Source organism: Poecile atricapillus, chromosome 18 (genome assembly GCF_030490865.1).
Source record: "Poecile atricapillus isolate bPoeAtr1 chromosome 18, bPoeAtr1.hap1, whole genome shotgun sequence".
In the NCBI taxonomy this organism is placed as follows: Eukaryota; Metazoa; Chordata; class Aves; order Passeriformes; family Paridae; genus Poecile; species Poecile atricapillus.
Genome location: NC_081266.1, coordinates 1,863,265 through 1,933,971, shown reverse-complemented (window position 1 = coordinate 1,933,971; position 70,707 = coordinate 1,863,265). Strand labels below are relative to the sequence as shown.

General features: G+C 41.2%; 5 protein-coding genes across 9 annotated transcripts in view; 2 read left to right on the top strand and 3 right to left on the bottom strand.

The window, feature by feature from the left end:
• Nucleotides 1-992, bottom strand: part of LOC131586204 (peptidyl-prolyl cis-trans isomerase-like 4) — a 1,344-nt gene extending 352 nt beyond the window's left edge. The window contains exon 1 of the mRNA XM_058853092.1: nt 1-992. This exon is cut by the window's left edge and continues 352 nt beyond it. Within this exon, the coding sequence (XP_058709075.1) occupies nt 1-992 (992 nt within the window).
• A 6,055-nt stretch (nt 993-7,047) lies between these two features.
• On the bottom strand, nt 7,048-8,007 carry LOC131586207 (E3 ubiquitin-protein ligase RNF113A-like). Its single transcript, XM_058853095.1, has one exon. It carries the CDS (start codon nt 8,005-8,007, stop codon nt 7,048-7,050), a length of 960 nt encoding a protein of 319 aa, XP_058709078.1.
• Nucleotides 8,008-25,101: 17,094 nt separating this feature from the next.
• On the top strand, nt 25,102-38,506 carry PYROXD1 (pyridine nucleotide-disulphide oxidoreductase domain 1). Of its 4 annotated transcripts, none has more exons than XM_058853087.1 (12): nt 25,102-25,299; nt 27,268-27,348; nt 28,758-28,877; nt 29,969-30,097; nt 30,956-31,029; nt 31,668-31,828; nt 32,472-32,572; nt 33,394-33,523; nt 34,369-34,481; nt 35,600-35,722; nt 35,972-36,109; nt 36,459-38,506. In XM_058853087.1, exons 1-12 carry the CDS (start codon nt 25,237-25,239, stop codon nt 36,705-36,707), a joined length of 1,482 nt encoding a protein of 493 aa, XP_058709070.1. In that variant the 5' UTR covers nt 25,102-25,236; the 3' UTR covers nt 36,708-38,506. The 4 variants fall into 4 exon arrangements, with proteins under 4 accessions (XP_058709070.1, XP_058709072.1, XP_058709073.1 ...); XM_058853089.1 differs by having other exon boundaries at nt 25,245-25,299; nt 27,278-27,348; XM_058853090.1 differs by lacking the exon at nt 25,102-25,299 and adding an exon at nt 25,306-25,500 and having other exon boundaries at nt 27,278-27,348.
• Nucleotides 38,507-38,568: 62 nt separating this feature from the next.
• On the bottom strand, nt 38,569-53,505 carry RECQL (RecQ like helicase). Of its 2 annotated transcripts, none has more exons than XM_058853086.1 (15): nt 53,098-53,505; nt 52,146-52,218; nt 50,841-51,038; nt 48,766-48,945; nt 48,119-48,225; nt 46,987-47,185; nt 45,408-45,574; nt 44,944-45,025; nt 43,748-43,896; nt 43,535-43,652; nt 42,750-42,888; nt 41,931-42,022; nt 39,897-40,116; nt 38,955-39,084; nt 38,569-38,768 (listed from the first exon to the last, which is right to left on the bottom strand). In XM_058853086.1, the coding sequence occupies exons 2-15, from the start codon at nt 52,159-52,161 to the stop codon at nt 38,580-38,582; spliced, it is 1,986 nt and encodes a 661-aa protein (XP_058709069.1). In that variant the 5' UTR covers nt 52,162-52,218; nt 53,098-53,505; the 3' UTR covers nt 38,569-38,579. The 2 variants fall into 2 exon arrangements, with proteins under 2 accessions (XP_058709069.1, XP_058709068.1); XM_058853085.1 differs by having other exon boundaries at nt 53,171-53,505.
• A 217-nt stretch (nt 53,506-53,722) lies between these two features.
• On the top strand, nt 53,723-68,042 carry GOLT1B (golgi transport 1B). Its single transcript, XM_058853096.1, has 5 exons — nt 53,723-53,851; nt 59,282-59,373; nt 61,088-61,266; nt 63,994-64,075; nt 65,425-68,042. Exons 1-5 carry the CDS (start codon nt 53,827-53,829, stop codon nt 65,461-65,463), a joined length of 417 nt encoding a protein of 138 aa, XP_058709079.1. The 5' UTR covers nt 53,723-53,826; the 3' UTR covers nt 65,464-68,042.
• The last annotated feature ends 2,665 nt before the right edge of the window (nt 68,043-70,707 follow it).

Sequence of the window (70,707 nt, the reverse complement as noted above, 5' to 3'; positions counted from 1 at the left end):
TACCGCCCACCCTTTCCCTTCCATTTAATCTTTGCAACAGACTGGCTAAAATCCACATGTATGCGTCTGTCATCTATCAGCACATTGTCCATTTTGAAATAGGCTTTCTCACAGTCTTCCTCCTTTTCAAACTCAATGAAAGCATAACAAAGAGATTCACCAGTCTTCCAGTCTCGGATCACTTCACAGCTTTTAATGGGTCCAAACCGTGAAAATATTATCTCCAGATCTTCATCTTTGGTCAAAGGATTCAGTTTACAAACAAACAGCACATTTTCTGGTGGCTTGATGTCTGCATCCGGTAAGTCTCCCACCATTTCCAGGAGAATTGCATGAGATTTTGCTTCTTTTTCTGCCAGTACTTCTTCTACTTCATCTGCAGACCGTCCTCTCATATCATCAATTTCTTCCTCTGCTCCTATTCTGCCACTGTCGAGCTGTTCCTTTCTAGGTTCTGGTGAGCGGTCAGGAACACACAAGCCAGGCGGATCATCAAAGGGATCAGATAAAATTACTGTATGATTTATCCTAATATCTTGATATGGGATAAAATCCTTATCAACAAAGGTTTCATTAATTGTCATCAATACATCCATGCCTTCAGTCACTTCTCCAAATACTGTGTGTACACCATCAAGGTAATCCAGGTTTTCCCCTGTGGTAATAAGGAACTGTGATCCGTGCTGATCACTGCCATTGTTCACCATCGACACAGTTCCCTTCTTCTTGTGCTTAATTCTGGGTACCTTTTCTGCCTCAAAAAACCTGGCTTGATCACCATACAACTGACAAAATACGGATTCCCCTCCATGGCCAGTTCCCCTGGGGTCACCAGTTTGTATAATGAAATCCCTCTGTACATTATAAATAAGACAATAGTTGTAGTATTTGATTTTGCAGAGCTTCAGGAAATTCAGACAAGCGCGGGGCCGCTCCTCCGTGTACAGGTCAATGACCAGGTCTCCCACCGTGGTCTCCAGCAGCACTGCCATGCTCTCAGGGAAAGAGATGAGAACAGGAGTTCTCTTTTCTAGGAAAATTAAAATAGAATGCAGCAGCACAAAACCACTGACAGAGTCAGAGTACAACCTGTCACGCTGTCAGTCAGGGTGTTGATTGCAGTCTAAATAAATGGTGGCTGCAGTCCTCCTGAAGTGACAGATGTTGGCTCCGTTGAAGAGGTGATCCTGCAGCAGGGTGTAGTTCTCCTCTGAAGGTCCAGTGGTGTAGATGGGTCCTGTCTTCCTCTGGGAATCCAGTGGAAAAGGTGGCTGTGCTGTTCCAAAGCTCAGATTATATCCAGGTAGAAATGTTTGGCTCCTCCCCCTGGGTGCAGCATCTCACAATGGGATGATGGAATTTTATCAGTCCTGCAGTGAGACTCAATGGCCCATTAACAGAAGACATCCCCTGGAGGGAGGATGGGTGGTGGAAGAGATAAGGAACACTGCCCTTCCTGGTTTTAACAGCTGGCCCATTAACAGAAAATATCACCCTGGAGTTATCAGGGATGGGCCATGGAAGAGAAAAAGAACACTGCCCTGCCTGGTTTTAACTGATGGTAGTGGAACACATACTTTTGGTTACATCCTGCATTGCAACCTAAGGCAAACACTCTTTCTGCAAAAGATTTTTTATATAACAGGCATTACTGTTTCAATTTTTATATGCTGGTGAGACTAAACACACACAAACTATTCTTACACACATACAGACACACAGGATCCTAAGAAACAAAATCACAGTATACCCTGCAGCACTCAAACCTGCAAATTTTTTTCTCATTTAGCTGTAGTTGAGACTTACTGCTTCCACAAAACAGCACAGAGGGGACTGAACCCCACAAGGCAAGAGCTGCAGAATTGGCTTCAGGACTTGGGCCTGCCAATTCTGGCTAGTCCATAACAAGTAATGCAAAAAGGCACAATGGGAGACTTCAACCCTAGAAACCACAACTGCAAAATTCACATTTAACCCTGGCAAGTACAAGATTTTGTATATCCCGTATAGCAAATCCAGTATCTGTGAGTTCCTACAGAAGGTACCCTAATCCCCACAACAAAACCTTTGTCTTAGCTTTTGCAACTAAAAACAAACTCTTGTGGGTGCAAAAGACTTTAGAATTCACCATGCAATTGATTTTATACTTTTAACCATGCACTAAGACTCAAACCCACTTTTGATATTCACTTATATAACTTCACACATGTATTTCATAGAGGGTAGCAAATTATACCATCACTAGGAACTTCTTTTCATTATCCAATTATACCATTTATGCCAAAAGGTTTTTGCTTTTTTTTTAATATATATATATTTGTATCTCTGTAGACTATTACTGTATACTTATATCATTTCTTCAGATAATTCCAGTGCTTTGTCAGACAAACACATTTTTGGAATCCTATTCTAATCTTGCTTCTTCAGTGGACCAAGGCCATTCCACTTCCCCATGTATTTACATATAAACAATGTTAAGCTGGAAGCAAGGAGGTGTTACTTCTCTCTCCTTGCCTCCTTTGGGCTGAATTTTCTGTGGCTATATCTTTTCTCTAGTCTCTCAGCCTCCTTTGGGCTGAATTCCCTTGGAATCCTCCCTCGTGGGGAGTCCCACTTAGTTCTTATGATTCAAAGAAAACTCCTGGGCTCATTAGATTCTGATTTCTCGTGTTTATTGAAGGATCCTTACAAAACTTGGCAGGTCTATCCAGACTAACTGCACAGGCTTAAATCACCACAGCCTGGCTCATCTCGCACTAAAGATACAAAATGGCCTCAAACCACGCAGTCTTTTCACCTTTATACTAACTTTTATCCTATTAACTACAGACACGTGTATTATTATTATATCTCAACAAATACGTTTTCTATAACTACTCACGTAATTAAAAGTGCGACTAACTCTAAACTAATCATATTTTGTGCTTCTATAAACTGCAGAAGCATGAAGAAGAAGGAAGAAGAAGGATTAAAAACTACACCCTTTTTCCTCCATCTTTACTCCACGTGTGGAACCTTCTTAAAATCTATACTTTCACCTCTGTGTTAAAAGAAACATTTTTCTACTTTCTGTTTAATTTCTCACAAACTCTGGCTTGCTCAGGGATATCTGGAAGCCTTTTTATCAATACTATATATGATTGATGTATTTTTTAAAGAATTATATAGACAGAGAAATGTCCCTGCATTTCTAGACTCCTACAGGAGGAGGCTTCAGTACAGAGTGAAACCAAGAGGGGGAATTACTTCATTAACTGTACCTTCAACAGAATTCAACAGAATGTCTAGGTTGGAAGAGGACATCCACAATCATTCAGTCTAACCCGTGCCCTAACACCACAACTGCACTGGCACCGAGTACCACATCCAGTCTTTTTTTATACACATCCAGGGATGGTGACTCTATCACATCCCACTGGAATGGGCAAACCATTTCAGTACTTCATTATTCTTTCTGTGAAAAACTTTTTCCTAATATCCAACCTCTATTTCCCTTGGCACAGCTTGAGACTGCATTCTCTCATTCTGTCAGTTGCTGCCTGGAGAAAGAGACCAACCCCACCTGACTACAGCCACCCTTCAGGGAGCTGTAGAGATTGATAAGGTCACCTCTGAGTCTCCTTTTCTCCAGGATAAACAACCCCAGCTCCCTCAGCCGTCCCTCACAGGGTTTGTGTTCCCAGCCCCTCACCAGCCTCGTTGCCTCCTCTGGATGTGCTCAAGCGTCTCAAGGTCCTTCCCAAACTGAGGGGCCAGAACTGGACACAGAACTCGAGGTGTGGCCTCACCAGTGCTGAGTACAGGGGAAGAATGACCTCCCTGTTCCTGCTGGCCACACTATTCCTGATCCAGGCCAGGGGCCATTGGCCTTCTTGGCCACCAGGGCACTGCTGGCTCCTGTTCAGCTGCTGTCAGCAGCACCCCCATGTCCCTTTCTGCCTGGGCACTGTCCAGCCACACCATCCCCAGCCTGAAGTGTTACAGGGGGTTATTGTGGCCAAAATGCAGGACTCAGCACTTGGACTTATTAAACTTCATCCTATTCAGTGGACGAGATATGTCAGAAACTCCACTGGCACTGGTGCTTGTCCCAGCAGGACAGGGGGTATAGGGAGCCCACAGAAGAAGCAGCAGCAGCTCTGTCTCAGTCATGGTGAATTCCTTTCCCCAAGCAGCAACAGCTCTGGGTGTGTGCTGCCCTGAAGCCAAAGAACAGAGCCAGCCAGCAGCTGCCCCTGCCTTCCCTTTACTTGCCCCCCTTTCCCCTGGGCTCAGCCAAACTTCTTGTCTTCTCAAGCACTCAATAAGTACCAGCAGTCAGGTTTCACCAGAGCTAATGGGGAAAATTCTACAGGTGAGAAGGAACAAAAGGAAGGACACCTAACCCCCAACAGCTATATAATCTCGAAGTCTGGGGAGTGAAACCACTAGCACTGGACAGATCCAGAAAAGGGACAGAATTTTCCACAGGACCACCGCTTTCAAGCACCTCTTCAACAGCACTGCCTAATTGGACTGTGACTGATGTGTTATGATGGCCTGAACAGCAGGCCTAAGCCTGACCTGACCTACAAGATGAATCTTGAGCTTGATGCTATTAACACCATCAAGGTTAAAAATAGATGATTAAAACATTTATAGTAGTTGTTTTTAATGCAAACCATCTTCTGTGGAGACATTTGTATAACCTTGTGTAAGATAGATCAAGAAATCTTTCCAACAGACATCTGTTGTAGCAACATGCTACGACCAGGTCCCTAAGGCTGCCTGCATGTTTGGGTCTGGGGCATGATGCCACTGGAAGCTGATGAGGAAGAATGTAGATGGGATGGGTTCTTGTTGGTGTATCTGAAAGCTTTATTGCCTTGAGGGGTGGCCAGGGACAAGACCATTCTAGGGGATGTACATAAATGGTAAATGGGAGCGGAACAGGGTGACATAAACTTGGCAAACCAATAGAACATCAGAACCCAAAAAGGTTAACATTTAACTACAAAGGCCTGTGGGAGGAAGGCTTCTCTCACCCCAACCTCGGGAGGTATTACTTGTTACCACCTTTCCAGGGTTGAGGGATGAGGACTTTTATCATTGGCCCTTGGGCCTCCACAATCCACACAGGCTTGCTAGTAGAATCTTTTAAGCAAAACCTTCCCAGCTGTGGCCTGGGCTTTTGCCAAGCCCTGGCCACAGCTGTTCAGGAAATGTGCCATCAGAACCAGATGTTTTCTGCACAAAAAAAGATACACAAGTCACTTGGACTTGTCAATTTGGGCCTATCAAAGAAGGACCCCTTTTTTGGGTGAACTGGAGACCTCACCTATGGGTGGACACACCGTGTAGGATTTTCCCAATTGCTGGGAAGGGCTCTCCAGGTCCTCACTGTAAAACAGTGACAGTCCCCAGTGACTGCAGATTCAGGATGATGGTAAAGTATTGTGTTAGTCAGAAAGCAAACCATGGGGGGACTCCAACTCAGAACTACAATTTAACAGTAAATGTTGAATAACCATCATAGTTTTGGAGACAGGCACATGACTGGACACACCGAGACCATGCAACAAACATTTGAGATTTATTGAGGGTTGCTCTCTTTATAGGGGCTTCAAAACTCCCGTGCTCACACATCTGATTGGTCAAGCTCTTAACACCTCCCAGCTCACTGGCTGATTATCTGTCTACATTCAGGCTTGAATGAGATTGGTTGGGGTCCCTGTTTGAGTTCAAATCCAGCCTATCATTGTCTTATCCCAGGGACTTGTTTACTTCTGCTTTCTAATGGCTAGGCTGCTCAAGTTAAGGTCTGTTATGGCCAGTTTATCTGTACATCCCAAAGGCCAGCTGTGGCTGAAACTGTTCCCCCTTTCTATGTTTAAAAAGGGCAAAGTGTTTCTTGTCATCCTCTGCAGGCTCCTTTGCTGACAGGATGACAGACAGCATGATGACACACATGCTAAGCCCAGTTCTAGTGAGGCTTTCCACCCACCTTGACAAGCTTAGCCCCCCCCCAGCCATCCTTAAGTCCTCATATCCCAAATATATCTACAAGTTACAACTCAACACTATAAGCAAGAAACTATTAAACTCAAAACCATCTCAGTTAAAAACATACATCCTTCTGCTATTGATGTTACTCAAATGTTTGAGTCTTGGGGTTCAAGCAGGGTGATGGGTAGATTGTCTTACCATTGTTGGCAACATTCTGCATCTGACAAAGTGTTGTCTTGCTAGGTCATGTTGAATGCAATTGAAAAACATGAGAACAACCAAGATTTTCATGAGGGGTATAGACCCACCTCATACTCCCTTTTTGACATGGTCACCAGAGCCCTGGCTAGATCTCTGTGCACACCAGCACCGTGCCAGGTGTGGGGAACAGCCTTGGAGAAGCAACTCAAAGCTGAACCTTTACAGCCACTTGCTCTACGGGAATTTGTGTCAGGGGTAAGGCAAAAGAGTAAGGAGGAGGCTCCCTGTGTGGGTTCCAGCACACTGGGTTTATTGAGGCTGAAGGGGTCAGGGACAAAGAGCCCCCACCACTCCTGTGCACGGTTTTTATACAGTGAGGTTTCAGGGGCTGGGTACAAAATTTTAACCAGAGATAAACAGGGGAGGAGCACGAGGTAGGATTTACAATACATGGAGCAATAAGGATAAGGGAGAGAACAAGTCATATGGACCAATGGGGCCTTGAGTGTTAGGGAATTTCCAAAGGGGTGGTACAATCAGGGATTGGCCCAGCTGGGGATTGACATGGAAAGGTCTGGGAGAAGGGGCAGGGTTACAGTGATTGACAGGGAAGGTTTGGAAATAAGGGGTTGGGTTACATTGATGGGCAGCATAGGTGAGGATACAACTTAGGGATATATAAACTTAGGGAGTGCATAGGGGAACATTGGAATAAACCATTAACATTGAACCATTAACTGTGAACGATAAAATAAATACACACCACAACACCCTTTTTCCTTTTTTTTTTTTTTTTTTCCCCTCTCCTACAGAAACCTTATTCAGTTATGCAAAAAAGTTTTCTGCCACTGAGGATCCTCTTCATGGTCTGACTTGCTCCTCTTCTTTCTCCCTTTTGTGTTTTTCCAGTTTTGCCATGAGCTCTTTGGCAGCATTGAAGACCCCATTGGTTTGCTTGTCACAGATGTAGCAGCGCTGGGATTTGTGATAGTGCCGGATGGCACAGCTCTCACAGAAGTAGTGCCGACACTTGGTGACCACGGGGTTCTTGAAGGAACCTCTGCAGATGAAGCATTTGAAAGGCACATCCTCCTCATCACTGCTCACCTCATAGTTATCATTGTCATTGCCACCGTAGAGGCCTCCGTCCAGCTCCCGTTCGAGCTGCCAGCCGTGCTTGTAGTCCGAGCGGTCGTGCAGGAATTTGCAGCTGTCCCCAAAGCCGCAGAATCCAGTCTCTTTGTAGTCCTTACAGATGTCAGGCTGGTAGTCCCAGCGCACTGTGGCCCGCAGGTTCTCTGGAGCACGGATGGGGCCCTTCCTGACCATTCCCGAGGAGGCATTTCCCATCGATGTGTCTTTGGGTTTCACATACTTCTGGTAATTGTTAATGCCACGGTAAATGTTATCATCTTCCTTTCCTCTCAGCTCCTCCTGGATTTTCTGGCAGCGCTCAAAGATGGCCTGGGCATCCTTTTCCTTCTCTGTGTCCAGTTCATACGCTGCTGTGGCTCCCATGTCTTCTGGGCCAACAGGTTTCGCTGACCTGGTCGATTTGTAGGTGACCCTGATCTCCTTGGCAGGCTCCTCATCCTCACTGCTGCTTGGCAGGTACTCTGGCCTCTCCCTCATGCAGCGCTTGGTCCTCTGGATCATGGGGTTGGGGGTCTCCTGCCGCCGCTCCTTCCTCACCACAGTGCTGCCCTCCTCGCCACTGCTCTCCCGCTCCTGGTCTCTGCAGGGACGTTTTCGCTGGCCACTGCCTGCAGCTCGGCACCGCTTCTTGAACACAAAACTGCAGACACTTCTCTCCTCTGCCATCACGTGCTGCCAGTTAAAATAAAGGAAGAAAACACTGGCTTAAACTGACAGAATCAGGATACTCACAGCCTGTTGGTCAGGGTGGTGGTAGCAGTCCAGTTAAATGGTCTCTGCAGTCCTCTTGTGGTTCTGTTGAAGCAGCGATCCTATAGAAGGGTCTGGTCTTCCTCTGAAGGTGCAGTGGTGGTTATGTAGCTCCTGTCCTCTGGGAATCCAGTAGGTAAAGGTGGCTGTGCTGTTCCAAAGCTCAGATTATATCCAGGTAGGAATGCTTGGCTCCTCTCCCTGGGTGCAGCATCTCCCAATGGGATGATGGAATTTTATCAGTCATGCAGTGAGACTCAATGGCCCATTAACAGAAGATATCCCCTGGAGGGAGTTCTCAAGGATGAGTCATGGAAGGGATAAAGAACACTGCCCCACCTGTTTTTAATAGTTTATGAAGATAGTGATAGAACACATACTTTTGATTACATCTTTCACTGTAATCTAAGACACTCAAGATAACAAAGATAACAAAGAAGGTAAGACTTCTTTGGTGAGCTTCAGCATTTTTGAATGTTAGACAATTTTACAAAATTATTTTCAACACTTGTTGGACTTGTAAGGTTGGATTGAAATAGGTTTGTGAGTTCAGTTTAGGCTGCCTTGCCTTTCAGAGCCATAACCTCACAGGTTCAGGTATCACTAGCAGATAATCGAGAGCTAATCTGTTTTGATACACAAAAGCTCTCATTTGTGAATGTTGTTTTGCTAGGAGTTCTAAGGCTTCTGAAGTGTGGTTGAAAACTACTTCTACCACCGCTTGCAACCTGATTAGTCTGTTGAGGAGATAAATGGGGGTTCTGTAACCCCAGCTGCCGTCATTTGCCCAAGTGGCGGGCCCATAATATTGAATAATCCTTTCGGCAGGCCATTCTTCCTCTTTCCACTTCTGGTTGCCTCCCGCCATTGGTAATTCTCGTTTTAATTCCCTCTTTTGTCTGGCTAATGTTTCAAAGAGGGGAGCTCCCAAAGACTTACTCTCATCTTTGGGCAAAGTAAAGAAAAAGGGCTGAATTATTCCGAATGTGCAGGATCCTTTCCACCTTCTAGGTAACTCACTGTATGCTTTCTTTCCACATATCCAATATATGCCATCAGGAGCTTCCCAACCCTTGTTCGATTTTGCTGGATCATCCCAATATTCTCTCAGGCCTATTAATGCATGGAAGGGATTGGCCCCAGAATTTTTATACCAACAAAGTCCAATTATTTCTATCCATTCACAGTTATTATCCCGAGAGTGACTCCAATAACCCTTGGGTGGTTCAGGTTGCCAGACTCTTGTTTTGCTGTCTGAATTCACCGTGAGGGTATTTATACACGGGGTATAACCTACCAAATCGGTGAATTCTTTTCCTTCTCTGCTAATGCAGAAAGTTCCAATTATTCTCTGATCTATTACCCATCCCTCGGGTCTTTGTGTAGTTTTAGATAATTTTAGGTCTTTCCATTTTAAAAGTTGTTCTGGGGTTAGTCCTTCTCCCTTCCATGGCCATCTTCCATGGCCATCTTTGTCCTTCCAGAGTTTGAAACTGCCCGTCCTTAAAACTTGCCCCTGGGCGGGAACCCCAAACCTCCCCCTCCAATTTACACAGATTATACTGAGTGCCATTAGCCCAGCATAACCCCGGAGGACAGTTGATCATTCATTTGGTAACTGTGGCAGTCCGACACTGCTCACACTTCCCCAGGGGACGCTCCCCCAGAGGTGCCTCGGGGTTCAGTCCCTCGGCCAAGCACACGACTAGGCTCAGGACTGTCAGGATTCCTCACCATTGCACCCTTCTGCCTCGCCCTTCGCCCGTATAAGAACATACGGCAGGGATTGCCATCTTCTCGGCAGCAAGGACTGTCTTCAGGGGCCCTTGAAGTCCTGATGGCAAACCTTCTCTTAAAGGCAGCCCACCGAGATGCTTTGATCGTGTCAATCCTGCACGGTACTTTTATCGTTCTGCAACACTCGATTACTAAAGGTTCTGCTTTACAATCTAGTTTACCTCTCAACCCTTTTTGGAAAAACAGGAACCACTCGGGAGAGTCGAGTTCCAAAAGCCCCGCCCGGGTGGCAAGTATTAGGAAAAGGTTAGTTTGCTCCTGTTCCTTTTCTAGACACTTGGTACACAATCCCTTGGGTTTGTACCCTCCCAAACAGTGAGCCACCCAAATCTGGTTACAATAAGCACACTTGAAATGGACAAATGGAAAACAATAACCATCAGAATTAATACAACTTATCTGCCCTTCACTTGTCATTTGTGGTGACGCCGGAGTTTAACTTTCAATTCTCCTGGAGGGGTGGTAACTTTCCACTCGGAGGAATTGTAATCCGTGACTTTCTTCGCCCGAGATGAGTGTGTCCAGCCCCTTTCGGCAGTCCGAACCGCGGTATCTGTTGTCAGGAGGACGAGAAATGGTCCCCCCCAGTGAGGGCTGAGGGGAAGCTCCTTCCACGCCTTGATCAGAACTTTATCCCCAGGCTGTATCTGGTGGATTGGAAATCCCAATGTTGCACTTTGGGGAATCAATCCTCTTTTCCTCAGCTCCTGTAAATTTTTGCTTATGGAAATGAGATACGGTTGAATCTGCACATCCTCCACCTGAGGGTGTGCCACTGGCATTCCATGTTTATATGGCATCCCATATAACATTTCAAAGGGGGACAGACCCGTCTCAGAGTGCGGCATGGTTCTTATATTTAGTAATGCAAGGGGAAGACATTTGATCCATGACATTTTGGTTTCAATCGTAAGTTTGGATAGCTGTGATTTTAACATCTGATTCATTCTTTCCACTTGTCCCGAACTCTGAGGATGCCAAGGGGTGTGATATTGCCATTTTATGCCTAATGCTTCTGATAGTTGTCTGATAATTTTGGATGTAAAGTGTGTGCCTTGATCCGAATCGATATAATCTACTATCCCATATCTGGGAATAATTTCTTCTAATAAAATTTTCGACACCGTTTGGGCTGTGGCCCTTGCCCTGGGAAAAGCTTCCACCCAATGTGTCAATTTATCTACTATTACTAATAAGAATTTGTATCTACCGATTTTTGGTAGCTCAGTGAAATCCACCTGGATTCTTTCAAATGGCCTGTATGAGAGAGGACACAAACCCAATCAGAACACCTGGGCCGCCCTTCACAAGGGGTTTGAGGTGGGACAATGTAACTCTTTGTCTCCCTGAGGCCGCTGCCACAAGTAATGAGATCAGCTATAGGGTTGACTGCAGCCCAGTGCTGCATTACTTTGTTGGAATGACTTTTTATCGGGGGCTCAAACATCATCCATCCACCTGAGGTATTGGTGGAACCTAGCAGATCTAATTCTTCTGGGGGCTCTATGGTAACATTAAGAACTTCAATAATTTTTGCTTGCCAGCAGGCTTCAAGCTGTCTAGATGTGAAGCCAATGGTGCGACTGCACTCTTGCAGCACTACTGGTCAATTCAGTCGAGTCTTGTTACTAACTAAACCCTTAAATGCTGGAGGATCCCATTCAGGGACTCCTACGAGACAGGTGCGAAAAGGATCTCCAGGTGTGGCTAGGCTTAAACACATTGATTTTGGACCGGTCAGGTGTGCTAAGGTGTAGGGTTCTACAGGCTCCGCAGGCAAAGCAAGCTACTATTGGCTAATACACACAAGTTTACATTTTTTTCCTTGTACACAAGAATATTGTTTTGCTTTACTCTCTCTTCTGCAGGAAAGTTTCAAGGATTTTAGCCCTTAATATCACGACTTATTCCAGAGGCTGGTTTGTGCAGACAGGCCTTTACTAATGTATCGTGCCTACCCTCTGCTAACAGACTCTCTTGTTAGTTGGAACAGGAGAGTTCCTCCAAGGTTTATTACCTCAGATCTTCTTCTATAGACCGCTATGTGAAAGTACAGAAAGGCAAAACTCTTATTGGTTAGTAAACTAACACATCACCATCATTGGTCAGTGGGGTACACCACCCCTCAACCTTCCCTTGCAAGAAAACAAGAAACTGACAAAGAACACCTGCAAGGCTGTCTTCTGTCTCTGAGGATTGTTTTAATTCCTCTTTATGATTTCCCAGGCCACTTTCTCAAATGAAACTGAGAAGGTCATGTGGCCTGCTATTCCACAGGCACTGTGCTCCTTGCTTTTGCTCGTGTTTAGCATCCATACACTTCAGATGTAGTCTATGCCCAAAATGAACGGGGACTCTGGGCTAGTCACAATAGGGTGTTTCTTCCACTCACTTCCAGTCAGGCTCACATCTGCTTCCACCAAGGTAAAATCCAGCGATGCCCCTGTCACGCCAGCAATAGAAACAGATTCTGCCTCCACGTCTTGATGGGGTTAATGTGCACTGTGCACCAGTATCAACCAAAGCCTCATGTTTTTGTGGTTCAGAAGTGCCAGGCCAAAGAATCCACACAGTCCAAAAGACACGATTTTCCCTAGCCTCTACCAGGCTAGAGGCAGGGCCCCTCTAAGCCTGGTTATCCTTCTTGGGTATATGTCCTGGAGGTTCCTTCAAGGGGATCGGACATGTTGTTATCATCATACCTGGCAGCTCGACTACGGCAACTGGAGCTGCTTCCCTTTTGGTGGAATTTCTTTTCTGATTCTTGCCTTCTTTCAATTCATATACCTGTTGTGCCAGAGCCACAGTAGATTTCCCATCCCATTTCTCCATGTTTTCTCCACAATCACGCAGGAAAAACCACAGCTCAGCTCATGGGGTGGGTGTACTTTCCCTATCTGGGGAATGCCTGCATTGAGTACCAGGACCTCTGATCTGTACTGCTGAAATTTGGAGAAGGTCTTCTTTAATCTCCTCCTCGAGTTTCTTATGATTCTCTTCTATCTCTTCTTCTAATTTCTGCAGTTTCCACAGCTGCGATTCTTGCATGTGTGGGGCCATGCACGGCATCTGCATATGCTCGAAGCTTCTTTGCCTTATCCAGCACGGTCTCCTCCCTGTCATCCTGCTTCATCATTGCTAAAGCAGATGCATATTTTTGTGGCCCAAGTTGTACCAGTTTTCGCCACATCACAGATGTACATGGCACCAAGTCTGGATTCCTAGCTGGTATGTCATCTGAAAAAACAATCTCTGCCACTGCCATTTCTCTCAGGTGTTGGATCCTTTGTTCGATGGTTTTCCACTGTGTTTGCTGCATGTAGAGATCATCTACACACAGATATCTTTGAGCTACACTTTCCAGGACCCGTGCCCAAAGAATGAGGGTTAGCCCCCCCATCATCCCCTGGTCGATAACTGGATCGTGTGACAGGGATCCCAGATGCCTCGCTTCAGTGCCATCCAGAACTGTAGCCTCACCTGGTGTGTCCCACAGACGGACTAACCAACTAATTATAGATTCATCAGGTCGTCAAGTGTAGTCCTTCCTCAGGCCACGAAGGTCTTTCAAGGAAAAGGACTCAATATTAGCCTCTGATCTTGTGCCAGTTGCTTTGACTCTTGATTTTATGTCAGGAGGCGTTGAGGGTCCTTCTCCTACATCATCATTGTCCTGGTTTAGGGCAAATTTAGGAGAAAACCTCCAGTGGGGCTTCCCCCCCCCCGGGAAGCAAACTCACGTGGCTCTTTTCCCCCACCCCCCAACCGGTTCGGGAAGAGATTCCTCTGAGAGAAGTGGAAAAAACCTGTTTATTTCACAGGCACAGCACCACCCAGCACAAAAATGAATGATATCAAGTTACAAAACCTCTCACCATTCAGAAGAGATGACAAAACTTCAGAGGGTCTCTTTCCTGTGGGTGTTCTCTCTGTTATCAGTCCCTTCGGCGCTGGAAAATGCCGCTGCCCAGGCTGGGCTCCCGGTAGTCCACGGGTGCAAGCTCCCGGTGCTCCCTCGAGTCCCCAGTCCAAAGCAGGTTCGATTTGTTTCAGAAAAAGGGAAAGAAAACAGACCAGGAAGACCTCTCTGCTCTGGCTAGCTGGAAAGCCAAGGTGATCTGTGTCTTGTCTGTCTGTGCTGTAGTCAAAACTCCCGATGTGGGGGGAGCAAGTACAGCCTCTGAGAACAGACTCGGTGCTTCTTTTCCACTCACTTTTAGTCTCAGATGGAATTTTAAGAATATAAAACCTGTCTCTGGGTTAGGTGGACGAATGGGGATACAATTTAACATCATAATCAACCCAGGACAATCGTCATCCACTGGTCAATCGGTTTTGTTTGTGCACTTTCCACTTCTTGTGCTAGTAGCAACAGCTATTGTTTGAGGCTTGCTGTCTGGTTTAGCTACCAGCTTTGTAACTGGGAGGTTGGCTGCAGCCTGAGTAATTGGGGTAACTCTTGATTTATCTCCCTGTCCCCTTCCTCCTGTTTGCTGTCCTACAGTATCCAGCAATGTACGGTACGCATATGCCAGGGCCCAGCTTACTGCAATGATCTTTTTTTCCTTGGAATCATCCTGACACTTCTCTTTCAGGTATTTCCCCACCTCAGCTGGATTCTGAATTTGTTCATATGGAAAGTCCCAAACTATAGGGTCAGAAAATTGCTTCAGAATTTGGCCCATATCCTCCCATTCTCCACACCACTCAGGATTTTCCATGCCCGGTTCAGGGGTCTCATCAGTCCCTCTAGAAATCTCAGCCCTCATTCTAGAGAGGCTGAAGACTGTATAGAGGAAACTTGCCAGATTAAATGCCAGAAAGATGGTATCTTTAACATTCAGGGGGAACTGAACACTCTCCAATAGTGATGTAACCGATTCAGAGGAGAAGAAGGAAAGGAAAGGTTGAAAAGCCTCATCCCCTGCTCCTCCTCTAACAAACTGGGTGCATAACCATACCCATGAATCCTTTATATTTGGAACAGACTCCAGCACCTGAATAAACTTCTTAGAAATCATAATCACTAGGCCCAGCCCAATAGCCACTCTAATCCGTGCCCCTCTACTGTAAAAGCTATGTGTTAGGGACAATACCAGAGCTATTTCTGGATAAGAAAATAAACTGAGGGACCATAAAAGTATTAAAACCTCAAAAAAGCCTAGGGACCAGAAATACACGAAGGCCTCCACCTCAAAGGACATTATTAATTCAAACAGCATGGCTACAGATTGCTTTATCTTATCCCAATACAGAGTAACTGCCAGTTAAATACAATCAGTACAGGGTTTTTTCATTCTCTCATGCCTCATGTAGGGTACCAATTGAATGTGTTTGTCCCGGTTTCGAGCAAATTTAGGAGAAAACCTCCAATGTGGCCCCCTCCAGGAAGCAAACCCACATGGCCCCTTCCCCCCCACAACTGGTTCAGGAAGACATTTCTCTGAGACAAGTGGAAAAAATCTGTTTATTTAACAAGCAAAGCACTACCCAGCACAAAAAATGAATAATACCAAATTACAAAACCTCTCGCCGATCTGAAGAGATAACAAAATTCAGAGGATCTCCCTCCTGTGGGTGTTCGCTCTGTTATCAATCCCTGTGGTGCTGGAAAATGCCACTGCCCAGGCTGGGCTCCCGGTAGTCCACGGGTGCAAGCTCCTGGTGCTCCCCCGAGTCCCCAGTCCAAAGCAGGTTCAATCCATTCCAAGAAAAGGGAAAGAAGACAGTCCAGGAAGACCCCTCTGCTTCAGCTAGCTGGAACTCTCCCTCGTTGTCTGTCTGTGCTGTAGTCAAAACCCTGTCCCAGAATGCAGGGGAAGCAAGTAGAGCCTCTGATAACAGACTCAGTGCTGCTTCTCTACTCACTTTTACCTTCAGATGAAGTTTTAAAGATACAAAACTTATTTCTGGGCTAGGCAGATGAATGGGGAGACAATTTAACATCACAATCACCCCAGGACATCAAGCAACCTTATTTTCTTGGTGTTGTGCTGATTTGAAAGTAAACCAGTTTTGGGTGATTTTATGATGATAACCTGTTTCCTGATCATCTGTTTTATGTCCAAAATGATTGTTGTATCTTTAAGGTGGGTCTGGTGGGGGGTGGCAGGGTAGAGCCTTGGGACTCCTCTGCAGGCTTTTTCAAAGCATCACTGCCCAGGCATCTGTGGTGCTGTGCAAACTGCATTCTTTTTTTCTGTTTTGCTTAGCTAGCTTGGTTTCTGTTAGCTTAGGAAATAAGGTCCTTCCCTTTCCCTGGCCTTGGAGAGGCTGTGTCAATGATCATTTGGTGGCTTTCTTCAAAGTGAACCATGCAGTCTGGTTTTGGTCTGAGAACAGAGAGAACAACTGGTAGGAGAAGAATTGGACAGACACTGGCAGGAAGGCAACTCCATTGCAGCCCCTGACCTCAGAACAGACAAGCCAGTGAGAGAAAGGACACCAAGTCCACCTGCTTCATCTGCTGAGAAGAGACCAACATCAGAGATTCACCAGGTTCCCATCTGCTTTTGTTCAAGCTGCTATATGGACCCTCTGGTTTTTTAGTTTTTTTTCCTTGAGACACAAAAAAAAAAACCCAAAAAACAAAAAACCTAAAAACCTAAAAACCTTTTCCCACCACGTTGCCAACTGTTGTGGTTTTTTTTTCCTTTTCCTGGAATTTTGGGTGTTTTGTTCCATTGTGGGGGGAGGGTTGCCTGAGGTCTGACAGTTCAATATCTAGCATTTATTCACCCCTTTTTTCTGTGCCATGTGGGCACTTTATCTGTCAGTACAGGGGTTCAAGTCCCCCAGGGCTAGGGGGGCTGAAGCTGAATCAATGTGCATATTGTAGATGGTTTGGGCACTGGAAATGGGAATGTCCCCAGAGGCAGATGGGGGCGAAGGTTACAGAGCTACTCCTACATCAAGAAGGAAGGGGACCAGGAATAGAATCCCCAGCTGAATCCCTGGTTGCAACAGAGCCAGGGAAGAAGAAAACTGACTTTTTAATAGACACTAGGCCTACTTGCTTGGTATTAAATACAAACCGGGGAAAATTAAGCCAAGAAACTGTAAATGTTGTTGGTGCAACAGGAAAAGCAGTAAAATGAAAATTCTTTAACCCCATTAACTTTAAATTCAGAAAACAGTGGATAATATACCAATTTTTATGTATGCCTGAGTGTGTGGTTCCTCTTTTAGGAAGAGACCTGTTAATTAAATTGGAGGCTCAGATTGTATTTAAAGATGGAGAAATACAATTATTGGTACCTGAGACTAACGCCATCAAGGTAAGGACTTTTGTGATGCAGGGAACACCAGAAAGAGAATTCTGGAGGAATATCCAGAAGCAGTAGCAAATGAAGGAACATCCCTGGTCTGAGCCAGTGGAACTCCAGGCTGTTCCCAACAAGGTCAGGCTGTAAGTGTTACCCTAAAAACTGAATCAAGACCAGTAAGGCAGAAATGGCATCCTTTAAAATTAGAAGCTAGAAGGGAAATCAAGAGCCTAATAGAAAATTTCAGGGAATTTGGATTTTTGGTAGAATGTGACACTTCTGTTTTGCCAGTTAAATAGCCTGGGACAGATAAGTACAGGCTGGTACAATCAATCAAACAGGCCAGGATATCCACCCTATTGTAGCCAGTTCTTACACCCTGTTAACAGCCCTTGTGGAATATCACTAGTGGTTTAAAGTAACAGATTTGAAGGATGCCTTCTTTTGCATACCTCTTGATAAGCAAAGTCAGGGCATTTTTGCCTTTCAATGGGAAAACCCCCAAACTGGTTGGAAGACTCAGCTTATCTGGACTCTGTTATCACAAGGATTTAAAACCAGTCCAATGATTTTTGGGAACCAGCTGGCAAAAGAATTGGAGGTCTGGAAAAAAGGGAACCCAGAAGGGTTGGTCCTGCGGTATGTTGATGACACCTTACTAGCAACTGAAACTAAGTAAAGGAGTATGGAATTGACTGTGAATGTTCTGAATTTCCTAGGCCAAGGAGGTTACAAAGTATCTCAAGAAAAAGCTAAAATCATGAGGCAGCAAATTAGCTGCCTAGGATTTGAAACAGTACCAGGGCAGTGGAGGCTGGGAATGGACAGAAAAGAAGCCATCTGCCATGTACCCTAACCTGCAACTGCCCAAGATTCAACAGCATCCTTAGGTATGGTTGGATGATGCAGATTGTGGGTCTTGAATTACAGACTTTTGATTATACCATTGCATGAGCTTTTAATGGAGGCCTCAGATGGACCTTTGATTTGGACTCCTGAGGGTGAACATGCATTCTGTAACCTAAAGCTGGCCCTGATGTCTGCACCTGCCTTAGGACTTCCAGACTTAAAAAAAGCCTTTGAACTTTTTTTGCATAAACAACAGCACCTCACCCTTGGAGTTCTGGCTCAGAAGGCAGGAAACTTCAAGAGGCCTGTGGGGGATTTTTTGAAATGACTAGAAAATGTCAGCCATGGGTGGTCCTGATGCCTGTTAGCCATAGCTGAGACTACTCTCATCCAAGAGGCCAGGAAAATGACTTTGGGACAAAAGATGATAGTGTACACTTTGAACGTTGTAACCGCTGTATAAGGACAAAATGGGGGAAGCACTGGCTTTCCCCAAGTCATACACTGAAGTATCAAACTGTTCAAATGGAGCATGAAGATGTGGAAATTTAAAAAACCACAGTGGTAAGCCCAGTCCAATTCCTGAACACCCCAGTGCAAGGAGAAGAGTCATTGACCCATGACTGCTTACAGACAATTGAGAAGGCTTGTGCTGGTTGACCAGACCTACAAGATGCACCCACTGAAGATCCAGCAACAGAGCTCTTTACAGGTGGAAGCAGCCTTGTGCAAGAAGATGAAAAGCCAGCTATGCAGTAATCCCATCAACCAAAATAATAGAAGCTGCACTGCTGCCCATGGACACCTCAGCACAAAGGTACACTACAAAGAGCCTTGGAAGTGGCAGCAGGAAAAAGAGTAAACATATAGACCACTTTGAAATAGGCTGTCCATGTCCATGGGGTTATATGGGAGGAAAGAGGACTATTAACAGCATAAGGCTCTCTGATTAAATATAGACAAGAAATACTCCTTGATGCTATCCAGCTGCCCAAAGAAGGGGCCATACTACACTGCAGGGCATACCAGTGTGGGGATTCCCAAATTTGTGTAGGAAATAGACTTGCAGGTAAAGCTGTATGAGAAGTTGCACAAAAAGGCATCCTAGTACTAATACCTGAGAAAGCTATTTCACTTCCAGAAGTTAGCCCTTGGTAGAGTCAAGCAGATTTAAAATTAGCTACTTACCTAAAACCCCAGAATGAATAGGGTGGGTGGCTGGTAACTGCCAATAACCAGGTCACAGATCCATCACAACTGATGTTACAAAAATGCCCAGTTTGTCAAAATAATAGTTTAAATTCAAAAAGACCTCCCCCAGGGATCACTAAAAGAGGAAACACTCCTGAGGATTACTGGCAAATTGATTTTTCTGAGCTACCACACCAAGGTGACAGGTATCTCCTAGTGTTGGTAGATAGTTTCTGGCCACCCAATAAAAGTTTCTCCTGCTGCACCAACAAGGCTAGGGAAGTCACCAAGGTACTCCACAAAGGTCATACCCAGATTTGGAGTGCCTATGGGGATGTCATCTGATAGGGAATCTCAGTTTATATCTGAAGTGTTACAGCAATTTAGTAGGCAGCTGGGTATAAACTGGGATTTACATACTCCATGGAGACTGCAATCTAGTGGAAGGGTTGAGCAAATGAATCAAACCCTAAAAAGACAAATTAGAAAAATATGTCAGGAAACTTTCTTGAAATGGCCACAGGTATTATCATTAGCCTTGTAACAAGTTAGAGTAGAGCTCCAAACTAACTTGAATGTTAGCCCATATGAGTTGATATTTGAGAGACTGTATTCTGTTGCAACCTTCCTTGGGTCCAAGAAACAAATTGGAAATCAGGAAAACGGAACAATATTTAATTTCATTAAATATGAAATTCATTCAATATTTCATTTGAATGGACTAAAAAAGTTTATCATTTCAGAACCTCTAACCCTAGACACGCCAGTTCATTAATTTCAGCCTGGGGATAATTTGCATCAAGACCTGGGAATCGGAGCCATTTCAGATGCATGGAAAGGACCTTATCTAGTTCTGTTGACTACAAAAACAGCTGTGAAAGTGAAAGGAATTAACTCCCAGATACACTGAACCTGAATTAGGAGGGCTCTGGACTCAGAGTGGCCAGTGGAAAACACCAGACCCTTGCAGCTGAAAATCTTGAAGACATCTGTAAATGAGCAACGAAATGTATAGACTAATACTTATGGGAATCACTTTAGGTGGGGGTGTCGAAGAGAATTTAATACTGGCTTTTATCCCAGGGTTTAGTAAAATGGGCAATCTGTCCAGCATTAGAGCCTGCCTCCCTATGCCCCATTCAGCAGGGGAACACATTCCTTGGGGAATTATCCGTATAGATCTGCCAATGGTGATTCAATATAATAATCTAATATATCAATATAATATATACATATTATATAACATATATATATATCAATATAATCTAATAAAGTGATAGCAAAGGCAAATGTTTGTGATGTCACCCACTATTTGGATGCGAAGCAAAGATGTAGGTGACAAAGAGACAGTATTCTTAAAGATCCAATAGCTTGGAGCCCAGGGGGTAATAGGACAAAAGGGTAAGGAGTCTCCAACAGGGACCCATAGTCTCAACCAACAGTTTTTAGAATTTGCCCTCGAAGCCTCTGGAGGCCAAGCAGCCAGGTTGTAAGATTTATGTCAGATTATGAAACATCCCAAATGTCTCAGACTTGCCAGAGCATCAAGCTCTCTGAAGCAAGTCTTGCACCTGGGCAAAGCCCTTAGAAAGACAATGGGAGTACTTAGGGGAGGTGGGATGGTGCCTAGATTGAGGAATCACCCTTATCTATCACCCAAGTAAGAGTCAATAGAGGTGTGGAGGTACACAAAACAATGAGTCATTCCAGTACCATAAGTACCATTTTGCTGGCCAAATTACTTCTAAATTGTAGTAACCAACCCTAAATAGTGTCAAGTCCCTGGAAGTTCCTTCCTCAGGTTACACTCTTTGGGTTATCCCAGATGGACATTGGTCCACCCAACTACTGCTTGGCCCCACTACTTGACAAATCACTTTAGGATTATTAACCTTATGCCCAGCTTGGAAAAGAAGCCCCATAAAAGCCCAGTATTGGGGTAGGGTAAAGTAAGATACATGAATGGACGGGATCTTCAACTTCCACAATGTTGGAATGGGCCCTACAGTTTTCTCTTACCAGGAGCCATGGCTCTGAAAAACAGAACTTAGTTTCTTTACATGCCAAGTTCGATTATCTAACAATCTGAAGCCACAGAAAAGGGATTTCAAATTATAAATAAGCAATACTGACATTACAGAACAGACTGATCTTAGATTCTGATTGCTGGCAAAAGAACAAGGGATTTATGGATAATTAAAACTGGATAGAGAACCCTGTTCTGTACACATCCCAAACATAAAAGAGCTCCAAAAACAACTTAACAAAATGTGGCAAGTTACTGAAGACAGCAATGCTGTCCACAAGGCCTCTGAAACTAATTGGTTCAAAAAAATTCTCCAAGGAATGGGGGATGGTCCCTGAGAGGATGGCTGGCTAAAATACTGGAAACCATTGTAATCATAATTGGTAGTCATTATTGGATCATGTTCACAGAACAATCAATTGTGGTCTTGCAAGAATGCATACAATTGTAGGTAGAAATTGAACTGAAACTTACCAAATCATCTTAAGAAAGTTGGAAAGTTTCAAAGGGGGGAATTGGTACCATGAGGGTTAACTCAATTTCTACTGTGCTTGTGAACTTTTAGCTGAGAAATAAAGCATGCAAAATCTGCTTTGCCACCAAGGATAACCGGAAGAGAAGGAGAAGACATCTGGCTCAGGAATACAGTGATAGCCAAAACAAGGACTGAGTTTGGGAACCTGGGGAGGGTTTTATGATAATGGCCAAATTGTAATATGCATGTAGTGGCTGTATATAAACAACAGACTTGTAAAATCATGTGCCATACACAAAATTACCAGTTATCACCAGTGTAATCAGGTGCCTGAATAAATTATGTCCTTCTTAACACTAAATTGATGTTAAGGAGTCTTATTCAACTAGTTTTCAGTGGATTTGGTGACAATTCAAGCTGAGATTTCCCTTAGCAGAGTCTCAGTTGTCTCTGGTTCCATAAAGCCATTTCTTCACAACACAATATTGCAGAAACAGCTCAAGCTGGTGCCTCTGAGGAGGGACCCCAGACAAAGGTCTCCTGGGCTTTTATCCTCTCACAGTCCAAACAACATGCAAGTCTTCCTCTTGACTCCTCTGTGTCTGTCTCCCAGCATCCATCCACATGGCTGGCACCACACATTTTCTTGTCCTTTGTTGAACAAAACATTGGTAGCTCACAGCCTCATGTCTCTGGCTCAATCTGTAGTTCACAAGCCAAGCCACCTGCAGCAGATTCCTCAACCTTCACATCATAGTGGCTGGTAATCAGAGGAGGGTTTTGTCCTCTTGTCCAGACTCATTTCAGCAGCTGGCTCAGGTCACCAGGCTGCAACAATTCTCTCAGCAGGGTAAGACTCATTCCAATGGGAGTAGGCAGTGAATCTTGACAGAATGCCTAACAAATTATGGGTTGTGACATAAGCAGTAATTGAACTCTCAGCCTATAGTCTTCGTAAAATTACGAATACAGGATTTGAATGATTGTATGTCTCCCCAGTGGTGTTGTCTGTAAATACAAAATCACAAAGGCTTTGTATACAAAAGCATTCTTTTCCAAAATACACTAATACAGCTTCAACAGTTTAATCAGGATATGTTTCAAAATGACATTTTGTTCAGTGTCAAGATAAGTGTCTTGGGCCATAATATACATTCCCAAATAAATCTCTGTCATTCCTGTACAACACATGCATCAACACCCAACCCTTGTGACACCCCCTTCCTCTTGATCACCCCTCCACAGCCATGCCAAAGCCCCACCAGCAGTTTTGTGAAGTGAGGGCACTCCCATGTCTACTTTTTACTTTATTTAATTACTTTCTATCAGCACGTAAATCTCAACTATTAATTTCATTAACTCTTATTAAAGCATGTTTTATATCAACACTTGTGTGGACACATATACTGAGTATGTTTTATGTATTTATATACATATCTATGAAGTGCAGCCAGGTATAAATAAAAAATACAGGCATGTTTTTACACTTATATATATATATATTACTCCCTACATATATATAGATATACAGTCAAGCATGGAGGACACAGAGTATGGCAAATACCAATCAGAGTATTTGATTATCAGATATATCAGCTCAGAGAAGCTGATCCTATGGGATCAATACCTTACTAAGAGACAAGATGCATGCACAGCTTCCTTCTCACACTCCCCAGAACTGGCCAGCAGTGCTGTTACAGGCTGCAAAGAATTTGAAGAGTAAAGCATGGTTCCAAAGCTTAACCTTTATCCTTACTACCAGCCAGTGTGAACAATTTTAGCTTTTCACTTATGTTTCTCATCCTTTTTCCGCTCACATCTCCTAGCCTTTTCCACCCCATGTTTCCCACCCTTTCTTCTCTCCACTTTCTCCTCCTTTTTTCTCTCACCTTCCCCACCTTTGTCATCTTGCATTTCCCACCCTTTTCCCCTCACCTTTCATGCCCTTTTCTTCAACTTTTCCACCTCACATTTCCTGCTCTTTTCTCTCTTCCCCCCCCTTTCCCCCTCTATTTAAACACTTAAAATATTAGAAAAGGGGGGATTTCCCCTCAATTTAAACTCTTAAAACCAAGGGATAATAGAGATTCACTTACAATTTAAACCTTAAGATGATGAAAATAGGGAGTTTGCTCTCAACTCAAACCCATAAAATGACATCATAAGGGTTCTCCCTTTCCCTTTAAACTAGAAAATAAAAATTCCCCATCAACTGATATCCCTAATTCATGGAAAAGACAGATTTTTCTTCAACTGATAAGCCTTAAAATCATGGTGAAGGGAAATGCCCTTCAATTTAAACAGACAATAATAAAAAAGGAAGTTTTCCCCTCAAACACCTTTTTTATGGGGTCACTGGGATGCTCTAGGGAGGGACTAGGATGGGACCAAGGGCATTTGGAAGGGACTGAAGTTACTGGGATAGAACTGGAAAGATGAAATGGAAAAGAGAAAGAGGAGAGATCTTCCCTACATCCCCACAAGCTGCCCCACCTGCTCAGGTGTGCTGCTCCCTCTCCTGTGCTGCCCAGTGGCACAGGGCTTTCCCCTCCGCCCATCCTGGAGCAAAGCTCATGGAGCATCCAGGGCTTCCTTCTGCAAATATTGTCCTTTGAGAGATTCCTGGAGATTGCCCACTCCAGCAATACAGGGGTACCCCTTCAGGGGTACAAACCCCCCCTGAAAGCAGCCCTTAGCAGGGCCTGCCCCTCCTCATCCTCACTGACCACACCTGGGGCTGCTGCACCCCTGCTCATCCTCACTGACCACACCTGGGGCTGCCCTGCCCCTCCTCATCCTCACTGACCACACCTGGGGCTGCCCTGCCCCTCCTCATCCTCACTGACCACACCTGGGGCTGCTGCACCCCTGCTCATCCTCACTGACCACACCTGGGGCTGCCCCAATCCTGCTCATCCTCACTGACCACACCTGGGGCTGCCCCAATCCTGCTCATCCTCACTGACCACACCTGGGGCTGCTTCATCCCCTCCTCATCCTCACTGACCGCACCTGTTCCTGCCTTAGACATTGGTTTACACAGGAATTTCACTAAACCCCACTCTGAGTCTCACTTTTGAGCAATTGAACAAAACCTTGCTGCTTTGATATTAAATATGAAGCTGAGTAATGTGGAAAAACACGAATGAAAATAGAAACAGGGGTCACTGCTGTGAGGCGCGCCTGGATCGGGCCCGGGCTATGGCATCGGGGAAAACCCGGACCGGAATACAGCGTGGAGGGGGGGGGGCGGAACCCGGACTGGATTTCAGCGTAATACGGAATGGGAGAACCTCGGACTGGATTGCGGCTCGATCCCGGAATGGGTGCACCAGATGGGTTTGATCCCTCTCTTTTGTACAGAGATGCACAGCAGATACGACACGCACGTTACATCAACACCACATGGGCGGGAAGGAGCCGTTCCGGGGCGGGCGCACACGGGCTGACTCCCGCGCACCGCGGCCCCGCGGGAGGAGAGGAAGTTTAGGCGCTGCTGCTCGCCGTAGGTGGAGCCGGCGTGGCCGGGAGCGGAGGCTGCCATGGCGCGGGCCCGGTTCGCGGTGGTGGGCGGCGGCATCGCGGGGGTCACCTGCGCCCAGAAGGTAACGGGGGCCTCGCCGCGCCTGCTCACCGGGCTCGCCCGCCCCTTTCCCCCGCTCCCCGCCAGCCGGGAATTGTCCCCAGGGATGCGGGAGGCTCCCGACCCCGCGGCGGAGCCGCAGCGTGCCGGGGCTCTGGGGCCCGTGTGCAGCCGCCCGGAGCGGCTGTGAGCTGCTGGAACCGGGCTGAGCGGCACCGGCACGGTGAGAGGCGTAAACCCCTTCAGGGTCAGCTTGTGCACGGCCACAGAAACAGATCTACGCTGCATCAATATCCGCATGTGTGCTGTAGTTCCATACTCTGTCCTAGGCTCCCCTAATTCCCGTTTCTTAAAAACAATTTGTCTCGCTTGAGAAAACAACAAACCAAACGCAGCCCCAGGGCAGCAGTATTGTAATGTAACGATGTTTATCTGTGTAGAAATACATCTCAAGAGGTTCAAACTTGGTACGGTTATTTTGAATATCCTTATCTCCTTCATAAAAGGAGAATTGCAGCTTCATAACTGCACAAAGCTGGCACTCTGTGCCCTGATTTAGACGCCAGGGACTTCAGGATCCCTGCAGGAATTGTTCCTTAGAGCCATAAAGAGTTGTGCTGCAGCTGAGCTGAGGGCTGCTGTGATGTGCTCCTTTTTATTAACGCTGCTTATTTTTTACAGGCTCCACGTTTTAGAGCTCTGTACCTCATCCATTCCTCTGTGAGCCCAGGCTCTGAAAGTATAAATTGATCTGTTTCTTGGTCTCAAGGTTTTTGATTATTTTAAAGTAACGGTAACTAGAGGTAATTTTGTACCTGTAGAATGAAATCATATGTAGAATGAAATGATGAGGAGTATTTTATCTGTATCAGGAAAATTAATCCACAAACACCAGAGGTTTATGTCCAAAAAGGAGACAGAAGAGTCCTTTTATTTTATTCAAATAAAGAGAGAGGCCATGGGGCATTCCCCTGGGGTCTCTCAGATTTTTGGAGGACACGGCCTCCTTTTTATCCTGATCTCCTGGCCACATTTCCCTCTCTCTTTCCCCATTCACTGAGGTACTTGAGAGGTACAGAGTTCCCAGAACACCTGATACCTAAGATTCTCCCCCAGTGAATAACCCTTCCTTTTAATCTTTAATTCTTACCGAATTTATTGCTTTTCCCCATTGTTTCTTTCATCTTTCAATATCCAATTTCATTTATCAGCAAACCTGCAGTTTGTTTGTGAAGGCAAATATCTCTTTTTTCCGTTTATCAATCAGTGGAATCTTTCCCATTGTTTCTTTTATCTCTCAGTGCCAGTTTTATCTACCAGCAGACCCACAGCTTGTTTGTAAAGACAAATCCATCATTCCTCTCATCTGTTGGAGCTGCAGAGCACCATACAGACTGTGTTTTGGATGCATGTGTTCTCTGGTGATGTTGGGGTCCCTCTGGATGGCATCCCTTCCCCCCAACAGCACCACTTGTCTTACTGAGCAATGCACATTTAAATTGGGAATTCTTCCCTTTGGCTTGGGGCTTTATAAGGCTTGCAGTGCTTAATAGCACCCTCAAGATGATCTTTTAGTTTACTAAATAGGGTATAAAATATCCAGGAGAAATCAGCATTTCCTCTGTGAAAAGGAAACCTGCAAACAAGTCACTGCTGTGCAGTAAAAAAATGTGTCCTCACCAACTGGGTGTCTCCAGAAATCACATGATCATAGTCTGATCCATCAGATGGCCTTTGGAATATTGTGACAATAGTCCTTTACACTGTGGCTGCAGTTCTTGAAGGTATATTTAAGTGTGATTGAAATAAATGTGTCTCCAAATTCTCTTCAGTCCTTATCCTTCTGTTACCCTGAAGCAGTGTTTTTTCAATTAAGATTCCACAAAATCAAAACAATGTATTAAGACGTACTGCTTTTCACCAGTAGTTTTATAGAGTTAAAGAGCAAGTCTGATGATGGCTCTGATCATGGTTTCTGTTTCTTTACAAGCTGGCTGCAGAATTCCCATCAGAAGACATTTTTTTAATGACAGCTTCTCCAGTTATAAAGGCTGTAACTAATTTCAAGCAGGTAAGAGAGACTTAATTTTTCTTACAGTAAGACATGTTCAAAGTTCATATGTGCAGATAATTTAGAACTCAATGGTGAAAATGCTCATGACTTTGAGCTTGTTTTCATATTAGTGTGATTGCAGTGGTATTAGGATTGATGATCTGTTTTATAGTGGTGTTAGGAAGACTGACAAGCTATTTTATAATGATTAGTAATTGGTGAATATATTCACAGCATTCAAGCAAAGGTTAAACCAGGTGTTTACATGGGTGAGGTGTGTTCAGACTTACTGAAGTTTTATTTCACTGCTTTATTAATGAGTGACCTCTTTTAAGCACTGAAATGGTATTGTAGTCTTGCTCATGTTTGAATTTGGGGCAGAAACAGCCTTCTGACAAAGTAGCAAAAGAAGGAATAGCCTTCTGGGGAATTGCTTTGAGCTTTATCTACTCCAACAGCTGCTGATTCAGTGACAGCTTTCCTGCTGGTTTGAAAAATAAAATCAAATGCATGCATGAATTCAGATTTGTGGCTAGTAGGGTCATTAAGCTGAGTGTGAGAGCCTTCTGTGAGATTGTTGGAGTAACACGTAACTAAAGAATGCTTTCTGAAAGTGCTGAGAGCAGTGCCATGAGTGTCCAGTAAAGACATTTGCACAGGGCAGAGATGTCAAGTCTGTGATTCATATCAGCAGAAATTTATGTATCTGAAGAATAAGGGAATAGCTGAGAACTACTGGAAGACAGCAGCATCTAAGTTTTGGACATGAGCATCTTAATTTCTCTCTGAATTGCAAGCATGGTGTGGCTTCTGGTTCCTAGCTGTGTTCCAAACTCTGATTATTCAGTAAAGTAGCAGGCCTGGAGGTTTCCATGCAGCCACTCTCTTTTAGAAAAAACACAAAATTGTCATCACTTATTTGAATGTTTTTCAAGTTCTGGTTTACCTCTTTGGGGTTTTTATTTTGTTTATGTTTGTTTTCTGTTTGATGTTGTCCATTTCCCCTGAGGTCTCTGAAATATCAGATAGTGGGTCTGGATGAGTTTTTTTATCAATGTTACAAAAAGAGAAAAACAGAATTTTAACACTACATCATATAAATTAAAAAGCAGTGTTAACAACTCTGATAATAGACTTCTTCATGGAATAAAACACTGTAGCAGTTAGAGCAACTGTCAGGGTTCTCCATTTTTGCTTAATCTGTATCTTTAGGATTAAAATGTACTCTTTAACCAGAAACAGGCATGAAAAGATTCTGTATTGAAAAAGGAACCTTTAGCAATTACATGGTAACACATTTTCAGACAGTATGGGCTTTATGTTGTGACTTTTTTACTGGAAAATAACACAGCGCCTTCTGTCAAAAACTTTAGAAAAAGAGGTGGATAAATGATCCATATTTTTAAACACCTCTCTTTCTCCTACAGGTCTCCAAAACACTTGAGGAATTTGATGTTGAAGAGCAACCAAGTTTTCTATTAGAAAAACAATATCCCAATATTAGAGTTATACAGTCTGGAGTAAAACAGTTGAAAAGTGATGAACATGTAAGCTAAGGTTTTCTTTTTTATTTTGTTTTTCAAGTGATGTATATAAAAAATAATTTAAGAAGTAGCTAAATGTTTTGGGTGAGAAATTTTTTTCAAGAACATTTTGGTTATAGAATTGATGAGTTATCAAAATTACAAGAAAATACTTCCTAATTCTAATTTCACTTACTGCTTAACACTGTTTTTCAAGTAGAAATATATACAGAGGACAAAGTAAATCTTGAAAGAACCCAAATTTCCACTGTTGCAAATATGAGCAATGGACAGCATGTACATACCCTTGTTAGCTCTCTGTCAACTTGTTATTTTTCACTTCAGCATATATAAGAAACTAACATTCACATCCAGAACTGGTTTTGCTCACTTTTAAGGTTTGTGGAGATGTAATTTCAGGTAGATTCTGCTAACATTCTGAATCCAGTGATTTTCTTGTATCATTACTAGGATAGTGTTTTAATATAGGTCTTAGTGGACACAAATAATTAATGTATGTGAATTTGGAGGATCTTTTGCCCAAAACCACTTTCAGCTATGCAACTTCAAGTTTGTAGAACAACAAGTAATGTCTTAAAATGTTAAAAATTAAGGTATTATTTCTCAGAATGATACAGCTTGTTTAGTGCCTCCACTTTTTCTTCAGCAAAGATTTGCAGTCTTTCTAAACTGTGTCCTGTCCTGTGCCTGGTTAACTCAGAGCTACTGCTGTTGAAATATTTTGAATGAGATTCTCAATTGCTAATGTATGGTAGTGCATAGTTCTGTTCCTGGGGCCTGAGAGACATTTGGTCACATAGAAAACACAGAACTCTTTTGGCACAGCCAGTGAGTACAAAGTGCCACCAAGTGGTAAACTTGATCTTGCTTCGAGTGCACTGTGTACACTTCCCATTGTCACATATCTCTGGTGAGTGTGATGGGAATAAATGATACACAATAAGAGTATGAAGGCTTGTTCCTTAAAGAAGCCCCTTACAGCTTTTAGTATCTGCAAACTACTGTGACATTAAGGAAAGAGAAAGCTGATGTTCTCTTAGATGTTTTGATTTAGATGAATTCTCTTAGTTTCCTTTTCTCTTCATTGTTAACAGAAAATTTACACTGAAGATGGGAAAGAATACATATATGAAAAGCTTTGCCTGTGTGCTGGAGCCAAACCAAAATTAATTGTTGATGGGAACCCCTATGTATTGGGAATCCGGGATACTGACAGTGCACAGGTAAATGTGTTCTGGACTTAAAAATGTGTAATATATTCCTGGATCTGATGCAAAATACCAGAATTATTGTGGAGCGAAATGGAGAAACAGAAAATAATGCTTGTTATTATATATTCTTAAATAAGAACATTCTCACAAGCAGAAAAACAGCCTTGTAATGCCACTAAATTAATTAGCCACTATATTTGTTAAGTTTTTAGATAGCTCATACATATTATTTCTAACATGATAATATGGAATAAACAATATTTTTTCACCTTCCAGGCAGAATCCATTTGAAAAATATAAACAGGAAGTAGGCACCAGTAGAAATTTCCCTGGGAAGGTGTGTGTGATACCTGGTACAAAGAGTTGCTTCTTACAGTGGAAAGCTACTGAAGGAATTTCTTTTTATTCTCTTTTAGTTCTACTGGAGCTTCTCCTCTTTTTTCAGAAAAGAGTTAGATATAGTCAAAGATGTGGAAAAATTTTCATCTGAGAAATGACTTAATGAAATAAAAATTAAACTTGGAAGGGAAAGGTGAAGTTTCACTGCTAGCTCTTGAGCATTAGAGGAGGAAGGGTGAGCACTGCTTCTCCATAACATGGAACTGCCATTCATCAAATGAAGCTGGACCTTGAGGATAAAAAAAGGAGTTACATTTTCAAGTAATCTGAAGTGAAACTGAAATTGTTGTTTGTTACAACAGCTTCTGTTACAGGTCTGAGCTATATGTCTCATTGCTCTCTAGCTATATGTGTATCAGTAGTCTGAGAAAATCAAGGCTAAGAGCAAGAAAATACTAAAAAGTATATAGTTGATTAGTGTGAGGGAACATGCTCTAAGTTCTAATTGACATTTTTCCTTTCTTAATGCAGGCTTTTCAGAAGAATTTGGCTCAAGCTGAGAGAATAGTGGTGGTAGGAAATGGTGGGATTGCCCTTGAATTAGTGTAAGTGAACAAAAAATACTTAATCAAATAAATTGTTTAACAATGCAAAGCTAAATCTAGTGTACATGGGTTTGGGAGAAGGTTGACTTATAAAATTGTATCTCTTAGAGCATGTAGTGGCAAAAGTGATTAGAGGAGTTTTTTTTGCAACATAGTGGTTCTTACTGGCACATAAAATTAGGAAAGCTCCAAAAGTAGCTTTGACATATAGACATCAAGAATATACAGTTCATGTTCCATATGCAAACAAGATACAAGTGCTTGTTTTTAACAGTGGGAGTCTGGCAGAAATGCACTTCTTTTTCATTATGGGGAGCAGAAAATACTAATGTAATTAGAATTATAAATTTGATCTTCCCCCCCCACCCCTTACCCCAGGACAGTCAAGGTTGTGCTGGTGAGAAATTACATGTCAATTTAAAGAGGTCATGTCAAGAAATGACATGTCCACTTAAAGAGGTATTTTTTTAATGGGTTCATTGTGTAAATATTTAGAAGTGCATTTGATAGGTTGGAAAGTTTTGGATCCCCTAGTTCTGGCTTCTGGAAGGAAATTTGACATGCTTCTGCTTGTGTTGTGAACATTCAGATCCTTTTCAGGCAGTCTGTCACTTTATCCCTTGTTTAAATGTCCACAGGTATGAAATTCAAGGCTGTGAAGTAATCTGGGCTATCAAAGACAAAGCCATTGGGAACACCTTCTTTGATGCAGGAGCAGCTGAATTTCTCCTTCCAAAGCTCACTGCCGAAAGCCAAGAGGCTCCAATTGAGTGTAAAAGAACCAAGTACACAGTGGAAGGTATGGGGTTTAGTTTCCTGACACTGCAGCAGCAACATTTCATATTGAAGATAGTCTTAAAATCAGTCAATTTAGCAGTGTGGAATAAGGCTTACTGTTATCATTAATGACATTTCCTTCTTCAAAAACTGGGAGTAAAAAAACAACATAAAAACCCATTCTGAATTTATGTAGACAGAATGTAATACAGTTTCTTGTAAACTGTAAAAAAGTGCTTACCTTTGTGCCAAGTTTATATTAATTCCCTGTATTCCTTCTGCTGAAGAACTTGTTCTGTTTTCTGTAATGTTTTGATGTGAACTATTTCACCATTATATAGGAAGGAGCTGTCACGTAGTAGGATATTGGGGGAGCAGGTGAAACTGCACAGAACATTATTACAGGTGGAGTGAAACTGCAGTCTCAGAAACAACAATTCACTAGGACTGCATGAACAAACATCACATAAACCTATGTATGACCAAAATCATAACAAAAAGAAGAGCATGGTTCTAGACATCAGGCCGAAAGAATAAGGATATTATGCTTTCCTCTTCCCCTTTGGCAGCCAGGTGGTATTTTTCTACTGAGAATCCTTGTTCTGAATTCTGAGGACAAGGAAGTGTGCACACTAAATCTGATATACTCCTTCTCTTTCCTTCAGGAAGTGAGGAAAAAGGAAGACTTACAGGAGCATGTGACAAGCTGGGCAGTGCCTTAGGCCCCGACTGGCACGAGGGCTTACACCTTAAAGGGACTAAGGAGGTATGGGTATAACCTTGCTGTTATATTTATTTGAGTGGTGTGGGCATGAGTACTGTGAAGAGTTCCGTGTTTGCAATAAAGCAAAAATCCTCGCTTTTTTTTTTTTTTTTTTCCCTTTCATTTCTGAATTCCTTAGGTGTTACATGTTTGTTTTGCATTTAAAAAATGACCTGTCAAGGGTGATCAGTCACAGACCAGCTAAAGGATGTTTAGCATATTTAGCAGCTGAATCAGTGGTGGTTTGGCTGTTGAAGGCTGTGGAACTGTATTTATGTAGTGGAGAATAAAACAAGGCCCAAAATCACAAAACAGTTTAGAGAAACAGGTAACTTCCCAACTTTTGGCTTGACACCAGAATGTGCTTGAAACATGGGTTGATGGTACAGAATATTTTTTTCTTTTTACATAGTTTAGAACATGGACTTATTATTGTTACCAAAATGTAATTTATGATGGAAAAAAAAAAAAAGAATTTGCAATCTTGAAAGACAGAAATTTATGAGTTTACTTTATTCTGTTCTGATAAGGTTTGAACTCTCTTCCTGTAAGCTTAGGGGAACCTGGATATGTTTTCTGGCTTGCTAGAAAAATCTAATTGTTATGAACTTTCAGATACCTGCTGAAAAAGCAGGTAAATTGCCACTGGCTATGGTTAGATCTGTGCCAAAAAGAGGAAAGTGTGGGAATCCATTTAGTGGGCTGGGATATATGGTGGGGGATTTTCCTGTTTAGTAATATCAGTTTAGGTGATGATATCCTTGCTATTATCAATCTTGTGATCACTAATCATTATCTTTGTAATTTTGTCAAATTTTATTTAGTTTTCTCATAAAGTACATATTGAAATACTGTGTGAAGTAAAGAAAATACACTTACAGCAAGAATTTATCCAGCTGCAACGAACTTCCTTGACTTTTCCTAAAGGAGAGAAAAATGTAGAGGCAGATGAGGGTGAGTGCAAGTGCTGATAAGATGTTGAATATAAATCTCTCTGCTGGAGCATGTTTGATCCTGTTTGCTGTTTTAAACCAAATACAGATTTGAAAAATAAACTTTCTATATCTATAAATTGAGGTTTAGCAGTTTACAGTGATCAAATTTATGGGCTACAATTAAATTACAAAATCTTATGTGCCAGACACTTTTTTCCACAAAGTAACCAAAATCCTGTATTCAGAATATTCCATCCTTAACAAAATCCATTAAAGTAATATTTTAATAGTGAAATTAAAACAGGAGAAAAAACCCATCAACATTTTGTATCAAAACTGAAGTAAATCTTCAAAGTAGAGGAAAATACCCCCTTTTTTAAATGAATAATTATGCCTGTAATTTCCACCTAATTAAAATGAATATTTAAAATACTGTTTTAGTAATCAGTTACTTTCAGCTTTAGTCAAATCTATCCTGTTCTTTTTGCTTTTGAGGCACTTCTGTGCATCTGTAAATTTCTTCATAAAAGAATATTTGGCAATTGCATACTTGAGAGAACATCCCACAGGACACAGTATTTACCCCCCTACAAACGAGGGCTTTAATTTAGGAAAATACTGAAGCAAGTTATTAGTAGGAGCTGAGATCCAAGATAATTTTTTTCTCAAGCTCTGAACAATGGTAAGAAAAGTTAATCTCTGATAATTTTTTCCTTTTTATTTTTCATTTTAATCTTTCTTTACCTATTCAGTTACCTCAAAGGTTTTGTGGGGTTTTTTTCTTTCATATCTAATCATAAGACGTAATTAATAAAGTAACTTCTGTTGGTTACATTCTCAGGGAAAATTTTCCCCCTTTTTCAGTGCTGTGGCCTGTATACGTGGAATTAACTAATGGAAACATTTATGGATGCAATTTCATTGTCAGTGCAACTGGAGTTGTGCCAAATGTTGAACCATTTCTTAATGGCAATAATGTAAGTATACTGATTTATTTTGGAGTTTTTCAAGTAAGTTGAAAGAAACTTTTTCAGCTGGTTTAGGCTTCTGTCATGAAACATGGATTGCTAAATATTTAAATATTGTGCACCATCTCAAAACAAGGGAGGTTTTGTTGATCCTGAGGATCAACAGGATACATGTATATTTGATCTGTGGTTTTGGTTTATTACTATTGTTCCCCAGCTGTATATAGACAGTATATACGCAGTATTAAGCCTATGCAAAGAGAGAAAAGCATCTGTATAATTGGCTAATGTGGCAAAAATGTAGAATAATTTCTGTGTTAGTTCTGTACCATGCTCTTACCTTATTAATCTTGACATTTGCTCCTGGAAAGGAAGCAACTATTTCCAATATTTTTTGTTGAGGTGCTCATGTTCATTGAGGGAAGTTACCCTGAGTCAGCACCCCAATGTGGATGGTGATTCCGGAGTTCGGAACTTCCATGTGAATTTCCACACCTTGAGATCATCATTTTGTTTCTGTGTTCAGTGTCTGCTCAGCAACAACTAAAACATCCCTGGGTTATTAACACTGTTTCCATCACAAATCCAACAAATAGCCCCATACAAGCTACTACTGAAAAATGATCCCAGACAAAATCAGGACGTTGGGGTAGTTTGGGTTAAGTGATGAGGTTAAGTGGGGTAGGTTGGGTTAAGTGATAATCTATCTGATTAGGCTGTGCTCTGGTTAAAGAAAAAAACGCTGAAAACATACATCTGATGTTGAGCCATGATGTATTTCCAGGCCTATGCTCTAAGCTTAGATCAGGAATTAAGTTTTTGCAATGGTATTTTCTTGCCTTGGCAGAAATACAAAGTGATCTCTTAAGATTGGGTGTCCCTGTAACACTCAGTGTGATTTTGAATTTGGCAAGCCCTGTGACTTCCCTGCATAGGTATCAGTAATAGTCCTTTAAAAACCTGTGCTGTGCTCTAGAAACAATAACAGTAAGCTTTGTACCTTCCATGGAGGTCTTGCCACTCGGGATAGTCTCATGGTAAACAATGAAGGAACAGCCAATTGCTTAAGGTGGAGGAAGTTGAATGACTTTGACTTCTTTCATTGCTGATGTGTGCAAACCCTTCAGTTTGCTGTGGGTGAAGATGGAGGACTGAAGGTAGACAAGCACATGCAGACATCGCTGCCAGATGTGTACGCAGCTGGAGATATCTGCACGGCAGCATGGGAGCCGAGCCCCGTGTGGCACCAGGTACATCCTCGCACGCGCGTGGTCCACGGGGAACTGCACACCAGCACACACACCAAGGAGTGCAAGGGGAAGCAAGTGGATAATCCTGGGTGGTTGATGGCAGAGTTTTATGGAGGTGGCTGGAAATGGAGCTGGCCAGCCCTTCTGAGTATAAAAAACAGAAAGTATGCACTGATACTCACTGCAGTGAGTGTGGCCACGGCACAGTGACGGTCTTGTGACTTAAATCTTCCCAATTTTCTCTTTCAGATGAGACTGTGGACCCAGGCTCGGCAGATGGGATGGTATGCAGCAAAGTGCATGGCAGCAGATGCTTTAGGGGAATCTATTGATCTGGATTTCAGTTTTGAATTATTTGCTCACATTACAAAATTTTTCAATTACAAGGTCAGTACAGTCTGATAGTTGTAAACCACTGAGTAACACATACTGCTTGCTTACATACACTTGCTGACCCTGAGCAGATACTTTAATATTGAGAAAACAGATTTTCTTTATATAGTAATTAATACTAGCTTAGATTTTCTCCATTCATACTAATGTGTATGATATTTCAAGAGGAAGATTTTTGAGTCCATTGTGTGTTTGCAAGCCAGTGACTGGGGGAGGGACCCTAGGGACAAATATTTCCCTATTTGCACCACATTTAAGACCAGGAACTGTTAGCAGCAGAAATGCTAAAAGCCACTGCAATGATCTTATGAGAGCTTTTTCCTTTCCCTTTTCCTTCTGCTAGGTGGTGGTTTTGGGGAAGTACAATGCTCAGGGCCTGGGCTCTGACCATGAGCTGATACTAAGATGTACCAAGGGACGCGAGTATGTGAAAGTGGTGATGCAGAACGGCCGAATGATGGGAGCTGTGCTGATCGGTGAAACGGACCTGGAAGAAACCTTTGAAAACTTAATTTTAAATCAAATGGATCTTTCAGCCTATGGTGAAGATCTCCTAAATCCAGATATTGATATAGAAGATTATTTTGATTGAACAGTACCCCATTCCCATTTTGTATGAAGCCTTGATACCAAGTAATACATCTCGAAAAACTGTTCTCTCAGGATTACCAGAAATGAGGGATAAATGCAATCCTCTATTAAGATTTTGGGTTGAGCTTGCCAAAATACTGACTGGTTACTGTCACAGGTACCAGCTAATGGTGCAATCTCTGTCGAGCTGGCTCAGATGAACAGAGAACAGTTTTAGGGCACAGGGTGCTCAGAGCTCTTGCTACCTGGAATGTGGGTTGCAAATATATGGCCTTACTCCTTTTTTTTTTCCCACCCCCCCCAATAAGTTTACTTCTGAAATAAATGTATTTTCTACTCAGTTAAGTACAGAACACAAGCTTTGCACAATGAAAGCCAGGATGAGATGTCAGTTGAGAGCAGCTTTTTAACTGCTTGTTCCTTCAGCTGTCAAGATGTTGGGGTAGAGCTGCACTGTATTGCATAGTGCCAGCCCTGGACAGCAATTGTTTCATCCTGGCTTTTGATTTTGTTCTATAGTTGCTGCCTGGGAGTTGCTATTTATTTTGGGTCAAATTCGGAACAATTTATTTTATTTACTCAATGCAAAGCTGGCAGTGCATATTGAGATTTGTCCCAGACAAATCACTTAATTTTTTCTTAGGAGAATGACTATTTTTAACTAAATTTTCAATTTTTGGCAAAGGTCTCAGCTGAAGGATGGGTGAAAGTGACTAAAGCCTATAGTCTATCACAGTTTTACCAGAAAAATAAAGATGAAGAGCATGTTCTAAATGTTATTAGTTTTATATTTATTAGACATGTAAGTGTAAGAGAGAAGAACTAAAATGCAACCACCCAGAACTTCTGTTCATTAGTGAAACTGAACATGCCTTTTTGATCTTTGGCTGCTAAGATGTTAAAAGTAAGAAAATAAAATTGAGTCTAGCACTCAGCATATGTGCCTGAGAATGTTTGCAAGCAGCAGTAGCTGTTTCTAGGCTGGCAGGTTGTCCTGTTTGTAGACTTAAATTTAGGTACTTCTGCAAAGCACAGAAGTCATAAATCTCTATTTGAATGACAATCTAGAGAAGTCCAATTTTAAGAGCAACAGACATATTTCAAAAGGATAAATACACATACTATTTCATTCAGAAATACATACAGTATTTCACTCAAACATGCCACACTGGGTGTAGGGACACATGTCCCTACTCAGAACTACAGAGATGGCAATGCCCTCATGAGCTGGAACAACCAGCACAGCAGCAGCTTTGACCCAGGACTCCAGAGGAAGGATGCTGGAGCATCCCAGTCTCCGTCTGTGGGATGTCAGTCCCTGGGGCTGGTGACAGCAGCTCCCCTGGAGAAGCAGCACCATGGCTGCAGTGGTGTCACTGGTGGAGAGGAGAGTCACCTGCACAGCAGGCAGAAGGAACAGGAGGTGACAGGGTCTTCATGCAGAGCTAAGGACCACCAAGTCCTGTGCTGCTAAGGAGGGAAACCTCCAGATGGCTCTCACGGGAGCAGTGGGTGGAGACTTCCATAGGAAGGAAGTCTGGAAACCTCTGGATCTCTGGCAGTCCTTTCCAGTCTGCATAAACCTGCCATAGTGTTACTATATACTACACTTCCAAAAGAGTTAAAAAGGCAATATTGTCATTATACAGATTTTGTAATCATTGCTGAATCTGAAGATAAGCACCAATTATTTTGATATGAAACACTTTTTCCTTCACTACTGGCCTTCTAGATTTGAGTTTTTTAAGATATTTGTTCCCTGTTCAGTGTTTATTAAATAAAAATACCATTACTAAAGCACAAATTGAACTTACACACTGCATTGTCCATGGAGTAGCAACCATGATTAGATCCTAAATGTAGTCTTTGACACTCAGTCAATAATTACTGGTTGGTCATTTCCACCTGCCTGAAGCTTAGGCTTCTTTGCTTTTAAGTTAGGACCACAGCTGGGTCGCTTATGTTCCTGTGATTTCTTCACCAGTGGCTCTTGGACAGTCTTTGATCCAGTCTGGGCATTTTCTCTGCTTCCTTTTGAATTTGAAGATTGAGATGGTTTGACCTGTAAGTTATAAAGAGTTCAATTAAAATTCTAACATTGTTTTCCTTCTTTTTCTGTGTTCCCACACAAGAGAGATTTTTTATGAGGTTGACTGCATTACTACAAAACACGTTTTGAGCAGGTACCAAATCATTAAGCTCTAATGGAGAAGATACCTATATGGCAAATCAGAACAGATCTAAATACCTTGAAAACACTTTTCCTGTTTGTTATCCCTTCTATGGTGATGACGTGTCCCTCGTTTTTCAGCAGCCGGGCTTTCGGGCCCACCTTCAGGTAGGATATTGTAGCAAAGGCTGTGAAGCTGAAATCCTCCCTGCATGAAGTAAATCACTGTTACAAGAGAAGGTTGGAGACATAGGCCAGACTATACAGGGTGAAAAAAAATCATAGAATCATTAAGATTAGAAAAGACCTCCAAGATCATCAAGTCCAACCATCAACCCATCACCGCCACTAAACCATGTCCTCAAGTGTCATCTCCATATGTTTTGTGAACACCCCCAGGAACGGTGACTCTACCACTTCCCTGGGCAGCCTGCTTCAATCTTGACACCTCTTTCCAAAAGGACAGGGACACATTAACCCTTCCAATGGATGTTCCAGATAGCAGCTTCATTCTGCTTTATCTATTCAAGTAGAGTTAGAGCTACTCTGATCAACACTTGACAAAACACATAGCACGCAGCTTACAGAGAGGCAGCAGTGTCGTTAGTTTCACTATGCTTTCTTAAAATTTCTAAAGTACCACTTTACACATAATCCAGTCTTTCCTGACTTAGACATCAAGTGGGCAACCCCATTTGCTTTCCTTATCCATGGAATGTGAATGAGATTTGTAGGAACAGCAGACTTTTCCAAAAAGAATCCTGCTGCAGATTTAAACATTCCACCTGAATACAGAAAATCCCAGCTTTTTAAAATTGCACAAGATGCAGCTTTTTAAATGTTCCTCCAACTTTTGAAATGGAAATACAGCAATATTTGAAGGGTTTTTAAGAATAATTAAATGCATCTGAAATAAAAACAAGACTACAAAATGTATCCATTAATGTTATACAGAGAGCAACAAAAAATTACTACTGTATGTTAAAAAACAAAAAAAACCAAAATAGTTATCTTACATACTTCAGATACTGCTGCAGCAGTAAATGGGCAATAATTCTTTCCAGCTCCTCTCGAGGGTGCTTGGGTGGAGTAACTTCAGACACCCTGAATTTGGACACACCTTTCCCAGACCAGGCATCAATTAATTTCAGTGGGGTGAGTTTCTCACTCATGCTGTCAGCTTGCTCGAGGATCTTTATTATATCCCTGCAGTATCCTGTTATATCCATCTTCTCACATGCTGCAAGTAAAAATGAAGGAACATTTAAACAGAAAGCTCTTTGTAGTTATAGTTATATGTAGCTATAAATATATATCTTTGTGCTGTGTAATAGCAAGGCTTTTTTTGTTTTGCTTTTAAACTAACTTAACAAATAAAGCAGTAACTTTTCTTCTGTCCAATCAGGATATACTCAACATATTTTTCTCCTTCACTATTGAAATTGCTGTCTGACAAACATTTGTTCTTGTATTTGATGTTACAAGCCAGAAATTATTTCAAAGCATAAAATTTGCAAGGTAGCTAGTATGTTACTCTAGAACTGGATTCCTTTTCCTCACCCATAGTGTTTATTATGAAAATATCAGAGAGCACAGGGGAGGTGAAGCCTGTGAGACATTTCTTCTCTCACAACAGTTATGGACAAAATGAGACAGACATAGAAAGCAATAATTACATTACAATAATTACATTACAATAATTAGTGTCATCATCCATAGCAGCTCTGAGCAGCAACACATCAATATAGTACATAATGATCATCCTTCTCCTCCATGATCAGATCATGGCACAGAATCACCCCAACTGACTCCTCTGATATTAAGGATTAAGTACTGAAAAACAAGTACTACTGCTAATTTTCCTTAGACCTTGCTTAAGGATCAAAAGGCCCTGGAGGTGAAGAAGCAGTAAACAGGATATATTTCAACTTTATTTCATCACACAGCTGCTGCAAGCCTTGGGACAAGCCAGCTCCCTACTCTTCCCAACCTCTGACCCCAGTGTACATTTCAGCTAAGCCCCACTTCTAATTAGACAAGATATTGTTACTTGCAAGATATTGCAAAAGACTTTTATCATATAATAAAACTGTATAACAAAAAGAAGTTGAATTTTGGTTTGTCTACGTTACACCCCAAAAACGTGGAGGGAAATGTAGTCTAATTATGAGAACAGCTTTGAATACAAAATTGCTCCTCAGTTTTTTAGTGTTGATCACCGTATTATCCAAATACCTTCTGCAACAGATATGTGATATGAGGAGATGGTATTTTTCACATATTACAAGAACTGACCACCTAGGTGGTCCTCAATGAGATTTAAGGTGATTTTGTGCATCCTTTAGAGATGCCCATGACCAGCTTTGTCTCAGCTCCCCTTTCAGAGCTTTCTTGCTTTCCATGGGGTTTCCCACATTTAAGTCACAGCATTTACTCAAGTGCAACAACAGAGGTTTTGTTCATCTTCTGAGTCTTTCAGCTTTAGGCTGGGTACCAAAAATCACAGCAAAACCTTGAATTAAGAGTGCTCAGTTGTTCTGCACACCTGTCATGTGCAGTTCTGACACAGGAACATCTTGTGAGCATGCAGCACTGAATTCCTCAGAGATTTTTCCAGACAAGTTGTGAGAGGACATGCAGACTGTACCTTCTCAGAGCCTAAGTGTGAACAGTCTGGCATGCAGGGGCTCCTCCTCAATAAAGCTTTCACACCCAAACAAATCCTGAAACAAAACCTGACACATACCAGAATCCTTTTAAAACAGGTAAACCAATCTCCCCCTTCCCCCAGCTTCCCTTTTGGGAACAGGTGAACAGCTGAGCCTGAAAACTACCAAAGTGCCCAACCTCAGGAAAAGGCCAAACCAGGAAGTATCCTGCTAAAACACCCTGAACTTAGCAACAGTAAGCCACCAAAAACTGATATTTGTAACAAAGTCTACACCTTGAAAACAGTCAGTAATACAAGCACAGGTCACAAAATTTGCTTACAGTTTTTCTACACCAGGTATTTCTTTAAATCAACTTTTCCCATGTTATCTGTCCTTTACCTACCATTCTCTCTACAGCAGTTATCACACATTCTGTTGCAGTTTGCAGAATCCCACACCTCATCAAAGTGGTGGGCTATGAGCACCCGGCGACACCTGAAGAGCAGAGAGCAGAAGGGGGCTATAGAACCCAGAGGAAGATAGAGCACCTGCGTTACACATCATGAAAATGGCAAAAGAGGTCCCTAGGGACACCTCAGATCTCAAAACAAGTGCAAAGAATTATCAGAGGAAAAATCAGAGAATACTGCAACACCAGTATTCCCTATCATCTATGCCAATACAGATAATGATTAAAGTGGTGTAGAACAGTTTGGTTGAAGCAGAAGAGTATAATCTGCAGTTTCAAGAGAATGAAAAATGGTAAGAATATGAACTCATTGTTACACAGAGGCCAAAAAAGGCTTTACTGGATGCACCAGCTGTCCACAACACAGATACATATGTTTTCCATGAAGTATTCCAAATATCACAGTGAAACAGATGAAGCAGTAATGTGGAATCTTATGTGGCCATTAAACACTGCAGCTTAAGAGTCAAAACCACAGAACTCCAGTATTTTCTCTGACTGGGATTTGAAATCCAGTGTTTGTTGGCAGATGTTTCACCTTAACGTAACCACTTCCAGAACTGTATCCTGAAGATGGCAAGCTTGTTCCTGTTTTTGTGGGTGGTTCTGTTTGGTCATGAGTTCATTTTGGTTTTGTTTCAGGTTTTTTCTTTTGTGTTTTCTGTTTGTTTGTTTTTTTCAAATGCCCCCTAAAAAACCCAACAAAATTAGCCCATTTAAAAACTAAGCAACCAAGACACCACAGTAACTTACCTGCTCATATTTTGGCAATAAGATACCATATCATACAGCTTTTCTTGGCCAACATTTTCCATCACCACCATGGAGCTGATTCTGAATATATCTCCAAACCCATAATACAGAATGCAGTCAGCTTTTTGGTCATCTCTACCTGCAATGCATTAAAATGAACAGATAATTATAATCTCAACCAATTGCCCCTCAAGTTCCTTGACAAGCTTTTCTCCACATAGAATCAAATCTGCCTTTAAAAAAGTAATGAGATGAACAAGATCAAAAAAAAACCCCAAAACACTTCAAAACATTTTTGGAGGCAAAATTTGGCTGTAACAGGTATTTAGTGCTGCTAAACATTGATCAATTCTTAAAATTCCCTGCTCCAGACTCCCATCCTACTTGTATTTCTGAAATTCATACAGCGATTAAACATCATCTAGAGACAATCTGAGCAAATCATACATCTCAGGCGCTATACAAAATAAAAAATTAATAACTGTATATCAAATCCATGTCACATTATTCTGGTAAGCCACAGATTTGATAAAAAAAATCAAGCATTTAAAAAAATGCTGAGTGGAGGTCTAGATACCCAGTTATTCTTTGTTATGCTGCAGTAGAGGCCTAGTAATGAATGCAGTTCATATTTACAGCCTCTTTTCAGGGGCAGTTTCATTATACCTTTTGAAAACCGTATCAAAGGCAAGAGGATTTGCAGAAGTGTCTGGAAAACTGAAGGACAGTTTTACTGGTTTAATGGATGTAAATGGCAACTTTGCAAAAGCCACTTCCTACAATACCTGCACGTCCACTCTCTTGGTAGTAGTTTTCCATGGACTTGCTCATAGAGTGGTGAATTACAAACCTCACATCAGGTTTATCAATTCCCATGCCAAAAGCAACAGTTGCCACTACAACCTGGGAAAAAGAAAAATATCAAGAAATCATCATCAAGATACCAAACCACACTTTGTTTAAATAAGACGTAAGTCCATGTAAAGTATTTACTTAACCTGGATTTGATTTGTTGCCCATCCTTTATGAACTTTGGTTTTATATTTAGCATCCATGTTTGCATGGTAAGTCCCTGCCTTGATTCCCAGTTTCTGCAAACTCACAGTAACTTGCTCAGAATCCTTCTGAGAAAAGCAGTACACAATTCCTGCACAGAAGTGAAAGAGGCCTCATTGTAATGCCTTAAAAAGGCCAAACAATCCCCAATACTTAAAAAACAATTGCAGAAGTTTTATTAGTTTATAAAATAAATACTTAAAAAGCATTATACAGTCTTTGTGCCTATTTAGTCCATAGTATTGGTATTCATGAAGGAAACTTCAATTATCAGCTTGGACCTAAAGGCTAAAGAGGAAATACAGGTGCCAATCCATAGAATCATGGAAGCATTCCATTAATGTTCAAGGAAGACAATTCTTATTAAAGCTTCTTTAAAGGAGTGCTATACCTTACAACATCTACGGCATCTCACCTGAGGTTTCAGTTAAATCTGCTTTTTGTCATTAGTCAGGCTGGGCTAAATCAGGGATTACACACAAAGCCACGTGATTTGTGATCATCTTAGCACAGTTTGTGCTCAGGGAGCTGTTCCTCACAGCCACAGAGCTCCAAGCAGAGACAGAGACAGACTGCTGCTCCAGAAACCTGGGTTCAGCTGCCTTGGCAGGATGTCTCTCCTCTTTATTTCTGCTACAGAATTTATTCATTACACAAGTCCAGCTTTTACAGTTATGCTTTTATCTGCAATTCACCCCATAACACCTATTCTGAGCACTGAGTAAACAGATGAGTCTTATGATCAAATATGAAAAAACATGTTAAAGATAACAAGTATCCTGACACATAGCTAGTAAATAATGTGTGATTTATGATCACAGAGATCACCTTTTCTGTGCCTTGCTTTTACAATCTTAAAACTTCCTATTATTACCTATGTAAACATTGTTCCACAAACATCAACATTCCACTTCAGAAGATACAAGTAAACAGTAAAGACATTTAAGCACTAATGAATGAAGAGAAATTATTCAAGGTATGGATCTTACTAAATTTCATTTATTCTAATGCTGGATGTCTAATATATGGGGAAGGCAGAATTTTTCTACATGCTTCAAGATCACTTGAAAACATCCTGACATCCTTGTAATGCTGAAGGTTATGAAAGACAACATATGTCTTTTGTGGCACTTTTTACCTGACAGTCCTTTGTATCTTCCATTAATGGTCTTAACTATGTCCTCAATGAAATCTTCGTTATTTGAAGGCTTATGCCGAACCTCAAAAATATATTAAGCACATGTCAGAGTTCAAGTGGGAAAACAGTCTGTCAAACAACCTTATTTTACTTTTTCTAGTATAAGAAACACAACTATTACACCATTTTAAAAAAAAATTGCTATATTCTTTCTTATGAACAGTCAGATTACCATTCAAAAGTCAATTGAAAAATAAACCCCAAAACAAACCTGCAAGCTTTCCCCACCAAGAGCAATAAACAAATCTGTGGCCAAAGTGAAAATACAGCACAACAGAATAATTCACAACCTTTTTGCTATCATAAGACATATTTTCTGACTGGTTGAAACAGTCTGAGCCTGTTGCCTGCCTCTCTCCCAGTACAACAGCACTGCATGCAGAAAATCAGGTAACAAGACCTACCTCATAGTAAAGGTTGGGCCTGTTGAAGGAAGCAGTAAAGGTAATGCACTTCTGAACATGCAAAATATTCTGAGCATCCTTTAAAACATGATTGGTAGCTGTTGCTGTCAATCCAATCAAGGGAGTATTAGGAAACTGTCTTTTCAGGATACCAAGAGACTTGTAGTCTAAGCAAGAAAATAAAAAGGGGAAAGAAAAATATTTCTCATACCACAAATGCAAGCTTAAAAAAGACATTCATGTAGACAGTATTTAATACTGCAAGAAACGTTAATACTGCTAGTTACTACAGAACTAATTTATACATCCAAAGGAAGAAACAAGCAGGTGGCACTTATCAGAAGAGATGTCTTCTAATTGAATTTTAAAGAATCAATCACAGAATCATTTGGGTAGGAAGACACCTTAAAGACCATCTTCTTCCAACCCCTGCCTTCCACTAGACCAGGATGCTCAGAGCCCCATCCAACCAGGCCTTGAACACCTCCAGGAATGAGGCATCCATAACTTCTCTGGGCAGCCTGTGCCTGTCTCACCACCCTCACTGTTCTTCCTAATACACAATCTAAACCTACTCTCAGTTTGAAGCTGTTCCCCCTTGGAGGCCACTCCAACCTCTTGTAAAAAGTGTCTCAGTACTGAAGTACCCTCCAGGTACTGAAAGGCTGCAATTATCAGCCACAATTCAGAAGGCAAAAATGTATGGAAATAGAAATTCTTAAAGAGTTAAAAAAATATGTGTAGCATTGTATTAGCCAACATTTAGGTTATTTTGCAGGTCTGTTTTTACAAACAGCTTTTGAGTAAACAAGAGCTTTTGTAATAAACAAGCAATGTGGAATTTTGATACACAGACTAGACTATGTAAATAGTCTATAAAAATTTAAAGGCTCAGTACTGACAATCGCTGCCTTTGAACAGAAATGCAGCCAGTGGTACATATCCAAATTCCACACTGCCAGTTGAACTAGCCTGGCTCTTGGCTCAGGCACCACTTTTTAGCAAAACCGCTAAGACTGACTATACAGTTAATATTGCTTCAGATCAGGTTTTCTTTCAAAGACAAAAAACCAGTAACCAACAATATTCAACAATCTGCAATATAGGAAAAAGACTGAAGCACACTTTCTTTTCCCATAAATGAGGGCATTTGTTTCCAGTTGCTTTAGAGATTATTAAAATGTATCTCATGAATTTACAAAATGCTCTACCTCTTCCATCAGAAGTGCCAGGGAGTGGTATACAGAATGACACTTTCATGTAGCAATAGATTAAAGGTAACTATTGTCCATATTAAAGATGCCAGCCAAAACCTTTGACTTTAAGAAGCTCCAATTGAAGTAAGCTGAATAAGGCATTTTTCAGAATACTGACAGCAAAGTCAATGTTGAAGTTATCATTTGCATGAACTTAGCTCCCGGACAATTTGTGAATTAAAGTCCTTGAGCTAACACAGGTACTTGTCACACATTAAGAATTCACTTAACACATGAAGGAAGCAGCTGGCCTTATTTCAGGCCCAAGTCATTATTCCCTGATCCCTGAACAGCCCTGCAAAGGGGATTTCTGAGGAGCATACCAGGCCTGAAATCGTGGCCCCACTGACTGCAGCAATGCACCTCATCCACAGCAATGCGAGCCAGGCACCCGGCCTGATAAGCCTTCTCCAGCTTGGACATGAACATTTTGCTCTTTGCAATCTTCTCAGGGGTCACATAAATGAGCTTCAGCTGTGAATTCTTCTTCAGCATTTCCATGTGGACCCACTTCACATGTTCCTGTTCAGAACAACAAGAGACAGCAGAGGGTAACAAACTGGGACAACACACTGAAGTTGCTTAGTGCTAAGGCTCTTAAGAGGTGATTAGCAATTCATAAGGTGTAATTAACAGAGACTGATAAAGTGTTCCACAGTACTATAAGCCTTTGTAGAAGATCACTACATACAAAATGGTCATTTTAATACTTAGAAAATCCATGATGGAACTCTGAAGAAGCAAAGTGTTGAATATGTCTTTGCTTCATTGTGTGGTATCAATATTTCCCCAATAAACTATGATGTACCAAACATCCCTGTGATACTACAAGTGTAAAATAATTCCTTGCACATGACAGTGGTTTTTGGAGTTTTCAGAGTGATCTGCATCAAAGCAGGCTTCCAGTTTGGCACATTGCATCAAGCCACTGACTTATCAAATCCAGTGTCATGTGCAAGTTAATGATCACGGCCTCCTACTAGTCAGGAAAATAACTGTAAAAAAGAAATTGTCTAGTAAGACACTGGGAAATAAATTGCTTCTTGGACTCTGGATCACACAGCTCATCACCCTATAGTAAGAGATAAATAATTCTATGTAAAAGCCTGCACTGCTCAACATGGTAGTAGAGGACAAAAATCACCTGCACCATGTCTAGAAATTGAGTAAAAATCTACAATACACATCAGCCAAAGATACTTCATATCCTCTAAACAGCCCCAAGAAATCTATTTATTCCACAGAAGGTGTTGGCTCCCATGTGCTGTTGTCACTGTAACATGAACACAAGATACCTAACCACCTTACCCATATCACAGCACCCTCCTGGCCAGAGGAGGGTTGCTAGAACTGCATAAGCTGATAAATCTGTCTCATCCATTCAATATTCACAAGTAACTACACAGAGGGGAAACACCAGCACATACACCACAAAACACGTGAACTTAAACACACCTTGCTGCTTGAGGCATTTAATAAAGCTGCAGAGATACCAAGCTGTTCCAAAACCATGAGCTGATCTTCCATGAGCGATATCAAAGGACATATCACCAGTGTGAAACCTGTAACAATCAATCATCATGCAAACTGAGCAGTTCATGTCACAAACATCTCCTCTAATTCCTTTTACTGATGCATCAGCCCTGCTCTGAAGAAATTGCCAAATATAAGTTTAAGCTTCATACACAGCAGTGGATTCTGCTCCTAGATAGTTGACAAGTGAGTGCCAGATCACACAGGGATAATTCTTATTAAATGCCCATAACATACACCTCCTCTTAGGCTCTAGACCACAAACAACTACCTGAGCTCCAAAAAATAAGAGTATAAAAATATACAAAATAAAACAAGCTGGATATCTATGTCTTGAGGTGCTGATTTGCCACAGAACTATGCAGTGACAGGGAGGGGTAAATTTGGCCTTCACAAATAAGTAAACTTCCAGTGCAATTGGATGAGTTATTAAAAATAAACCAATCAAACAAAACCAAATCAACCAAACAAAAACCACACCAAATAATGTTCATTCTCCAAATAACTATAAAAAGGAGAAAGTAAATCTAATTATTTTTATTATGTCCTTTTTTTTCCCCCTTACATACCCTCAGAACAGACAGCTGGTAACTGGTAACAAAGGCTCTTCCCTCCACCTGTAGGCATGACAAGAAATATATCCTTTCCTGCCATTGCAGCATTTACTGTTTCAAGTTGCAGTGATCTAAACTTCTGGAGTTTAAATTTGCTCTGCAGTGCAGTTTTTATCTTCTCATACCATGGAAAATCTGTTAAGGGAAAAAAACAACTCAACAAACACATTTCATAAGCAAATTAAAATATAAGAAGGAGGCGTAATTTACATATTCAATACCTAAATCTGGCAGTGACACAATTCTAGATATGAGAAAGTGTTTAAAGATTCAAAATGGCACAGGAAAAGCTCCACACTACCTGAGTCTGGATATACCATTTTCTAGGGTGGACCTTTGAACACTCGAATTGTAAACAAGATTCACCTCCAGACCAAAGCTTTCATTGCACATGGATGTGAACTAATGTGAAAAACTCAAAACAGATGAACTTTGGAGTGCTAATGATCATGTTAACTCAGTCCAAAATAAGTCCATGTTAACTCATTAGTCCAATAACTAGAAATCAGAATCCCACCCTGAAAATAAATAAAACCAGACACTGAGCCCTACAATAGCTAGGTGCTATTCCCTCATACAAATACAATAATTACAAATAGTGTAAAGAAGCAGGGAAACAATTTTTCCATATATTCCATCAATAATAAGTAGTTATTTAAAAAAAAGAGGGGGGACAAATTGTTTAATCTTCCCCAGAATCACCACACAAACATGCTTATAACAGGCTTTTCTTCTCTTCAATAAAGAGCTAAAGACTGCATTTTCCAAAGATATAATGCTGTAAAAACTTAAATTATACTTCTTGATATATCTTTATGGTACTATTAAAATTAAATGCAGAAAAGCTGTGGGAGATCCAGGTTACACTACACGCAATGCAGAACTTAATTTTGGTACTTGAAGGGACATTGCAAAGAAATTTACAAAGAGCACAGTTAAAATCCAAGGCTCTTCTCAAACCAAAAAAAGCCTCCCACTGACTTCCATGAGCTTTAAATTTGGAACAAATTTAGCTGCTGCTCTTGTTTAATACATACACAGCAATCTGATTGCAAAGACATCAATTTTCAAAGCGCAGGAGGTAAGAATTAAGCATAGAACTAAACAAACCAAATTATTTGCTCAATAGCATAATTTGCAATGATAAAATATCAGTATTCTTACATATGCATAATACTCCTCAAACACAGATAAATATGGATTCAACTACAACATTAATTTCATTTTTAAAAAAGCCTATATATACAATAGATAAAGGCATTCACAAATTGAAAAATAAATTAAACAGGAGAAAAAAAAAATCAAAATATCTGAGTCAAAGTTAGCAAGGCATAACATGGCCAAGAACCAACAACTATTCAGGACTTCATAAAACATTAACTTGAAAGACAGCAGCCTTCACACCACCACAAGACACTTGCCACTTGCACTAATTCTACAATAATGATGTATTCTAGGTTATTTTTGGCAGTTATTTTAGTCAGCATCCATCTAATTTGTATTAATTTGGTAAGACATGAGGCTACATAACCCATCACAAACACTACCAACGTCCTACCCACTCAAGCAAGAGGAAACACAAAACCAGCAAAAAACAACTCTAAGTGCAAAATTGTCATTATCAAATCCTGAGAAAATCCAGAGCAATTTGTTTTAGAACACAAACAAGGAGAAGTACTGCAATATAATTTAACCATTTAGTATACAAGTACTGCAGTAAAAACTTACAATGGGATTCTAAGAGCAAATCAGCTCAAATTGTGACTTTGCAACAAACAAAGAATTAAAGTAGCTTATAACAGGCAATTCTGCTTGAACATATAATTCTGCCCAGAACAACTCAAGATTAGTGTTTAGGAATGCTCAATGAGACAAGTACAAACATTACCCCATTACCCAGGCATGTCAGCTAGCTGATGAAAATTAAATAGGACAACATCATTATCCAAACAAAACTCTGTATAAGTGCATTTTCCCCTACTGGATTAGTTCACCTTTCTGTTACAATATTAGAATTTGACTCTGCAAACCTGTTTTGTTCCATTCCTCAGCTGAGGTTTCAGTGTCTTTACTTCCACCTGCCTCCAGGTCTCCTGAGGACTGTTTTATCAGATTCTTTATTCTTGTCTTCTTTTGAAGGAGCTCCTGCTGCTTATCCACAAGCTCCTGTATCTGCATCTCCACTGCTTGCAGCTCATTCTCAATGGACACCAGCACCTCCTCTAGCACTTCAGGGAAAAGGAAGGAGAAGGTACAATAGAGACTAGAGACAGCCATGTGCTGATGCCAGTTTTAATTGTATTATTTGTACTCCAGCCAACCCCAACGTAAGCATAACATGATCAAGTTGTTAATAGAAAGCACTTATTTACATGAGAAGCAACATTAACCTTTGCAAGTTAAATTCTTCTGGAGTTGAAAATAAGGCCATTAGCAATAAGCTATGTTTCATGCACCAAGATCTCCCTCCTGCACAGAACAAGAGGATCTGCTGAACAAGATTTGGATATAAAGGAAAAATGTTTTCACAAACACAAACCATCCTTCACATGTGAAAGAAGTGAAGCAAATGCTCCCCAAAAACTTGGGTTACACAAGTGACTCTTTGGCAGGAATTTGCCTCTTTCCATCCCAATATAAATGTGTGTGAATTGCAGGTTGTGTTCTAGAATCCAATCCCTGGAGTTTAAAAAAATAATTAACACATACACCTGCATGCCAAGCATGTATCACTATTCCAGAGCCAGGTCAGAAAAGCATAAGAAGAAATTACTTCCTCCCCCACACCCAGAAAACCCAAGAGATTTTGGCCCATCCAGAGCAGATATGATAATATGGTTATGGAAACAAAAATGTGAAATATGGAAAAAATATCTTCATTTCAGATAGCACAAAATTATGACAGTTCCTAAATGCCCACTGCTACTCAGCAGAAAAGAGTTAATTAAGAGTATCTTAAAATATGAAGCATATTTTCAAAATATTGAAAACCAAGTAATTTCCTTAACAAATTTGATTTTCATCAGACAAATAGCTTGGGCTGGAAGGGCCCTTAAAGATCATCTTGTTTCAACTCCCCACTGGACCAAGTTGCTCAGAGCCCCATTCAATCATGCCTTGAACACTTCCAGGGATGGGGCATTTTGGTTTGGATAAGAAATAAAAAGTTATCCAGTAAAATAATTTTTTTCTTCAAATCTTAAGTATAATAGCACAATAGGCCCCACAAATGCTTTTCTGCATACATTAAATTCATGTAAATAACAATCAGTAACATCAGGTGATTGTGTCTTGTTAGCTAAGAGACAGAAAAATGAACATTAATTGTGGATTACCTGCAACAGCTGTCATCTTTGGAGATTAAATAACGTTATCTCTAGGAGGTCTTATTTAACCAAGCAACTGTCACTAAAAAGAAAATGAAATAAATACATTTTAAAATATATTTTATAAGTAAACCGTCTCCACTTAGAACAAATTTACTGCAGGAGATTCTTCATTACCAGAGCTGTTAAAGCAAGAGTTTAAGTACTGGTGAATTTAATTTGCTTACATAAAGAAGCCCCACTAGATGACAACTGCTTTTTTCCTTCAGCAAAATGGATACACACAAACTCACAACCAATTCCCAAGTCCACAGATCACCAATCTTCTAAATGAATCCAAGAGAATTTTAACCAGGTCATACCCCTCCTGCAAGAGGAATGCTCTAATGTAGACCAGTCACTCACCAAGTGCCCATTATAATTTTGGATTTCTTCAAAGATTATTTTACAGAAAAGTCTGAACACATTACACTGTGCCCCTTAGAAAGGCAGCCACCCTAACACCGAGACGATCTGTGAGGAGGAAGTGAAAACGTGGTTTGGTTTAGAGAAGGGGGATCAACTATGAATAGATCATCAGTGAAATGAACATAGAATTGTATTTATTGGCTAGGTTTTTTTAACAACAGTCTTCACCATATTATATGTTAACAATACTAAATCCAAGAAACTTTATATTTTCTGTTCTTGCATTCTGAAATACTTATTATGTAGATGGAAGCAAAGTCCAGTGGAAGGTGAAAGGGAATAAATTCGGCAGCTCCCCACTATCAGCTGATTCCACCATAACAAAGATCTTTCCCGCTCCTATAAATGGAGAGGGACATCTATATTAAAAATTATGTGCGAATTAAACACTTCTGCATCACCCAGGGCCAGATCCAGACACCTCTTAATCACCTCCAGGGATGGCAACTCCACCAAATCCTTGGGGAACCTACTCCAATGTGGGAATACTCACACGCATGTAGCGTGAATATGACATGGAAGCCGTATACAAATCCATACAGTGGAATATTCTCAGCATTCCTCACCCACACGCCAGCTGCGGGCACGGTGCTTGCCAGGCCGGAAGCAGCCAGTCGCTAGGGCTGCAGGACGGGCCAGGATAGATGGACGGACACACGGACAGGCAGGGAAGGCGCTGCCCGGCGGGTGCAGGATGGAGCGGGATGGATGGAGGAAGGGATAGAGGCTGCCACAGCATGCAGGACACCACCGCGCCTCGCTGCCGTGTCCTCCCGTGCAGCGGGCTCAGCCCTGGCTCGGGCCGATAACTCCCACAACTGCCCGCTGTTAATGCCGGCCGCGCTCCTGCATCTTTTATCTTTTATCCTTTATCTTTTATCTTTTATCCTTTATCCTTTATCCCTCATCCCTCACCGCTCCCGCCCCGCGGCCCCGCTCCCACCTGCGCCGCGCGCGCTGGCCCCGCCCCTTCCGCCGCCCCCCCTCAGCCACTGGCGCGCGGAGCCTGGCGCGAGCGCCGCCCCTCCGCCAATCAGCGCCGGCCGCGGGCAGCGTGGCCGTGGGAGCGCGCCCGCGCGGCGATACAAGGCGGCTGCTGATTGGCGGCTGGCGCGGCCAATGGGCGGGCGGCTCTCATGCGGCGGGGTGCGTGTTTCCGGAAGACGTGGCCGCCGCCGGTCCCGCTCCTGCCGGTGCCGCTGGTCCCGCTCCCGCCGTCACCATGATCTCCCTGTCCGACACGCAGAGTAAGCGCTGCCCTCGCTCCCCCGGGAAAGCGGCGAGGGGCCGCCCACTGCGGGGCTAGGGGCGTCGGAGGCAGGGGGGTCCTAGGGCGGCCGGGCTCGCCGGGCCCGCACCCTTTGTCCGCGGCGGGGCCTCCCGGGAGCAGCCGAGCAGGGTCCGGCCGGGCCCCTGGAGACCGGCTGGAGCCCGCGGCGGGGCGGGAGCACACAGGGGCGGGGGGAGCTCTCGCGGCCGCATCCCCGCAGTGGAAGCCGCGGCGGCCCCGGTGCGGCGGTACCGGGAGCTGGCGGGGAAAGGGAGATGGGATGGAGAGAGACAGGGCAGCGCTCGGCAGGGCCCCTCGCCCTTAGGAGAGCTCTGTCACCAGCGCGGCCGGCGTTTGTCTGGGGCTGCGGGTGCTCAGTGTGCTGTGCTGTGCTGTGGTGGAATCACAGAATGGCCTGGGTTAGAAGGGACCTCAAAGATTATCTCGCTCCAACCCCCTGCCATGGGCAGGGACATCTTCCACTATCCCAGCTTTGTCAGAGCCCCATCCAACCTTGCCTTGGACACTGCCAGGAATGGGGCAGCCACAGCTTCTCTGGACAACCTGTTCCAGTGCCTGGCTACCCTTACAGGAGAAAAACTCTTCCTGTAGTCTAACCTAGCCCCTCTGTGGGTTTATACCGATCCCACTATGAATGAATGAATGAATGAAGGAAAGCTGAAAAGTAAACAAAGTAGCGCTTAGCTCGATTCTTCCCATGTACCTCCCTGCGGTCGTCAGTGGTCTGGAACCACTTAATTATCTAAATAGTTTTACTGTGCTGCTCTTGCTGGTACCACACCAAACATCTGCAGGTGACACTCAAGGGGCTTCAAGGTGAGGACAAGGCGTTGAAGTGAAAAAAAGTAAAAATACTTGTATGTGGCCATAATTTTGTTTCCACTGAAGTGCTTGGAAAGAGAGATTAAAGAAATCAGAGTAAAGAAGTTTGTAAGTGTGTCCTGGCAGCCAGGAGGAGCAGCGGTATCCTGGGGCTCATCAGGAACTGTGGCCAGCGGGTCAGGGGAGGTGATCCTGCCCCTCTACTCGGCCCCAGTGAGGCCAAATCTGGAGTGCTGTGTCTAGTTCTGAGCTCCTCAGTACAGGGGAGACAAGAAGCCAAATCTGGAGTGCTGTGTCTAGTTCTGAGCTCCTCAGTACAGGGGAGACAAGAAGCTACTGGTGAGGGTCCAGCAGTGGGTCACAGAAATCATGAGGGGTCTGAAGCATCTCTGTTACAAGGAGGGACTGTGGGACCTGGGTCTGTTCATTCTGGAGAAGACTGAGAGGGGATCTCATTAACAGATATAAATATATCAAATTGGTGCCAAGAGGACGGTGCCAGTCTTTTCAGTGGTGCCCAGTTTCAGGACAAGGAGCAATGGCCATGAAGTAAAACACAAGGAGTTTAACCTCAACACGAGGAAGCTCTTCTTTACACTGGAGGTGGCAGAGCCCTGGAACAGCTGCCCAGGGAGGGTGTGGAGTCTCCCTCTCTGGAGACACTCCACACCCACCTGGGCACGTTCCTTTGTCACCTGTGGCAGGTGACCCTGCCTTGGCAGGGGGGTTGGACTGGGTGATCTCCAGAGGATCCTTCCAGCCCTAACAATTGTGATTGTGATAACAGCTTAAGCAGCAAGGTAAAGGACAATGATAGGCCTTTGATTTAAATGACCATCTCATGTATGATGCATTGCCGGTATGATTGCCACAGAAGGAAATGAGTCTGCCTGATAAGCACCACAGCATCAGTTAAGAAAAGAGGGTGTGAAAAAATTGGAAAAAACCGAAAAGTTAAAATAGCAAAGTTTTGATATCAGGATATACTGGAAGTAAAGGTATTGGAGAGCCAATTAAGGCCAAGGATGAAGGCAGGCAGCAGAGTTTAGCAGCATTCAGGATCAATGATTTCTTGAGATATACAGATACTGTGCTGTTACTGGGATGAGTATTAAACTTTGGGGTTAGTTTTTAGATTTCTGGTTTATTAAATCCTTGTGGGCTTTTCTTTTGCCCTTAAATTCCTGTCTGGAGTATTTGTTGGTCAAAAAAAAATTAAAATCTCTTCAGAAAGAGACTTAATGTTTTTCTTTTGGTCAGTTCCTCATGTGGGACCTTCAGCTATTTCAAGTGCTAAGACTGTTGATTTTAACTGTCAGAGACAAGAGTACTAAATAAAATACTCACATTTAGGGGGTTTAAGGTTTGGGTTTTTTTCAGTTTTTATGAAATTCTGAAGCCAGTTCATCAGGTATTTTAAAATTCACTGCTGTCTGAAAAAATAGTTAGCCATAGAGTCACTGGTGGAGTAGTATGTTAAATACTGTATCAGTTGATGTTTGGAAAGTTAATTCTGCATCTGTAGCCTAGAACATAATTTTAAGTGGTGTGTTGAATGGTGTTATCAACCACCAGTAATTGCAAAAGAATGCACTTAGCTTTTCCCAAATTAAATTTTCAGTACTAAAAGCTACTGCTAGCAAAATAATAGTTATACATTGAATATAAGCTATTAGTTTTTGTCTTCTAAAAGCCTATAGCACACAATTCCATTTTATTTTGCACTATGTAATGCTCTATAAAAGGCTGGGGATGTGTATTGTCTGTCCTAATCTTTCATGAGCAACGTATCTTAATTTTGAATCTTAATATCTACTAAGCTTTTTTGACACAGTGCTGCAGTAGTCTTGCACAGCTCATGGAATTTCTGGGGAAACATTGATGAAGGTTTGCTTCCTTGTCTCAGGAAATCAGAATAATCCAGAATAAATACAATCTGGCTAATGCGTGCTTCTACATTTCTAGGCATTGATATGTTTTATTTGACTAATGTGGGAAAGCTCTTCTGCTTTCCTGGGAAAGCACAGGAGAAAAGATTTTAAAATAGTTTGCTCCCTCTATAAATATTCATAGTTTGTTGTTGAAAAGCTTTTATACAAAATGCCAGCACTTTTTCCTTTCTCTAAGAAGTGTAGTTAAATATATTTACAAATTCTGATACAAATCAAGTCAGTAACACCCTCTGCTGAGCTATCAGCATCAGAGGATAATAGTTCTGGACCATTCATCTTCTTCCAGCAGTTATTTTGGGATAATGAGAATAATGTTCGTTTCTCTTTTTCCCTTTTCCCTCCACTAACCAGAGAATATGGGCAACTTCTGTAGTGAATCAGAATCCATTGTGGCAGAAATGATTACAAACGGGTTTTGGGTGATTAGAGAAGTGTCAGGGTGGTGATTGCAGCAGCTGTTGGGAGTTGGCCTCTGCCTCCTTGCCAGATCCATACCTTGAGCTGTGTCTGTGGGAGGAGTGAATACTCACTTCCCATGACTGCATATTTATCTTGCTGGCAGCTGGTAACTCCTTTGGAGTCCTGCCTCCAAGTGTTTTCCTTCCAGAATACAGATTGTTTCTGCTCTTCTGAAGCAAAGAGTACTGGAGAAAAGGGCAGCTGCAATTGTTACATTGCATTCAGTCACCAGATCCATTGAGATACAATTTGCAATTCCGTTTTTCATGGTAAACAAGTAGGGAGAGTGCCTGTAGTAAATTGATTGTATTGAGTTACTTAGTGTTTTTAATTGTGGACTGTTAAATGCTCATAGTAACAATTTAAAGTGGCGGGCAACACTATAGAACTACAGCTCTAACAGCAAGTACTCTGCAGCCTTGCTGAAAGCAAAGCCCTTAGAGAAGTTTGGGGATTGGAATGTAGCAAATGAGCTGTTTTGAAATTTATTTACAATAACTACTTGGAAGTCCTGAAACAGGCATAATTATCCTCCTTTACTCCCAAGCTCATCAGGCAACAGCAAATGACCAACTACATCAACAAAGTGCAATTAAAATATATTGAGGTAGATCTGGCCAACAGTAGCAGTGAGGACTGTGATTGTGGATGTGGTTTTTTGTTTGTTTCAGGACAGCCTGTGTGAAACTACTTGGAACTTCAAAATACACATATATACAGGCAGAATAGTAGGACATGTTTTCCTAAGCTGTTTTGTGTCCTGTAGATTTCTAAATTGTCTGGTCACAGGGAAAGCAATAATAAATATGTGTGTTTGCAGCCCTGTTGCTGCTGTTCCTGGCTTTTCTCTCCCATTCAGTCTGTGTGAGAACCAAAGGAAGGTTTTAGAGATACAGAATTAAAAGCATTTCTAATAACAGTCTCCAAGATACTTTAGAGGCTATTGTCAAATGGTAGTTTTAATCATAGCTTGACATTTCTAGCCCTGTTTCTCATAGAAACCTTCCATCCTACTCTTGGCTTCCCTGTATTTCTTGAACATCCTTTGCAGAACTCAAAGTTTATAGAACTGTTTAGACTGGGAAAAAACCTTTAAGAGCATTGAGTCCAACTGTTAACCCAGCACTGGCCAGCCCATAGTATAAGCAAATATATTAAGTACAAAAGGTATTTAAAAAAAATACGAAAATTAAGATCATAAAATGAAAAATTTCATAAAATGAAACTGCTATGCAACATTAGCAGTCTAGAAATATTGTATCTATGTGTAATGTAGATCTACCATTTAATTAATAACAATTAAATATGGAGCATGAAAATTATAATTGAACATTAATCCCTCAATATTTAGTATCTGCCAGTTTTGTGAAAACTGGCAATTGTCTGGAGGCCTAGGCTAGTGTTTGATAGCTGTCAGCACATGTGTAACTTGGAAAAGTCCTGCAGGATTCATCCAAGTTGTGTTCCATCTGGAAACTGAGGGGAATGAAACTGCTATGCAAGGTCATGGGAGATGGAACATGAGGTTTCAGGAGGATGGAGAGGACCAGGGTACTATTACTATGGTAATAGTAATATTAGTACCAGGGTACCATTACTATGGTAAAGTTAAGGGGATTACTATGGTGAAGTTAATGGGATAAGAGATACAAATCCCAGAGCATTCTGACTTGAAAGAGAAGGATCACAAGGATCCGCTCAGTGATCCACAAGGATCATTGAGTCCAGTTCTTCAGTGAATGACCCATACAGGAATCAAACCCACAACCTTGATGTTATTTGTACCATGTTCTGACCAACTAATCTAATCTAAAAAACAAAGTTTCATTATCTCTTTACAAAACAATCCTTTTCTCCATTAGCAACTAATCAAAGGACATATGTCTTTGCCGTGTGTATATATGCATGATTGCTTTCGGTTGAATTCAATTTCAGTGTCTACTTCCAAATACGGACTTTTTTGATAAGCAGCTTCCAAAGATCTGTCTGTTGAAGTACTTGGTGTCTACAAGATTTATATTTGTACACTCAGGGAAGTTTCTAAATTTAAAATGTCTTTAGATTGAATGTTCTAATTTTTTCCCCAGTTTTTATCCATGACTTTTTTCTTGGTACCATGTTTTGTTACATGACTACATTTGCTTATTTTTCAGAGATTGGAATGGGACTAACAGGCTTTGGAGTGTTTTTCCTCTTCTTTGGAATGATACTCTTCTTTGACAAAGCTCTTTTGGCTATTGGAAATGTAAGTGCCTTTTCAGTGCTACTTAGAATCAAGTATGTGATCTATTAAAGATAAACTAAAAATAAAACACTATGTTATCAGTTTGAAGCTGCATGACAGAGATTACTGTGGTAATTTGGTATAAAGAAGGAGTTGTGCTCAGTGATAGGAGTGAATCATTTTTTCTGCTTGAGGTTAGAACAGCTCACACTGATGTGAAAATATCACCTTGGGTCGGGTCTGTGGGATGTTGGTAGACAAGAAGCAGCTTGTTCCACAGTTGTTGTGCTGCTGCAAATGTGATTTTTTGTGATCCTCTAAGATAGCTGTCAATTTAAGTGTATGTTTGGATAAGAATCATTAAGTTTGTGCTAGCAAATGTAGCTTTGCAGTGCTGTATGAGGAAAGAAAGAAGTTTGAATTGCTGGCATTTCTGGCTTTAGAAGAGTCAGACCTCTTTCATAAAAGAGAAATTCAGTATCTTCAGCTTCTACCAAATTGAAGTTGTTACTCAAAGCAGCACAGAAAATAAATCCTAGTTCTGGTACATGAAATTTCCAATCCAAATATAAAATGACAGGGTGTTTTCTGCATGTGATAGTCTCTGTGCCTTTGCTGTTCTCAGCTTTGCCAGCCAAAGCACAGCCTGATTGGTAGAGGTTCACCTCCTGTTTTGCTGATGCCTAAAACTCTGCAGCCAAACAGATCAGTTTCATTATCAAATACTGAGATTCCCTGAAGGGAAATATAAAATTGTGTATCTGAATTTGGGTGCATTAGTTGAAGCATCGTTATGAACCATCAAATCAAGTGTGCAGTGGAGGAGTGAAAAATGAAATAATGCTTATTTTTTCTTTTCCTAATGTAAGGTGGAAATACGAGATCCTGTTTAGGGCAAATGAAAACGTAGGTAGGAAGAGACAATGACAGGCTATGTGGTAACCAAAGATAATGCAAGAAAAGGTACTGTATCCTTGCAGAGAGTTGTTTTTATTTTAAAAAAAAGTTATATCAGAAAGGGCAGGAAGTTCTAAGAAAGTGATTTATTGAATACCGTACAAAACTTAAACTTGAATAAAACAATCTTGAGTAAAATCTGAGATACTATTCCTTTCTGAGCAAAAATGTTGCTGAAATAATTCCTAGTCCTGTTGCTGCAGGATACCAGAAATAGTTCTAACTAGTTGGCACCAGTGTGATAGTGTTTAGTCTATACTGGAACAAAAAAAATAAACAGTAAAAAGGCTCTACATAGTAAAAAACAACTGTTCAGATTTTTCCTTCTCTGGCTTTGCATTATGAGTAGGTCAGTAGAAGCTGTTGAAGATGTCAGTGGCACAGAGCAGAGGAGCTTTTATGTCTGTTCTTAGTTTTTAGGAACAATTGATGTCAGTAGTACTAAGCTTCAGCACCACTTGTGGTAAAAATTGTGTGTATGTGACAGGGCAGATACAGCTGTTGTCAGCAGGTCTTTTGTCTTGAGTGTGTTTGGCAGAGACCACAAAGGATAGACTCTTTACTTTCAAGCAGCTGAGAGCTACAAGTGCTTTAAGATGGACCTGACAAAAGAAAATCAATAGTAAATTCATTCTCACCAACTGTCTTTTGGTATTAAAAGAAGTTGTTCAAGAAAAGCAGTCTAATTTTTAAAAAAAATATATATATATGTTTACATACTGTACTTGGGAACATAATTTGTTGTTTTCTTTCTTTGGTTTGTTTTTGTCTTTTCTAGGTTTTATTTGTGGCTGGCTTGTCTTTTGTTATTGGTTTAGAAAGAACATTTAGATTCTTCTTTCAAAAACACAAAATGAAAGCAACGGGCTTCTTCCTGGGTGGTGTGCTCATAGTTCTCATTGGCTGGCCTTTAATAGGAATGATCCTTGAAATTTATGGATTCTTCCTATTGTTCAGGTAAGTCTTATTTGAAAACAGCTTTGTTAGTTTATCTAAGAATAAATGTATTTGTGTAGTGTTTCTGTGTTAGAGTTGTCAAAGCAGCATCCTTTAAGTGTTCCTTTTGGACAGATGTTACATGAAATTGTTTATTTACAAGTTGGTAAGTATTTTTCCAAGACTCAAATCTGCTAATGTTTATGAAGCATTTATCAAAGTGACTTTAACAATGTTGATGTCTGACCAAAGATTTGTAAAGCTTCAAAACATGTGGGAGCCCAAATTGTTAGCAGTATGAAGTTTAAATATCTCCTCATGGAAAAGGGGTACTTGGTACTTTTTTTGGTGGGGAGTTTGTTCTTTTCTTCAACAAATGGGGCAAAATATTTAGTTACTACCATCCTAGATTTGTAACCTTACCATTTCATCACTATGGAAGCCCAGGGAAATGATGGTTTCTGTCATGTTTCATTACAATTGTGCCTTAGGGTCAGAACTGCTTGTTTGGGTTAGCAGTATCTTGACTGAGTTTAGGAAAAATGGAAATTCTATTCTTTTTAACAGCAATCTTGAAACATGTTATAACTTTCACAATGTGTCATTTAAGTTCTTCATAAATGCAACTGTAATTGTGAAAGAATTTGACTTGTTACAACCTGCATAGATATCTATATTTTTATCTATATTTCCATGGTTGAAATTCTATGCTTCCCTACAGAACAAAGGGAAAAATATGCAAAAAAAAGTAGAAAGGGAGGCTTCTGGTTGTTCTTGGACTTCTGTTCAGATACTGACCATTTCGCTAATAGTTATTGATCAAATTTCAGACCCTGAAGTGTTCAGTGAATGGCTAAATCATACAGTTCCTGTTAATCAAAGTGAAACCATTGTTCTCATGGAGCTCTTTTTGTACTCACTAAAATTGTGTGTTAATATTTAGTATTTAGTTCAGATAAAATGTTTCTTTTTAAAAACAAATTGAACTTGGCTCCTACTGGAGACAGTAAAATTTCAGAAAAATGAATTTTGTGGGTTTAATGTATTTCTTATTATTCTACTCTGTGTTACTCTGAATTCTTCACTGCAAGTGCTTTGATAATCATAGTATTTCACTAAATACATTGTCACTTCTTGCATGTTGTGCTTGGTTTAATCAGCCAGTACAAAGCAAGTAGAATGTGTTTCCAGCAAAACACTCTCCTTTTAGAACATCTCAAAAGAGTTATAAGTTAGTATGTCTAAGCAGGTATGGTTATGTATTATCTAGTGGTGCTTGCAAGGTAAAATAATGTTGAGAGGTTTATAAAAGATCAATAATTATCCCTAGGACTATCCATTAGCCTGAAGGGAATCAACGAGGGATGAATAATTCTAGGTGTGAATATTTATCTGAGCTATTTTAATTTAAAGCATCTGGAGACTAGTGGTTTGGACTGAATGATCTTGTATGTTTTTTCCAATCTTGATGATTCCATGATTCTGTGACCATCTTTTCCAGTGCTTATTTGTTGGTAGAATTTAAATCCCTTGCTACAAGGTTGGCTAGTGACTACTTCAAGCAAAGCTTTTTGTTTTGCTTGTATCTTGTTCAGTTCAACCATCATCCTGTTGCTTCTTTCTGAAGAAGTTATGAAGTCTTTCCTCAAGCATAATTTTATACTGTTCCTCAGGGTCCTGCAGCTTGGTTGCATAGCAGAAAACTACCCTGGCTATTATGGGACACTTCTTATAATCTAAGGTGCTTTTGGAGCCTTGTTCAGATTATAGCATTGCAAAGTTATGGCTGACAATATTATCCCTACTGTACTGACTATTCCTTATTCTTGGACACAGCGGTTATTTTAATCTGTTATAAGTGGTTTGTGTGCCCTGCCTCACAATTTAGTGGGCTGCTGAAATGATCTGATCTTTAAAAAAAAAAATAAATCTGTAAATGCCCCCTTATTGGTGTGGATATTACCCAGCAAATAGTTCCAGCAGTGTCATGAAAAGGATGATGACTCGTGAAACATCGCTGTTTCACTGTGGCTGAGGCCTCAGTGCATGTTAATCCTTATTCCACACAGGGAATGTTAAACATGAGATTGCTGGGAATGCCACCAGCTGGCTGCAAACAGCTGAGATACTGCCACAGAAAATTTATTTTTCTGCTGAAGAGATTAAGTAGACAGTGCATGGGCTACACCATAGCAGCTAAGCCAGGCAACATTGCCAGGGTCATGATTCAAGCCACTGACTTAAATGTGGGAAATAAATGAATACACAACTCTGTCGTGCTTGGTTAATGTAAAGTTAATTTAGTTTATGTTAATGTACTTAATACATTAATTAATGTAAAGAGTACCATACCTGGTTTTAATTAATCAGAACTAACTTCACTTGTTTCTACATTGGGTCTTGAATGTATTTTCTGTAATATAAAGAGGAATTATCTCAAAATATGTATGTTAATTTTGAGAAGTCAGTTTTGTTGACTAAGTTGGGTATTCTCGCTTATTTTTTTATGAGCTGAGGGTTGCCAGCTATGAAGAAAATTAAATCCATTTAAAAAGACACCATTTCTTTCCTGGTTTTCTCCTTTCTCTGATGAATGTGTATGGATATATTTGGTAAACAAGTGTGCTGCTAACAAGTCGCAAAATTTTATGTAATCTTAGTTTAAAAATTACCTGCTATGTTTTTTCATGTTAAAGCAATATGAGAAATTTTAAAAACTAATACAATCTTCTGATCTCTTATCTGAAGGGGGTTCTTTCCTGTGGTGGTTGGCTTTATTAGAAGAGTTCCAGTTCTTGGATATCTCTTGAATTTACCTGGTATAAGCTCGGTAAGTTTGGTACTTCATGCAACAACTGAAGCATGTTCTGGTTTTTATTCCACTGCTATAGCACTTGTAGAATTGCATCAAAAATAAATCAAATTCAACTTTGGAGCAATGACTTCAAATGCATTCCTGTACAGTTCTTGCACCATAGACATCACATTCATTCCCAGGGAGAGAGTTCTAGGTGTAAAAGGAACAAAAGGATGCATTTGGAGGAGCTGCCCTTGCTCATGGGTAGTGAAGTGGGCAGAGCCCTGCATTGTGACTGGGAGTGCTGGGGTTCTTCCTGTTTCACTGCTGGCCCTGGCTGACCAGATAGGTGAATCCTGCCACTGCCCTGGGCCTCTTCTCCTGTCTGTACAACAAGGAGGACACCATTTGTGGTGCAGTATTTGGGTGAACTTAGGAAAAGTTGCCTGTAAAAAGCAAACCGTGGAGTTCAGTGTTAAGTTGCAGCTTGTACAGTAAACCCAGAAACTCAGGATGCATAGTCATTCATCAGATCTATTTACTGAGGTCCACTGCACCAGGCTGTATCCTTTATTTTAATAAGATTTGTATTTTTTCAAATGTAGTTTTCCATTTTTTTAACCAAATGGCCAGGGATTTGAGGACAATTAACAGAAAGATGCTAATCTAGGGTGTTTTCAGTCAACTACTTTTACTGTGCTAATTTTTCTATGTATTTTAATATAAGCATTTGTAATACTAGTTTTGAAAGCAACAGTTTTAATACATACTACTAAAAATTAATAGTGAGAAAACTTAGATGCATACAGTCTGTTTTTTAAAAATGAGTGTTCCAGATCATCTGTTTCAGTCTCACAGTTAGGCCAAGTTGTGGCTCATAATTCATGATCAATTGAATGTTTCATCTGTCAATTGATCTTAATCATATTTTATTTGATCATAATGGGGTTAAATCTCGTTTTTAAAAGATAATTGTTAATGTTTTATTCAAAGCCTACGTAGGCTCAGAAGAGAATCCACAGTAATGGTCAGTTGAAATATCTTCCTTGGTCTACTAATGCATGTGTGGCTGAGACTATTGTTTTGTTTTAACCATTAAGCTGGCAGTGTTATCTGCATTCCTCTATTTCCTTTCTCATTCTGTTGCATCTTCATGTTGCACTGTTAATGTCTATATGAGAAAAACATGTTATGCAGAAACACAACTGCAGTTGTAACAATTTTGGTTTTCACAAATCTAAACCATGAGACCTCGGTGAGTACTACTTGACTCTCATTTCCAGTCACATACTAACTGTGCCAGTAGCAAGCAGTATTTGAGAGTAGTAGAGACTGTACATAAATGTTATCAACTTAAAACCTTTTTGTCTCCTTTTCCACAGCTTGTAGATAAAGTTGGAGAAAGCAACAACATGGTATAATGACGAGAGGGTGGAAGACTGATCTAAACTTTTACTGTATTATTTATAAAATCCCTTTGAAGAATACTCAGCACAAAGATTAAGTTGTGTACAAAGGAAAAAGCTTGTTACGTTCTTTAAATAACAGTTTAATTTAAAATGTATAGTCAACGATATACATTAGAAAAGAAGCTCAGCAAGTATGCTTCTAGGAAAGTAACTCCAGAGTTTGGGAAGTAAACTGAAGAGGGGAAAGTCATGGAATAACCCATGTTACAACTGTTCAAGAACTATTTTTGTTGGGTTTGGAAAACATGCTAGAGGCAATGAAACCTTGTGGAATTAACGGTGCCTGTTCTTTACCTCCTTATTTTGAAGGTGTTGTAGAGCAAACAGGCCTACATTTTTAAGGGTGACCCAAATTTACCCAACCCTTTGCTTGCTATCTTCAGAGTGCAAAAAAATCATACAGGAAACTTCTTGTGTAACAAGAGATGCATCTTTGCATGAAGGTTAAGATGACTATTCATCTATAAGTGTATTATGACAATAAAAAGGAAACCCTACACAGTTCTGTTGTAAACATTTTTGTAAATATGTGGCTGAAATACAGCATTGTTATCTTAATGTTTCAAAGCCAAATGTTAATTGATTGTATTTGCCTTCCATTTCGGAATACGCAAAAGGTCAATCTTTAATAACTTTGGTCTTAAATGTTGGTTCTAAACATGTAGAGCTCAGTGGGGAGCTCTGGAAGCTGACTTGCAGTCCTTCCAGGTTGTTCTTGAGCCATGTTACATGTGCATCCCGATGAGAATGTAGCCCCTTGTCACTAACATGAAAACTTTGTGAAATACGCTTAGTTCACAAAAAACTGCATAGGTTGAGGTGCTGATGTGAACCCTGTGACATGTAACTTATCAGAATTTGGAGCTTTGTTTTTAAAAAGTTTGAAACTAAGCTTTCTTTGTTTACTCTGGAACTACAATTTACTTTTATTTTTTACGGTAATAAAATAAAAACTTAAAGTTCTGTGTATGTGAGTCTCTGGGGAGAAAACAGAGTGACTGGGGCTGACTAAAGATCAAGTGCCAATCTCCATGTGTTTGTAACTTGTTACTGGGTTATCTGATTATCTTCAAACAAGTCTTGGTTACAGCAACAGATTTGTTGTTACAGAGGGCTTTTTGCTAACCTGGAATAAATGTCCCCTCCTAATGCACAGGTCACATTTCTGCTTCTGTTGGAATTTCATTGTGCACTTTCAATAATCTTAGTTACAGCATCCTCACCTAACAAACCGTGCTTGTTCAGTGGATTGTGTTCGTGCAGGCAGGGAGGGTTTCTGTTGTGTTTGACTTTCTTTTCCCTTTCATATAATCCTGAAACAATTACCCAATGTAGTATTAAAAGTAGCTATGTAGCCTAAAGGTCTAATGACTGTGGGGTTTTTTGTTGTTGTTGTTGTTTCTTTATTATGCAGTTAAAATTGGAATTTTCCAAAGTAAGTTCTAAGTTTAAAAAAATCCTCATATAACAACCCTTTTGAAAGTTGCTCTGAAATCTATTTGTATAAAACGTGGGGTTTTTTCTTTGCAACTGTATAAATAGCCACAATCTACTAGTATCAGTGATTAATTTGCTACCTTCTAAAACAGGCACAAAATGATTCAGAAAAAAACCCCAACAAAACAGCCTGTTATTTTACAATTAATAACATCCGAAAAAGCTGGGTTTATTTTATATATGACCAAAAATGGCTGTGTTTGCTTCATGGCATGTGCATTGCAGTTTAGAGTCAGGAGTAAATATGACTTGTGGGCTCTACCTCAAAAGATAAACCAATTTTAACTGCTCCTATAGCTCTGTTGTGTGTTTCAATGTTATCAAAGACTAGAGAATGGTACTACAGCAGCTTAGCCAACTCGTCCTGTTTGCTGTGGTAGGGCACTAGTCTGTGCTGTGGGAACCAAGTGCTGTCTAAAGCAGACAGTGTTCATCATTTACCTTAGAAATCAGCTACCTGAAGGTTTCTGTTCTTTGGTCTTGAGAAATAATGTGAAGGAAAAGGTGGTTTGCACCACATGACTGTGGATCTCTGGCTGCAGCAACTTGCTTGGTAAGCTGAAGTACCTTCATCAACAAGAAAGTTGATGATGTCTTTTGGAGGTGGTTAATATGTTGCTGTGGATGATCTTTTGCCTCTGAGAAGCTGGGGTATATGCAGGTCATCTCATTTATATTTAATTAATTGTTTTACATCAAAAGTCAATTTTTTGTCACACGTGAACTGTTGTGAAAAGCATCTGAGGGAACAGAATTGTATATTGAATTTAGCATAGTCTATCCCTCAAGGTAATGTTGTCTTTGAGATGGTTTTGCCAAGATAAATATGGGTGGCAGCAAAGGTCAAAACAACTTAGCCTTAAAGTGTTTCTGTCCTTGTAAAAATATCTAACAGAAACATGCTTGGAATGTTTCCCCTTTTAAATGTAATTTATAATTGCTGCTTTAAAACTCGTAAGGATGGATCTTATTCTGAGCAGATTAATACTGTAAATATCCTTGTCATACCTTGAATAAATGGGTACCTTTTTCTATAATTTGTCTCTGTGTCTTCATGTGCATATTTTAAGAAAGTCTGGTGACAAATTTTCCTTTCTAGAGGGTCAGGAGTACAAGCTATTACTGCTTGGCCATCTTACACTGTTGTGACTTTTACAGTAAATAGGGGCTTGGATTAATCTTAAATAGAAAGGTTTCCTCCCTTTTTACAGCAAACCTTTTACATAAGCATCCCCCTAGTTTTTCAAGTTCCAGTTTTGGACACAGCACAACAAAATATGAAATTTCAGTAATGTGGGAAACTGCCTCCGTTTTTTTTTTCTCTGCGGAAATAACTGTGAAACTTCAGGGGGAAAAAAAGAGCGTGTTGTCTAGATTTTGGAGCAGGTTTTTAGTCTAGTTCAAGGATATGACCATGAGTTCCCTGTATCCTAGAAAGTGGGCTGATAAGCAGGTTTACCATTGCGTGGTGTTCTGCAAGCTTGTGGCTTGTTGTTGAGGATTTTAACAGAGCCAGGAAAGCAGCAAAGCAAAGTGTTTAACTGTTTGTTGAAGTGTTGTGTTGGTGCTATGTACCTGTTAGTACCCTAAAAACTTAATTTGATCAAAGTTGTTTGTAGAGTAAGAATTCCAAAGAACTGGCACTTCCTCATTTCAAAGGAGAAAAAAAAAAAAAAACAACACAGAAATGTCTGGTTACATTTGTTAAACTAGGAGAGGTATAATTTTAATCTGTATGTAGCTCATAGCCAGTTACTTTCAGTGACTTGTTGCTGTTCATTAACCAGGAATACTTTGGCTATGTTACTACTCACAGTGTGGTACCATATGCAGTTTAGAGTCTGTCAAAAGCATTGTAAGGAAGGAATCTTGTCCATGTGGCAGATGCCAAAATGAAGGTTTTATGTGATTACTTTAAATTGTTTACCAGATTTCAAGGCACAGACTCATCTACTTGTTGCCTTTCTGGATCACAGATGATCAGTCAGGCTGGAGAGTAGAGTCCATATCCCTAAACCAAACGTCTGTCTCCCAGCTGTCTCTTCAGAGGTCACTGCTAGCCCTTGGACTCCCATCTCTGCTTCTCTGGCTGCTGCACCCTGGCTCACTTTGGCTGTTCTACCCTTCAGACTGCCAGTACCAGCTGTGACATCACTGGCATGTCATTACCACACTGATTTACCAGCAGAATTTGGCCCTTGTGGCCCATTTGTTCTAAGTTCTGCCCCTGTAGTATTGATCTTGGCACATTAAAGCATCTCTTAGAAGGCTTGGATCTCATGCTCAGCCCAACAAAGAGATTCTGCAGCTGTGTAATCCCTTGCCAGGCCTAATTCACCACAATTATATGCTAAAGCATACTCCTCAAACATATAACAGTTTACATAAAAATGACATGGCTACTATGGGGTAATTTGGTGTGGAATTCTTTATTTCAGACTAAGTAGCATGACTGATAACCTGGGATATGGAACAATATCTATTTATAGGAATGCATTTATATGTTGGTTACCAGTCATTAATGGTAGTTTAATTAACGGTTTACCTGCTGAGGTAGTGCATGCCCAGAAATGTGCTTGCTAAAAAGCATCTGTGCTGCTGTATGCTTTCTAGCAGACACCATATTCCACTGAGTACTTCTTTTCCAGGGAATATATAAGTTTGGGGTATCTTATTGCTCACAGAAGCATTGGATTCATAACTGAGTGCTACAGGACATGGTGGTCCCTCAGTCAGGGGCCCCCCACGGGGGAGCAGGAGGAGCCATGAGGAAGCAAAATTCCCAGGACTTGGGGTCAGGGATGGCAGGAGGGGCCCAGGGGCTTGAGAGGGTCACCCGGCTCCCTGGGAGCACCAGCATGGAGCCCACGTCCCTGCAAAACCTGGGTGGGAGGTCAAGTGGTGATACCTTGTGCTCAAGGGCAAGACATACCTTTAATTGTCTTCAATCAGCCCCAGCACATGCCAACAGCTCCGTGTCCTGTGCTGCCGGTAAGTGGAACCTGGCAAACAGCTTGAAATTTCCCAACTGGCTTTTTTTGTGCACTTCTTTCTGAACTGTTTTTAGGTTTGATTTAATTTAGACTGGGGAACCGCAGTGTAGCTTTAGAGCATAAAGAGGATGTTGAGCTTTTCATAGAGTGCCATCAGAGCCAAACCGCTGAACGTCAGCCCTTCTCTGGGCTGGCAGGGTTTGAAGCAGCCGGGTTGTGCTCGGGAAGTTGGGAAAGCAAGCTTTCCACTTCTGCACAGCCCAGCTGCCTCACTGCCTCCTTTTCTCCAGGCACTCCAAAGCTATTCCAATAACATCAGAGAAATCAAGATTTCACATTGATTCCTGCAATTTAATTCTACTACTTTGAAATAAAAGGCTTTTTTTGACCTAAATGTTTTACACCACCAAATCCACCACAGCCATTAGGTCAGTCTTTAAATATTGATTTTATTTTTATAATGAAACCAAGCAGTTCTGCATTGAATCTTCCAGATACTTCAGCTGAGTGGCTTTTATCATTAACTGTCAAACTTGGTGATCCAAAGTAAGGTAACAAAGCTGGTGAAGGGTCTGGAGCACGAGTCCTATGAGAAGCAGCTGAGGGACGTGGGGATGTTAAGCCTGGAGAAAAGGAGGTTCAGGGGAGACCTTATCACTCTCTACAAGCCTCCAACATGAAGGCATAGCCAGATGGGGGTCAGGCT

What these genes read in the sequence shown, in the direction of transcription:
- LOC131586207 (XM_058853095.1), bottom strand. Translation starts at nt 8,007, where the DNA reads ATGGCAGAGGAGAGAAGTGTCTGCAGTTTTGTGTTCAAGAAGCGGTGC.
- PYROXD1 (XM_058853087.1), top strand. Translation starts at nt 25,237, where the DNA reads ATGGCGCGGGCCCGGTTCGCGGTGGTGGGCGGCGGCATCGCGGGGGTC. An exon ending in AGTTGAAAAGTGATGAACAT is followed by an intron (nt 28,878 to 29,968) that starts GTAAGCTAAGGT and finishes CATTGTTAACAG; the next exon opens with AAAATTTACACTGAAGATGG. An exon ending in ACCTTAAAGGGACTAAGGAG is followed by an intron (nt 32,573 to 33,393) that starts GTATGGGTATAA and finishes AATTTTATTTAG; the next exon opens with TTTTCTCATAAAGTACATAT.
- RECQL (XM_058853086.1), bottom strand. An exon ending in TGAGGAATGGAACAAAACAG is followed by an intron (nt 48,946 to 50,840) that starts GTTTGCAGAGTC and finishes TTCCCTTAACAG; the next exon opens with ATTTTCCATGGTATGAGAAG. An exon ending in ACCAGCTGTCTGTTCTGAGG is followed by an intron (nt 48,226 to 48,765) that starts GTATGTAAGGGG and finishes TGATTGTTACAG; the next exon opens with GTTTCACACTGGTGATATGT.
- GOLT1B (XM_058853096.1), top strand. Translation starts at nt 53,827, where the DNA reads ATGATCTCCCTGTCCGACACGCAGA. An exon ending in CTCCCTGTCCGACACGCAGA is followed by an intron (nt 53,852 to 59,281) that starts GTAAGCGCTGCC and finishes CTTATTTTTCAG; the next exon opens with AGATTGGAATGGGACTAACA. An exon ending in CTCTTTTGGCTATTGGAAAT is followed by an intron (nt 59,374 to 61,087) that starts GTAAGTGCCTTT and finishes TGTCTTTTCTAG; the next exon opens with GTTTTATTTGTGGCTGGCTT.